The sequence below is a fragment of the Ursus maritimus genome, unplaced genomic scaffold, assembly GCF_017311325.1.
Source record: "Ursus maritimus isolate PB19 unplaced genomic scaffold, ASM1731132v1 scaffold_14, whole genome shotgun sequence".
Taxonomy (NCBI): domain Eukaryota; kingdom Metazoa; phylum Chordata; class Mammalia; order Carnivora; family Ursidae; genus Ursus; species Ursus maritimus.
Genome location: NW_024423786.1, coordinates 70309333 through 70378419, shown reverse-complemented (window position 1 = coordinate 70378419; position 69087 = coordinate 70309333). Strand labels below are relative to the sequence as shown.

Sequence of the window (69087 nt, the reverse complement as noted above, 5' to 3'; positions counted from 1 at the left end):
AAATGACCAGAGAAACATGAACAAAAGGTGGGCGAGTGGTAAACATATGGACCACATAGGTCCTTGGACAGTTAAGACCGAATCGTGGCTGTAAGAGCGATAGCGTAGTCCGATGCAATACAGCCGCCAGGTATTTGAGGGACCGCGAGAGGAGCGGATAAAAACTGGGATCAGCTCGCCGACTGCCTCGCGGATCAGGTCTGCGAGGAAAAGGATATTAATTCAAATCAGATGCTGTGGGACGAGGGTTAGAGCAAGTTCCGATACTGCTCGTGGTAGAGAACCAATGGGCAAAAAGAGAGGGGACAGGACATTATTTCATACAGAGATGAGTATGAAGGTAAAACGGGAGCAGATATAGGAACCTTTCCTAAGGACCAAAGAGATAAAGCCAACGAGAGGGAGAAAATAAACACCGTCCTGAAAGACCATTTGTTTTGAAAACTTAAATGGGTATAAATGTGTCATAAAACAATATGACAGAACTGAGGCTACACGTATTGATTATATGGTCTTAGCTCACCTATTAATAGAAAAAAGGTTTTTAGGTTGGCTAAGGAAGGAAACTCCAATACTATGCTTGAAATCTCTCCGGAGTGATGGCCAGAACATACCGTCCAGTGAAAAACTGTGAGGTGCGGGCAAGTCGCTGTGGTGTGGCCATCGATCTAGTAAGGGAGGCGGACGCAGGCAGACAGGAGCCAGCTTATGACAAAGACACAGAGGAAGAAGGTTCCGATGATCCGTTGTCCCGTGACTACCCCAATGTCAGCCTCAGACGATCATTTTATTATGAGCTGATTCCGTGGGTCAGGAATTCAGGGAGGGCTGGCTGAGCGGCTTTTGCTTTTCCCCATGGTGCTGCTGTAGGGTCGTTCACCGGCATCCCGGGGGAGGTGAGCGGGTCTGGAAGGGCCGGGATGCCTTCACTCACGGGACTGGTGTTTGGTGGGGCAGCAGGAAGGCTGGGCGGCCGGGGCCTGTGAGTCGCTGCGTCTACACGTGGCCTCTCCAGCAAAGGGTCTGGGAGCGGTGAGGGGTCCAAGCACCCGTGTCTGGAGCGAGTCAGGGTTAGGCTCTGTGGCCTTGTACAGCCCGGCTCAGAAGGACCAGAGCATCACTTGGGCCACACTCTGCTGGGGGCTAAAGCAGTCACAAGTCACCCAGAACCAAGGGGGGACACAGAACACATCTCTCAGTGGCACGAACGTCCGAAAATTCCTGGCCATGTTTCACAACCGCCCCCGAGGATAAACCATATATTGTTTTAATGATTACCTGCAGGGGAGAAACCCTCAGTAAGGGTAATTATCACAATCCATTGAAACATATGAACCATCTTTGAATCTATGAGTTCATAGGTATTTTTTTGATCCCTACTTGACCACCGTTGGAAGACCAGGGACATCTAGACAGCTATTACAGGGACCACACAAGCATGTATTCTTCCTTTCCTTTATACCGCCAGGTAGGCAAAGAGTAGCGAAAGCTAAGTTTCTCTCCGTAGGAACACAGAAATGAAGTAGTGATAACAGAATGAGATGTCACCAGTTTGCAACCACTAATAAATTAGCAATCACTCACTGACCGTCAGCAGCTGCTCACGCCGCAGAGACAGCGGGACGCGGTGCCTCCCGCGAGAGGAACACGGAGCTCTCCACCAAGAGTTCTTGCCAAAAAAAAGAAAAAATCCAGCCTGCATCTGATGGAGTCTCTAGCCCCAGGTCCCAATCTGCAGGAAGTACACAAACCATGGGAAACTCTACAGGCCTTTCAACCCAGGTTCTCCAACAAAGAAATTACAAGGAAACACACACGGCCGGGCAACCTCCAGATGAAACATACTTGGGAGATCCGTCAGCCAGTGGGACGTGGGGACCTCATTCAGATCCTGCTTCAGACCAGGTTTTGCTGCATTTTGACATTTCTGAGACTGGGACTGGATACGTGCTGATATTAACGAATGATTGTTGCACGTGAGGCATTAAATAATGATATTACTACTATTTTCTTAAGAAAACGTTCATAAGGACACTCTGGAATATCTGTAGATGAAATTGTATGATGTCTGGGATGAACGGGGTGAATGCCCCAATAATTTGGGAGGTAAAGAAGTAAAGTGGGCAACGGTAGAGACAAGACCGGTGTGCACCTATCACTCTTGAAACTGGGTGCTCGGTACCTGCTGGCTCATTACTTGCTCTAATTTTATGTATGTTTTGAACCTTTCATAATCAAAGGCTATGTGTGGGGGCACCTGGGTGGCTCAGTCCGCTAAGAGTCTGCCTTCAGCTCAGGTCATGATCCTGGGGTCTTGGGATTGAGCCCCGCATCGGGCTCCCTGCTCAGCAGGGAGTCTGCTTCTCCCTCTCCCTCTGCCTGCCGCTCTCCCTGCTTGTGCTCTCTCTTTCTCAAATAAGTAAAATCTTTTTAAAAAATAAAAGGCTTTGGGTATAAATTTTTGTACCATAAAAAACTTTATATAGAAAAAAAGGCTGGAAAGATATACATCAAAATGCTAGCTATACACCGAAACTTACACAATGTTCTGTGTCAAGTATGTCTCAATAGAAATAAATTCTAAAAAATGCGAACCATAAATTGTTCTGGCAGATGGGATTATAGGCAAGTTTTCTTTTTAAATTGTTCAATAGCTTCTAAAATGTGTACAATGAACACACAGCACTTTAAAAATCTGGGAAAGGAAAATTAAACCAAACCAGCATACCCTTCCCAGGGGGCGAAGCTTTCTCCCGGGCTCTGCAGGTGTGCGGGTAAGTTGGCAGAACCGGGCCAGGAAGCCATTTGGCTGCACACACCGTGGCCCTTACAGGCAAATGTGCTTCCCTTTGCCCCACTTCTCTTCTGGGAATCGTGCCCAGGGAAATCATCTAAACTCTGCACCATTAACCAAGCTGCCGGCTCAAGGATGTCCACGCCGGGGTTCGTCACCGGAGCAGACGCTTGGAGTCAGAGGCCACATGCAACAACAGGGGACTGTCTCAGTAAAGGATGGAACGTCGTGACGATGGAATGCTAAGAAGCCCTCAAAATGGTGATCATGGGTCAGAAAGCCTCGGACAGAATGCTGCGTGAACCAAGGATGCACATTGGTATGTCTGACATGATCCTAGTTTTGCAAACATACGTGAAAAATGGGTAGAGCCCAGCGATCAGCCTCACAGAACAGCCCATCATATTTTTAATTTAAATGCCTTTGCTCCTTATAAGGGAAATTTGGTTTTCTCAGAGCTCCTCTGGAATTCCTCGGGAGGCAGACGGCTCCCTTAACCCCCACTTGTTGCGGTGCCCTGTGACTCTCACACCATCAGTTTGACTTTGTCTCTTGCAACCGTTCCCACTGCCTGTCTGGTGAAACTCCCGTGGACACCTGGCCCCTTCCCTTCATCGGTGACGCCCTCCCAGGCTCCGCTGTGTCACACCGTAACTGAAAAGTGGAGAAGCTTGAGGGTACCCTCACTACAGGCAGCCCCCCTCTGGCCACTCCTGTCCCTGGTGCACCGCACATCTGCAGAAAACGTCACAGCTTCCTACAGCCCCCCTGCTGTGCCAGCCCTCCAGGACAGGGGTCCCCTTTACACATCCACAGAATTCTTAGCATATTTTCTTCAAGACCATTCTCACTGAAAGAAGAATGCCGTACCAGTACCATTCGTGCCCTTATCTGTGGTGGGACTTGATAGATTTCCCCCATCTCGACTCCCCCTCCTTCTACAGGCCTAGACCCCTGGGGCTCTACGTGGGGCTCTGGCTGCCGGTACAAAAACTACACTTCCCAGCATCCCTTGCAACTACAGATGACCATGTGACTGAAGTATGGCCAATGGGATGGGAATCAATGACGTACCACTTCCAGGTTATGCCCTTCCAGGGAAGGGATACGCCGCCTCTTCATCTCTGCCTCCATCCTGCCTCCCAGAACGTGGGCTTGGAGCCCAGTGACCATCCTGGGTCATAAGGACGAAGGCATCAAACACCCATAGGCATAACAGAGCAACAAGATGGAAGGAGCCCAGGCCCGGACACCATGACGCTGCCTGTGTTGCCACAGATCACTGTCCCTCAAGCTGTTGTAGACCAGAAAATAGTCATCTGTCTGGTTGAAACCATCATCAGTGTGGTTTTCTGTTGTTAATAAGCAGCCAAACGTGCATCCTAACTGATAAACTTGCTCCATCAAAGTGCCCCCGTGGCCCCCAGCGCCAGCAAGCCCTCTCACGTCAGCTTCTTCCAGAAGCAGAGTCCGAGACAAGGATTCAGCTGCAGGTGATTCACGAAGCGAGTGCTCGGAGCCGAAGCCAGTCAGGGAGTGAGGGGAACAGGAGAAAGCCGGAGAAGCCAAGCAAGCTTGCATTTCGGTCCCGGCCCGGGCCCGACCCCAGGGAGCTCTGTCCGTTTGCACTGTCTTAAGGCAACGGGCTGGGCTTTCCTGCCGCAGTAGATTGGCCGAGGGGAGCCGGGAGGTGGGCATCGACTCTCGGTACTTCCACTTTGCTGTATGCGGCGATAAAGGCCCCCGCCATTCTCTGAAACAGGCCCGAGATGTGAGTGGTCAGTCAGCACAGAGCAGAGGGGATCAGGTATGTGGTTCCCACAAGGAGGTCCGCAGGCTCTGGTCGGGCGCCAACAGTGTGCTCTGTGTGGGGAGCTCAAGCCTTCTGGGACTGTGTGATTCCCACCCTGTCCACCTCTTTTCCCAGCCTCCTCATGCTGTGGCCCCAAATGAGATGAAGACTGACACCCCCAAAGGTACTCCCCCGGGACCCTTAGCCGGGAGTGCTGGCAGATGCCATGAGATCTAGCATTCAGGAGCCCAGTAAACCGTGCTCGCATTTTCCCAGAGAAAGCAACAGGGCCCAGCACATGGGTCTCAGAACGTGGAGAAACAGAGAGGCACAGCACCGTGCCCCAGGCCACACAGCTAAAGCCGAGGCACTGAGGTGGGTGCGTGAAGGGAGGAACAATGTTACAGAAAAGCCTACAGCGGTGAGAACCTGGAGAAGCTGACCCCAGGCTCTGTGGGGAGCCAGGAGAGCTGCTGGGGGCAGGGTGGCCCCACGCGGGGGGGTTTAGGGAGAATCCCTGCAAGGTCTTCGGGTGTCATTCACTGAGCATTCCTGCAAGCTACAACCCCGACCTCTGTTGGCTTCTGCGTCCCCCACTGTACTTCAAGGAGTCACCTTGCGTTCACCCCGGAGCGGACACGGAGAGAAGAGGGCTTGGGAGAAAGGAAGCCTGGGAGATATCCACAGGGAGGTGAGACCCAGGCCGGAAGGAGCCCATATGGGGTGTTTTCTCCCCACAGTTCCCCGGGGGCTCCTGGAGCTCTGTCCAGCTGGGGAAGCCTGGGACAGCCCCGGCCTGTGTCATGCCCTCTTGAGCAGCGCGCTGGCCCAGGGGAAGCTCCTGGGCAGAGGCGAGGAGTGGGGGGCGAGGGCGGGCACGGCAGCTGCTGCTGTGGGCAGGTGCAGTGATCGTCCGGCAGAGGGGCGAGGGGCTGCTCCTGGCCACGCTGCTGTAAGGCCCTTTGACCCGGGGCACAGAATCTTCCCACTCTTTCCAGCTCTTTCTCCTCTTAGTTCTGAAAACAGCATTTGCCAATGTTTGGAGACCTGTGTGCTTTCTTTATTCTTACAACTTCAAGACTTGAATGACATGGAGCTTTTCATTTAAACATTGGCATTATATTTACTCGGTTCCATTAACCCACTCCGGGGGGAAGGGAGGTCTTCAAACACCTGAGAGGGCAAGAGCAGCCAAGGAGCGGCCAGACCCCACTCTGAATGAGGGCCGGACCCTCCCTCACTCAGCCCTTAGAGCCCAGCTACCTGGGTTGGGATCCCCGGCCTGCCCTTCATCACCCGTGTGACCTTGAACAAAATGCCTAGCATCTCTGTGCCTCGGTTTCATCCTCTGTAAAATGGGAACCCGCTTCCTAGGGCTGTTGTGAAAGTTCAGTGCAATGCCCCACGCACAGCGCATGGAACAGCGTGAGGCACAGCATAAGTGTTGCGTGAGGACCAGGTCAGCCTCTGCTTCAAGGGAGCGGAGTCCAATGTAGGAAGCGAGCTTGGACTTGGACTTGGACTTGGACTTGGACGTGGCCAGGCAGTGTGATTGGGGTTTGGGTAGAGGGAAGCGAGGGGCCATGGGAACCCCGAGAAACAAGCAATGAATACAGGAGAGCCGCACAAAGGCAGAGTTGGAGGAAGTAGGTCTCGACGGATGCTAGGAGGTCGCAGGCGGAACAGGTGAGGGTTAGCGAACATGGGCCTTGGGGTGGGGTGGCTGGCCAGCAGCCAAACCTCGTCTCACCTGGGAGATGGCTCCTGGGTAGCATCCCAGCTGGGCAGTGTCCTGTGTCCTACCGCGGAGTCTGGAAGGACCAGACTTTGGCTTGGCCAATAGGCCACTCCTGCCTGGGACTTTGAAGCTTACTATTGGACAAAGGCCACAGTAGACTCCCGGCCAGGCTGGTGTGGAGGCCCAGGCCCCTGTATCTTCCTTAAGCAGCGAAAGTCCTCCCACCAACTCAGTAAGCCGCCCTGAGACCGGGCCAAGAGATCCCCTCCCCCCACCCTTGGTTGCTTGCAACCAAGAATTCTGAAGGGAATTTCCAGCAGAAAGACCAGAACGAGCAGGAAATGGAAGGGAGGGACTGCTCCAGTGATCCTGGCCCTTGCCCCCCACCCGAGGCCCAGCACCAAAGCCTGTCCCTCGGCCACACTTTCCTCGTCGACACTCAGTGAGATCGTACAAGGAGGCAGGCTGGAAGGGACTCCGTCGGAAAACCAACACAACTGAGCCCCGAGAAACGGTGATCTGCTCAAGGTTGTCCATAGACGGGAGGCACCAAGGAGGCTCCGATGGAGGGTCCCACACCTGGCCAGGCTCTGCCCTGCTGGAGTCAGAGGCCCCGGGACCCCGAGATGGGAGGTCTGTCCCCGTCTGCCATCGCGGCCTGTGAAATCTGACAGACCCAGGACAGATGCTGAGACCAAGGTTAAAAGGCAAGCCTATCTCTGCCGTCCTGGAGGACTACGGGGAATGAGGTTTTAGTTTAAGAGCAACTATGAGAACGAGGATGAATCTGGAACCCACGGAACACAGTGCCTGGTGCTCATAATACCCTGAGAGGCCTGGAGCTGCCCAAGAGCAGCGGGTAACAACAGGAAGCAGAGGCACGGGTTCATTAACTGAGCACCTACTGTGTGCCAGGCCTGTGATGGGCCTCCAGGGTTTCCTTGAAACCACCTACAATCCTGCAAGATCGATGTCAGCGCCCCCAATTTGCTGATAAGCACACTGAGTCTCCGAGACGTACTGTGACATCTTCAAGGTCACACAGCTTGGGGTGACAGAGTCAAGGGAGGGCTGTCTGACCCAAGAGCTGGGGATGGAGGGTAGATAGGCCTTCAAGGAGGTCGGGGCACGGAGCAGGGCTTGGACGTCCAAAGGCCTTATGTAGCAGACAGGACAACAGCTCAGAAAGGCGCTATTGTTGTTCTTAATGTAAGTCTGACTGCCTCTCTCCTCCGCTTAACACCCTCCAGCGATGTCCCGGAGGCCCTGAAAATGAAGTCTGGAGTCTTCGTCATGGCCTGCAGGACCCCGCAGGAGCTGCCCCTAACCCTTGATTCTCGTCCGTGGCACCAAGGCCCCTCCCATCTCGGTACAGACTATTCCGGGCAGGCTCTCTCCACGCCTCACCCACTTCTTTCCTCCTCCTCCCCCTGCCACTCCCCTCACACGGAGCTTCTGAGGCTGCGGACTCTCCCTTGGCCGGGACCCAGTAAGGGTCCCACTCTCACCTGTCGCCTTCTCTTTCACAACACTGAGTGCGGTTTGTATCACTCTTAGCCATACATTTGGCCAAAGCTGGCTCTCGGGGGAGTGAAAGAAAGCTTCGATGGTACAATAACTTGTGGCCCTGCGTGACAAAATCTTATTCCTTATACTGTATCTCCCATTTGGGAGAAATTAAATGTAAATAATTTACCTAATTAATCAAATTACTTATAATTATGTTTAATGAATGTAAATGATTTAATTAATTAATTTAACGTGGTGTTTCTCCTTAGGGAGTGATCATGGAAAAGAGGTCGGAAACGCCGCTTCAAGCATCTGGCAGTTGGCCGGTGCCCGCTCTGATGCCCTCGCTGAGCTCAGCAAGGGCCGGCCCAGGTGGCCTCAGCCCCGCTGGAGCTCGGGTTCTAGAACGCAGCCTGGCGCACAGTGGGTGCGCAGACAGCCCCTTCCGTGTGCCAGGCCCTGCGGGGAGCAGTCCAGACCAGGCTGTGCCGTGGAGAGTCCCCACTGTCTCCTTCGCCTGCACCCCCGGGCAATGGGGAGCCATGGAAGGGAAGGACTTCCTGGGCTGGTGCATCCCCACCAGAGGTCACAGCCGCCGCTGCCTCCCGAGCCTGCTTCCACCTGAGTCTCGCGGCGAGGCCGGCCCAGTACAAGAATAGAGCAGCCCACAGCTTCGGCGAGCCTGGAGGGGGCGGGCGCCGCTGAACCTCGCTTGGCAGGTGCTCACGCAGGGCAGGGCCAAGCTGGGCTGGGGGCGGGGGGCAGGACTCCCGGGTTGCTGGGTTCCCCCAGCTCTGCTTCACTGTCTGGGGGGCGGCGGGCAGGGCCAGCCCCTCACTGGGCCTTTGTCACCTGCAGGAGAACCCGAGTCCCCCGGGCGTGAGGAAGCATGAGCCGCGATAAACATAGCACAGCTGATGTATATATAGACCCTCCCACCTGGTTTCCAAAAGGATTCGAATCGGCTTTCACAAGAGGCAAAGAAATGAACGCTTGGAGCGTGCCAGGGTTTACACATGAGGCCCTCACGTCACAGGCCTCAGGGAGTAGAACCGGGACAAGAAGCGTCTCTGATCCCTCCGGGAAGCACGTCTAAAGGAGAATGAGCTCCCCATCGGGGGAGGTGTGGGAGCAGAGGCCACAGACCCCGGGTGGAGGGGGTGGAGGGGCTGGCGGGGGAAGGATCAGCCCCTCACAGGAGGGCTGGGCCCGGTGCTGCGTCCCTGCGGCTCAGTTGCCGCCCCTGCCACAGGCAGCCGGGCGGCCTGGAGCCATTTGCCAGCCCCTCCCCCCTTCCCTGGGCCAGAGTTACGCAAACAGGCTTAAAAACTGGAGCGGGGGAGTAAACCTTACTCACGGTGGTTCTCGGAGGCCTGCGCTCAAGTCCGCAGCGCCACGGGAGCCCTGCCCTCAGACCCCGAGCGAGGGGGGATGTTTGGTGCAGCTTTGGTGCTGCCTGCTGTGTGGCCTTGAGCTGCTAGCTTCCCTTCTCTGACTGCAGGGTCCCCAGGCGGTACAGTCACGGGGTTACCTTGTTCCTGCAGAGCCCTCCGAGGACTGATGCCCCAAAACAAACAGAACTGCAGCACCCCCTCCCCCGCCCACACCTTGGCACGGTTCTGGCAGGGCTGGGCTCCCGGGGCCCCACTGCCTTGGTTCTAGGTTCAGCCTTGAGGCCAGAGGGCACCTTCCCTGCACCTGCCATTTCCTGTCGGTGCCAGAGCCCCCTCCATTCCAGGCTCTGAGCAAGACAGACCCATCCAGGCCCTAGAAGAGCTCCCAGTGTACTGGGAAGAAAATGTGCTAGGGTGAAGGGATAGAGTGACAGGGGGGTCAGGGAGGCCTCTGTCAGGAGGCCGGAGGTAAACAGACATCTGATGCAACCAGGAGGACATCTTGGGAGAGTGCTCTGGGCAGAGAGAATAGCCAGTGCAAAGGCCCTGAGGTGGGTCCAGGCTCGGTGTGTTTGAGCGCTGTGTGTCTGAAGACCAGGGAAGAAGTGGGAGAGTGGTCAGAGGGCGTGCCAGTTGGTGTGGGCCTTCTGAGCCATCAGGAGGCTTGGACTAGGGGAGGTGGGAGCCACAGCATAGTTCTGAGGAGAGGAGAGACTGGGCTGATATTTAACAAGGGAGGCTGCCTTCCCTGGCCTTTCCCTGGCCTCCAGAAGGGAAGTCGCCAAATCTTCCTTCTAAGGCTGCCTTCCCACTCCTGACCAGGCCTGAATGCTCCTTTTTTTTTTTTTTTAAGATTTTATTTATTTATTTGACAGAGAGAGAGACAGCCAGCGAGAGAGGGAACACAACCAGGGGGAGTGGGAGAGGGAGAAGCAGGCTTCCCACTGAGCAGGGAGCCCAACGCTGGGCTCGATCCCAGGACCCTGGGACCACGCCCTGAGCCGAAGGCAGAGCCACCCAGGCGCCCCAGGAATGCTGCATTTTAACGCTACCCGATGAGGACGCGCTCACCACTGTCATTGCAACAGAAAGTCCACGTGCCTCTGCCATCTGTCTATCAGTCTAGGGAGACTCATTAGCCCCAGGGATAGGCCCCCCCCCAGACCGCGCTGCCTGGAGAGAAGCAGAGACATCCAGCCCTGGCACAAGAGCCTTTGACCTCCACATCACAGCCTGGGGACGTAAAGAGGGGACCCCGCCGCCTTCAGTGAGGTCATAGGTTATACACACTGTCGAGGGCCCCGGGACAGTCCACGTCCTTTGTAAATGTCAAAATTATCTGCACACTGGCAGCCACACTTGGACGCCTGGACACCCTTTGTAAAAGCGGAAGGACTCTATAAATAGTAACTGAACCTGTAAACAAGGGCTGTTTGAACTAGTGCGCGGGAGTCCGAGAACTCTAAAGTGCTTTCTGATGGGGCCAGTACTTGGCAAACTACAAAGTGCTTTATAAGGTACTACAGGGCTTTGCAAACGTAAATTACTTTGCAAACTGCGTCGTAAAGAGCCCCGAGCTTTGCAAAGTGCAAAGTCCTTTGTAAACCCTATTGCGCTCTGTAAACTTGGAAGCGGTTTGCCAGCTCCCGAGGGCTGTGCACCCGTGAGCTTCTGCAGATGAGTCAGGCCTCTGCCCTGTCACTCTGCATCAGCCCCACAGCTCCCCGCTCGGCCCATGCACGCGGGGAGAGGGCTGGGCGAGCACGGGCGGGCCAGTGGGCGTAGGGTGCAGAGACTGAGCGCTGCGCGGAGAGGTCGGAGCCTCAGCGCGGGCCCCCCGCCGACCCGACACCCTGCTCCCTCTAAAACCTCGAGTGCGGATGAGGGGTGGGGAGCGGAGAGGGTAGGCAGGACGCTCGGAGGCTGGGCGGGGCTCCGGGGACACTGGGGTCAAAGTCGGGGCTCTGCCGCCTCCTGGTGGCGGCAGGAGGAACGACGGGGGCCGCGCCCCTGGGACTCGGGTCCTGTCGGTCCTGTGCGCGCACACGCGTACTCTCACAGGCGCGCGCACCCACGCGCCTGCGGGCTGATCCGCGCACGCGCATACGGCCACGCGCGCACCCACACACAGGGCTTCGGAATTCATTGACGCCCTCGTCCTTCCCTTGCTGTATTCATTCATTCGCGTTTCCATTCAACGCAGGTTGACTGAGTGCTTGCTAGATGTCAGCACTGGGGACACAACAGTGGCAGGTCAAATCTACCCAGATAACAATAAAGACGCGCTAGCTTGGCTGGACCAGATCGCGGGAGGCCTCCCTGAGGCAGGGGCGCGGCCGCCCAGGAACGTGGTGGGGGTGCCAGGCAGCTACAGGATCTTGAGCTGGGGGGCACTCCAGGCAGAGGCCGGAGGTGAGGAGAAGCTGCCTTCACGAGGGAAGGAGGGAGGAGCACAAAGTGCCTTGAAATGATTAAGTGCTGTGCCAGGGAAGGGTTAATAGGCAGAAGCCTGTCCCACACTGCCGGCCAATTTGGGGGAAAAAGACTTCCTTTCTGGCTAAACTGAGGCTGAGAGGAGTGTGCACAAAAGCAGAGGAGAGATGGGCCCCAAAGGGATCAATCAGTGCCTCCTTCTGGGAACATGCCCCAATTTCCCACAGAGGACTAGGGAGGCTCTGCTCTCAGACCTTGAGATGTAGGTAGGCGGACTCTCTCAAGTTTGACCTTCCCAGCCTGTGACTGGCAGGACGAGCATGTGACCCCTTCCTACGGAGGACAGTCAGCCTGAGACTTCTGCAGGAGCTTTGCTAAGCGGGTGGGAGCCACCGGCAGCTGACTTGTCCCCATGAGGGAAGGGTGAAGCCGAGACAGAGGAAACAGAGCTAGGCTGGACACAAGTTCTTCAGGATATTAACCAGGCTCCTGGATCTAACTATGCCTGAAGCCAGTTCTTACATGAGCAAAAAAATTCCCTTCTGCTTCATTCTGTTGGAGGAGGGTGTCAGCCCTAGCCCAGGCCTCAAGGATCACGGGATTGCAGAGCCACCCTGGACCCTGGCAAGGAGCCTTCCTTGAGCTGCCCCCCCGCTCTCCTCAGAGCCCTCTCCAGGAGACCTGTATCTGTCCCCAGGCCTGTTTCTCCATCTTCCAAGGTGTATGGCTTTGAGCAAGTCACTTCAGCTTTCTGGGTCTGTTCTCTCATCTGTAAAGTGGGGATAACGTAACCTGAGACAATAATGTAACACCCTGGATGAGGTGACCGCGTCAAGGCCGGGGCGCAGTGTTTGCCCTGTGTTCAGCCCTCTGTGCCCCTGGCAATGCGGTCTTCACCCGCGGCGGCACCGGCAGTTCCGCCAGGGGCCCGGCCCGTGTCTGCCGCTCTGCCCCGAGTCCAGCACCGGGCCTGGAGCCTCAGCTGCGAGCTTCAGTGTCCTCACATGTGGAAGGTTCTGTCCCGTGCAGGGCCTGAGGGGCTCGGCAACCACCCCACCTCCGCCGCCACCCCCCCCCAATCCTGCTGCCCTGGCCCTGGCCCTGGCACAGGGGCAAGAGCGCCTCCTACGGGCCACAGAGCTTCACCAAGGCGTCGGACTCGCCGCTTGGACACACAGTCTCACACAATCTTTGTCCCACTTTTTTTTTTTTTTAATTAAAACAACAATCAGGTAACTGCCCCAAACCATCAGGGATAAGACCCTGGGCAGTCCTTTCTTCAAAAAAATATATTTTCTTTTTCCTTTTTTTTTTTTTTAAACAACACCAAAAGCAAATCCACAGCCCCTGTTGAGCTGGTCCCCAAGGAGAATGAGCTAGACAGCTCCCCTAGCACCTCTCTGAGCAGAGACCTTGGGACCATCCCCCTAGACCCCAGACTGAGCAGAGAGGGGTGTCTCCACCTGCTGATCCCTAGAGGGTAGGAGAAAAGTGATCGGCTCCACACCATGCAAGAAAAAAACCAGCCAAACCCACAAAGCAAAAGAAAAAAAAAAAAAAATCAAGAGGATAAATTAAAAAAAAAAGTGAAACAACCCCCCCCTCCCGAGGCAGTGGGCAGGAGCCAGGTTGAGCCCCATGTGCCCTCAGAGGCCCTATTTGCCAGTGCTGGGGTGAAGGCGTGGGCAGCTGTCGTCTCACTCGTGGGGGCTCAGGAGGATTCACATGGCTCATCCCCCGACTGTGTCCCCCGACGCTGATGCCAGGACAGAGGTGTGGCCACCCTAGGCCAAAGTGTGCAAAGTCCTTTCAGTCAAGAGATAAAAAAAAAATATACAACTTAGGTGGCATCCAGGGCTGGGCCCGGGCAGTTTCCCACACTCGGGCACTGGCTGCCTTCTCTGTGAGGGGCAGCTCTCGTGGAGGCCATCAGGCCCGTCCAAGTCCAGGATCTTGGGGGCTGGAGACTTGGGGTCCAAGGAGCAGCAGGGGCAGAGGCACTGGTGGGGCCCATGTGGGCCTGGCCGGGGGCCCCGGTGGTCTGGTTCTTTGGCACTTGGGACCAACAGCCCGCTGCCAAGTCCGGCAGGAGCGGCCCCCTTGAGTCTTCCCCCAAACCCCCAAGGCTGCGCTGGCAGTAGCTTACGGTGTGGGCAAGTACTGGCCCAGCAGAAGGGGCGTGGGGCGCGGAAGGGCCAGAGTGGAGTCCACGGCCCCGCCCCCTACGAGTCCTCCCCCAGGATCTCCTTCACAAAGGCAGCAATGTCCGTCTTCTTGGTTTTGTGCAATGTGAAGAACGGGTGCTCCTGGTGGGAGAAGAGAAGGCAGTCACCTTGGGTCCGAGTCCCCAAAGCACCCCCGGCCCATGTGCTCCTCCTGCCCCGCATACCTGTCCCTGCCTGGCAAACTCCTACTCATCCTTCTAGGACCTCCCTGTTCAGGAAGCCCTCCTTGTTAGAGATGGCGTGAGGGCTTCCTCCTCCGTCCTCCTGCAGCCCTCCTCCGGCCACACTGACCTCACTCTTCCCCACCTGTACCAGGCCTCCAGGCGAGTGGAATGCCCTCTCCATCAGCAGGTAAGTCCTTGCAAGCCCGGTTCAAATGTCACCTCCTCTGTGAGGCCCTCCTTGATAGCTTCGGATAAAATGGCTCCCCTCCCTCCACCATCCCCCACCCCATCCCTCTGCACCATCTGAGGGAGCACTGCCTGTGTGCCCCTCCACGAGGCCTGGTGTGGAGGAGAGGGGAGGAAGCCGGGCTATGTCTGAGTGAACATCTGAGCGCCCGAATGAATTCGAACAGAGGCAAGCCAAAGGTGCTGCCATCTCTGTGCACAGGGCTGTGGCCTTCTCCCCAGACCCCACCAACCCACCGCTGTGCCCGCACTCACCATCAGCTCCAAGTAGCTCATGCGCTCCGCGGGGTTCTTTCTCAAGCTAGGAGAGAATGGGGCGGGCTGAAGCCAGGCTGGCATAAAGGAGGTCTCCCGGCCGGCCAAGCCAGGGTGGGCTCACCCCTAACTGGGCAGTGAGGACACATTTCCTCCTGGGGCTCTGGGAAGAAGGGGTGGGACTGCTCTGGGGGGCTCCTGAGGATGGAGTGGGACCTGGGCGTACACATTACAGAAAGACTTACACCATGTTTCTTTGCCCCTTGGAGTATTAGTTTTTTTGTCTCTAGAGTGATCTAGGGGGGGCGCCTGGGTGGCTCAGTCATTAAGCGTCTGCCTTTGGCTCAGGGCGTGATCCCAGAGTCCTGGGATCGAGCCCCACATCAGGCTCCTCTGCTATGAGCCTGCTTCTTCCTCTCCCACTCCCCTGCCTGTGTTCCCTCTCTCGCTGGCTGTCTCTCTGTCAAATAAATAAATAAAATCTTTAAAAAAGAGAGAGATCTAGGGAATTCCCAATGATCCCAGCACCAAATGACACTGAAACGCAATAGTTAACAATCGCATACACGGTGTCCTTAATCAGGAGGGACACTCCTCATCATGGTCCGGGGACAGGGCACGCCCCAGTGTAAAGGGCCAAGGTGACCAGCGACTCTGCTTGCCAGGCTCATTTGTTTTCAGTCTTTCTTATTTTCTCATAAAAGAAAGAAAGGATACAAAGTTTCCTCTGAGTATCTCTTTGCCCACGATACAGATATGTTCTGTCTTTCACTTCTGAATACCCTGCAATTTTATTTTTCAAATCTCTTTCAAAATCCAGGAGTTGGGGGGTCCTGGGTGGCTCAGTCGGTTTAGCGTCCGACTCTTGGTTTTAGCTCAGGTCCTGATCTCAGGGTCCTGGGATCCAGCCCTGCTTCCGGCTCCGCGCTCAGCCAGGGAGTCGGCTCGGGACTCTCTCTCTCTCTCTCCCTTTACCCCTCCCCTCCCCTCTCAAATAAATAAGTCTTAAAAAAAAAAAAATCCAAAGGGAGGGAGTAGGGAGATGGGGTGGCTTGATGGGCATTCAGGAGGGCACGTCATCTGATGAGCTCTGGGTGTTACACACAGCTGAGGAATCACTGAACACAACATCGAAAACTAATGATGTACTAGGTGTTGGCTAACTGAATTTAATTAAAAATAAATACATAAATTTTTAGAAGTCCAAGAGTTGGTCAGAAGAACTTACTTTTCCCTCTCCCTCCTTCCTTTCTCCCTATTTCCTTTGTAATCTCGAATATAATTTTTTTTTTTTTTAACAGAGCTCCCATGGGCATTCTTTAACTGGGTACAAAGTTCTACACATCAGTAAAGCAAGTCTGTTTATGCTTTTCAAGCCCTCCGTTGCTTTGTTTTCTTTTCCGGGCTACCGGGTCTGCCCATCTCTAGGAGGACTGTATCAGTAACTCACCAGGACCACCGTTTGCCAGAGTTTCCTTGGGCTCTACTTCTGCCCTGCATACTCTGATGCCGTGTCGTTTGGACGTGTGTTTGCTAAATGAGAAGGGGCCCGGGCCCAGGGCGGAGCTGGAATCGGGCCGGGGCAGGGAGGGGGCGCCAACCGGGGCTCGGGGAGGCCCCGGAGCCCCTGCAGGGCTGCAGACTCACCACTGCGCAGTGAAGTCCACAAACTCAGGAGAGAAACGGTCGGCGGGGAGCTGGGGAGACGGCTCCTCTACGACCTGCTTCAGCTGCTGGAACGGAGTCCCCCAGGATTCATACGGAAAGCGGAGGATGGCCATCTCGATCTGCAGCGAGGCGTAGCGCGGGTCAGAGGCGCGCACCCGGCCCTCGGACGCAGGGCGTGTGGGGAACCTGGCTGGCCTGGCTTGCCGCCCAAAGCCGGCCCACAGGCAGCTCGAGGGGCAGGCACATGACATCAGAGCACAGATCAAAGCCGCGGGAACGGCAACCGTTGGTTCCTCTGACCCAGCCGGCACAGACCACGGCTCACGAAGCACGTGCAACCCGGGGCTGTGACTGGTGTGAGTATCATCGGGCTTTGAAACCACCTCCATTCAGAAGGCTTTCCAGAAAAACCCACGTTCCAGCTTATCCGGAAAAATCAGAGGAGCTGGCCAGCCTGGGACACCCTCCCACAAGGCAGCAGTGGGCACAGGCACGCGGGGCAGGCAGTGGCTTCCCTGCTCGCCGCAGGCCTCCCCTCCCTGACGTCCCCACGGGGACGGAAGTATCTGCCGCCGTTTCTTCGGGCAGTTGTTAGGACAGAGCAGGCAGATGGGAAATGCAATTATCCTCCTAAGCCTGTCTCTCCCCGGAGCTGTAAACCGTGAGGCCGGCGTTTGGTCAGCCTCTTCGTGTTGGCAACAGCCCCCCGGGGCCCATCAGGAACTGAAGTTGGCAGCTGCTCCTTCTCCTCCCCCCCCACCCCACCCACCCTCCTCCTCTGGGAAGACCTCCCCCTCCCTGCTGAAGCCCTGGACACACGGCCACCAAGGCCTTGTCAATCCTGCTGAACCCAGAACTCCCTGCAGGTGACATCCAGGCCACCTGGCCTCTGGACCCGCACCAGGCCCCCCACCACATGCCTCGCCTGCAGTTGGCGGGAAGTCATTTGTGGAAAAGACCAGCTATCTTACGACAAACTCTGGGTTCTGATTTTGACTGCCGAGTTAAAAAAAAAATCAGGTCAGCCCAGGCCCCCGCCTAGAATAGCACAGCGACTTCTCACTGACAGGCCATAATCACCATAATGAACACAAGAGACCTCAGCTCAAACAAGTGCTTCGTGTTGGCAACTGGCGGCTGAACAGCTCACTAATTATTGTGCTAAGAAAGGGCCTTCCCATTAGGCTAAAGGCCCCTTTCCAGCCAAGACATAAACACACCCCACAGATGAAGGGTGTGCGAACTGCAGCGGGTGGGGTTGTGACCCGGTGTGTACTTTCCCAGCACAAATTCGGGGTGCTTTTTCCTAGAATGTTCACCGATTCCAAGCAGCAGAAGTGAGGGTCCTGTGTGGGTTTCCACGGAAGGACCCAGTGGCCTGCCGGTTACCATCAGGAAAACCGAAGACTGTCCAGACTCTTGACCGTGTAATCCTCCTCCCCCCCACCCTGCCGCCCCTGCTAATTTTTTCTAAAGAGCTCAAAATATGCAAAACAAAACAAAACAGCCTCTGGGCCCAAAATGTGTGGTGCGGGGTGACTTGTAAGAGGGAATATTAGGAAGCAGTCGAAACAGCCAGCGCCAGCGACCGGCTGAGTCCCGGCCATGACCCTAAAGGCCACGCTCTGCGATACCCCATTCAGGCGTTCACATGATCGGCATCTGCTCGACACCCGTCGTGGCCAAGAGCCTTCCCAATCACATCCCACGTCCGCACGTTCGGCAGCCGTGGTCACGTGCCCGCAGACGGCCACCCGGGACGGGCTCCGAGGCCGGGGGAGAACCACCCGCGTTGGCAGGCCCGGCACCCAGGGCTTCACCAGTCCCTCCCCCAGGTCGGCCAGGGATTTCGAAAGGGAAGAGGAAAGCAGACACAACTGAAACGTCCCCGCATCAGGGACCGGCTGGGCAGTGCCGGCAGACGGCGTGCAGTCTCTTGAAGAGATGCCCATGGGGGATTCTGACAACCCAGAGAACATGAGTGATATGGTGCTAAGTGAGAAAACCAAAATAAAAACCACAGAAAACATCTAGAAGGAAATGCACAATGTTAGCAGTGGATGGTAGGGAGCAGGGGCTCAGTGCCTTTGATGTTTTTCTCCCTTTTACTTTTCCTCTGTGTTTTTAGGCGGCGTTTCTAGGGCTTTCGTAACTTCTGGGGGGAAACCAAACCTGCACTGCGACAGCCGGGTTCTCCTGTGCTTGCACGCCAGTCCCCCATCCAGACACGGACTCTACTTGCCCTTGACCCTGGCCTGGCCCCGGACGCTTTGAGCAACAGGAGGCAGAAGCGACACGGTGCCAGTCCTGGAACGGGAGAGCCCCTCTCTCGCGGAAACCGCCACAAGACTTCGACAGCCCTCGAACCCAGTGAGCGGCTGGCCATGAGGAAGTCACAGGGAGGCCCCACGTTTGTAGAGCCTTCCTGGACCTTCCAGCCCAGCCCAGACCCGGCCAGAGCCAGGTGGTGCAGAAGAACTGCCCAGCTGGTCCCGCCCAGACCGCAGAACCACGAGAAAGAACCACCTATCGTCGGCTTGTGTCACTAGGTTCGGCAGCAGTTGGCGACACTGCACCTGCTAACAGAAACATGCACCGAGCACACGCTCCAGCCCGAGTCCCACTGCAGACATGAGAACGTCACGGGGATGTGGTGGGTCCCCAGTCATGACGGACGGACACACGGATGGGAGGAAGGGATGGAGGGAGGGGAGCGGGGCTGTGTACGTGTCAAGGGGTCATGAGTGGGGTCTCTAACATCCAACCAGTTCTGTGTCGTCTGGAAATCCAGCGAGAAGTTGCTCTTATTTTTCAACTCAGGAGTTGGGAGACGCTTATCTGCAGGTACAGTGAGCACCTTCAGACTCTGACCATTCCTCTCCACTTCAGAAAGGAAAACGTTCACTTGAGAAAGGATGGTGTCGGCATTATTAAGACAATTGGAAGGTATCATCCAATTCCATGTCTCTGACAAAATCGGAGACTTTGCTTTTGATCCTTTCCTAGTCACTGCACACAGACACCACTTACACGGTGACGGTCACACAATGAGGAAGGGGGTCAGGATAATAAAACTGCGTTATCAGTAAGATCCAAAACATATACGTTGACCCTGAACTCTCACCCACCCCTTCTCCGACCTCCCCTTGACTCTGGCCGCCCAGGCACACACTGGGCACCCCCTGCCCACCTCAGGGCCTTTGCCCCCAGAGCCCTGCGAGGCCCTCCCCTACCTCCTCAGAAACTTGTGCTGCTCTGCTCCCACCCCTGAGTCTCCTCTCCATACCCCTTCCCACTAGGTACTTCGCTGGTTTGGGTTTTGATTACTGATTGTACCCCCCCAACAGCAGGAGGCCGAAGGGGCTGGGGCAGGGAGTGTCACCATGGAATCGTCCACACAATGGACACTCCCCATTAGCTCCAATGGCTGGGATGGGGATGGGGGCCGATGACCCCTCCGCCAGCTCAGTCGGTCCCTTGTGCATCCGGGGGCCATCACGACAACAGCATTTTCCTGGGTACCCTGGTGGGGGAAACTCGCATTCTGGTCTTTTTCCTGTCGCTTCAGCCCATTCTCCACATGGGAACCAGAATGGGCTTTCTAAATTGATATCTAAATAAACCTTGACCCACACCTGAGCCAAGCCCTGACTCAGGCAGGGGTAGGCGTTCCCTGGGCAGTTCCAGAAAGAACAAGGGGCACAAGGGCCCAGCCCACCTCCTGGACCACAGATGTGGGCATCCCAGCTGAACTAATAAGGACTGGGCACCCGCCCTCACCCCTCCCGGCCCCCATGGCCCCCACGGCCCCCACAGCCCCAGGACTGACAGGGAGGACCTCACGAGCAACAAACTTCCTGCCACAAAAAAAAAAAAAAAAAAAAAAAACTTAAGATTTTTGCCATTTTCCTTTTTAAATTATTTGGGTACCAGGAGCTCACTTAATGTGGAATTGGCTATGACTTCTCAACAAGCACCAGGAGCTCTGGGGCAAGTCTAACAGACGAGTTATCACAAACTGTCAAGAACTTTCATGAAGGACACACCTCCCCACTAGGGAAGGGCATTCCACCACTACAGATACACCCTAAGTTTTGACGGCACGTTTTCCTCTCAGATTGTGAAGCCAACACTTTTTTTCAGGCCGAAACTATTTGACGGGCCCGCCAAAAGCTCCGGGACTGAGCATGGCCCCGCCCTGGCCCCACCCGACCAGCGGCTGGACCCAGCGCCAAGCAGTTACCATGGTGATGCCGAGGCTCCAGACGTCGGACTTGACGTTGTAGCCTTTCTGGTTCAGCTCCGGGTTGATTCTCTCGGGCTATGAAAAGAACCAGAGAGGCGTGAACACCCACCTCACAGTAAGGGGCCACAGGAGGGGCCCCCTAAGTTACCCTCAGCTGGGTCTTTCCTCCCCCACCCCAAACAGAAGGGTCAGTGCTCATCCTATTCCCCCCCCCCACACACACACACAGAGCAGGGGAGAAAACCGAGGCCAGTGAGGGCCGGGGTATTGCGGTGAAGGCCCAAACCATGCCTCACAGCCAGCCCTGCCCGGGGCAGAGGGGCACCCTCAGGACACGGGGAGAGGGCCAAGACCTACACGAATCCCACAAGTCACCTCCACGTGGGTGTTCATGAAATTTATTACCCAAATGGGCACTCTGGGGACAGCTAATTCCAGGGGTAAAGAGGGGCTCCTTGGCCAGGCTGGGTGGCAGGTCACCCCTGCTGTGGCAGGAAATGCAGGGCCTCAGAAGGCCCTGTCCCCAGTGGACAGAGGACACGGCCTGACCATGATCTCCCAGGCGTATCCCTCCTGAACCTCAGCTGTGGGGGGACTCAGAGTGCTGTGGGGACCACTCACAGCCATGTAGGGCTTGCAGCCAGCGTCCAGCGTCTTGGCCACAGAATCCACCAAGTAGCCACTGATACCGAAGTCACACATCTTCACGTGACCCTCCTTGTTGATGAGGACATTGGACGGCTTCACGTCTGCCACGGACAGAACACACCTTTTCACCTTCTGGGGTTGTGGGCACTGCGGGAGGCCCACAGGCTCCCCTGACGCCCCAACTGCCCAAGGGGCAGATGATACAGGGCTCAGGGAGTAGATGAGGGACGAGGCTCTGAGAGGTGCTGCCCCGGTCTAAGGCCACAAAGATGGGAGCAGCGTGGCCAAAACACGCCCTGGCCACTGGTCACAGTGGGGAAGGGACTGAGTTTCTACCAGGACCTCGTCTTGGCGCCCACCGTCAGCACTCTGGACACAAGGTCCAGAGGGGGGACTCAGCCTGTCTGCTGGCAGAACCTCCGGCTCCGGGGTCCTCCTGCACTGGGGCTCTGGCGGGGGATGGACCACTGACCGGTTGAGCACCCGGAACCCACCCAGCATCCACGCTGAGAGGCTGGGCGGTTCGGCCAGGAGGCACAGGGCAGCAGCACAAACAGGACAGGGGGCTGTGCAAATGCGGAGGCCACGCCACAACTCGGGGCCCATACAGAGTGGGCGACAGGCCACACAGCAGGGAATCTTCCCGCTAAAGCACGTGAAGCACACATGCAACCTCCATGCTTTCGTACAGGGACAGGCAGGATAGAAACGCACAGGAAAAGGACCGGAGGTTCCACGCTGGGCTGCCAACAGGGGCGGGGGGCAGGGGCTGGGGTGGCCGCCGAGGAGGCACAGCGGGAGAAGCGGGGCGTCCAGGTAAGCGAACTACTCAGAACAAAAGGGAAGGGACTACGACACACACGACCCAGCTGAGCCTCAGAAACGTTGGGCCGAGTGACAGAGGCCGGAGAGAGGCCGTGGAATCCCTTTACACGAAGTTCAAGAACAAGGAAAACCCACTTACTGTGGGAAAGATCAGAAAGGCAAAGGGGGAATATAGGGTTAGGGACAGACCGAGAAAGGCCCAGAGAACTTTCTGGAGTGGGGTAGAAGGTGCAAACACCCTGCATGGGTTCTGCGGGGCCTGGGTTCTGCGGACGTAAACTCCCAATAGATTCATCACATGCTAACTACGGCTCTGCGCATTTTACGACACGTAAACGCTGCGTCAACACGACGTCAGTCAGCATTCCCAGGACCAAAGTCCGATTCTTGCTCCAGTACCGGCAAACCTAAGGGCCTAGGAGGAGTGGCTGGCGGGGTGCGGCCTGCATGGGGGGGCGGAGCTGAAGACAGTGGCCTGGACTGGGAAACAGGCTCAACTCGTGACCCCTATGGGCACCTCACTACCTATCACCTCAGGCGGCACGTCCTGACAAAGGGGAGAGGTCCCCCCTCCCTGCAGGGCTGGGCGAGCACGCGCTCTGAGCAGCCTGCGCTCCCCCCCCCACCCCCACCCCCAACCCCGGCAGGGCACTGACCTCTGTGGATCACGGACAACTTGCTGTGCAGGTGTTCCAACGCCCTCACGACCTGCCGTTTGGAGCAGGAGGAGAGAAGACAAGGCTGCTGTTACTCCCCGTCCCGTCAAGCGCGACAGAGCAGCAAGACCCCCTCCCCGTGTCCACCTGTCTCCTTCCGCCATATGTGCACGCCAGCCCCCCCCCACCCCAGGCTCTGGCCCGCAGCCCAACGCTGACCCCAGTGTCGTGGCAATCTCGGTGCAGACACACCCGGCCTCCTGCTTCTCTCCCTCCCATGAGAGTGGGCCAGGCTCTCAGGCCCAAGCCTTTACCAGGGAAATGATGTACCCAAGACCCTGCAGAGGCCCAGGCCTGTGACCCCTCCAAGGGGCTGTCACTACCCCCTACCAGGCCCTTGGGTAAAACCCAGGCCTTCCGCAGCATCCCCGGCCCCTCTCCTTCAGCAGAGCCCAAGGCCGTATGCTTGAGCTATTCCCCTGAGGAAGACACAGTGGGGAAGCCTGGATGATTACCCCAAAGATCCTGACTCGGTAGTCTGGCACGGGTGTGTTTTATGTTCCCAGATGCGGTCAGGATTGAGAGCACCATATAACTGACTCCATTTCCTTTTTTCCTTTAGCTGCCAGGACGCTCAAGGCCAGCACTGCCACCCTCCTCTAGAAAGGTCTTACCTCAAAAGGCAAACACTCTGGATGCTAAGCTTCCCTCCAGTTTAGCTCGTACCTCTGTGAGCTGTCTCAGGGCATTTTTGGCATGACAAAGTTTTAAGTACTAAGTCCTTTTTTAAAAAATGGTGTAGAGGGGCGCCTGGGTGGCACAGCGGTTAAGCGTCTGCCTTCGGCTCAGAGCGTGATCCTGGCGTTCTGGGATCAAGCCCCACATCAGGCTCCTCCGCTGGGAGCCTGCTTCTTCCTCTCCCACTCCCCCTGCTTGTGTTCCCTCTCTCGCTGGCTGTCTCTATCTCTGTCGAATAAATAAATAAAATCTTTAAAAAAAAAAATGGTGTAGAAAGCTCAGGAGTGGGCACACAAAAGCTAGAAGCCCAAGATCTTTCAAATCTGTGTGGCTCTTGGAGCCCCAGGTTCTGGGGTCTCCTCAGCAAGAAGGCTCTGATCCAGGGTGGGAAAGTTGGGTCCCTGGAGGGCAGTCGCCCAGGTTCACAGCCCCACTGGGGACCCAGCTCTGCCCAAGCTAGCACCATGAGGCTGGGCTTTGCGCCTGCTGGCGCCGGGCTGGGGCCCCTGGCCAGGGACCTGGATCCCCCAACCTCTCCCAAGCCCAAGGTCACTTACAGACACAGCAATTTCCCCCAGGATGTCCTCTGGAATGGTCATGTTTTTATCGAGCACCTTCCGGTAGAACTTGTCCAGGGATGTGTCCATGAGCTCCATGCAGATCCACACATCTCCCTGCAAAGGACAGCTGGAGGTCAGCCCGGGTCGGCGCGAGGCAGTACGGGTGTCTGGACAGCCTGCCCTGGTGCCCTGTCGCACGTGCCTGCCTCCCCAGCTCTGCTCAGGCCTCCCCACAGACACATCTGCCTGCTCCCAGCCCCTCCTATTCTGCCCCCCAAAATCTTTCAACTTCTCCTTCTCCACCTTCCACACTTGTCTACACTAGTGGGTAACACACCTGCCAGCCTCACCCAGCTCTGTCGCCTCTGGTCTCCCCCATTTGATCCCCAAATCCCCCAGCTTCCAGAAAGAAGTGACTAAAACACATACCTAACTGTGTCCCTCCCAGTGGGGGCTTTCAGGCCCAGCTGCAGCTCAGCTCCAGGACCCAGCCCTACAGACCCTCCTAACCCCAGCCACTACGGCCCCCAACACACATGGGTCATCCTAAGCTCTAGCCCCGATGGATGGTTCCCTTCTCCTCCTGCAAAGCCCTGCCTCCCCCACTCCCAGCTCCCCCCACAAACTCTTATCTATCTCTCAGGACAGTCTTCTAGGAAGGGTGGGTATGGTGTCTCCCTGGGGCAGCCGCAGGCCCACGCGCCTCCCTGCCAGCTCTGACCCGGCGCGCAGTGAGACCCGGGTGTGTGTCGTGTCCCAGCAGCAAGGGGACGAGCAGCCTGCCCCCGGCACACGGCAGGTGCCGAGCCCGTCAGACAAGTGGACGGCGAGGCACTGACCCAGCACTGGGTCCACCGCACCCAGCCTGCCTGCGGACCTGGCAGATGCTCAGGGAGCAGCCAGCGGGGCCGTCCTTCGGCTGCAGCAAGCCACACTCCCTGGCATCACCCTTGATTTCTCGCTCACCCTTTCTCTCGTGCCCACAGACCACGAACTGGACCCTTGCACTCCTCCCTGGCCACCCCTGCTCGGAACCCCACCCTGCCAGCCTGGATGCCGGTGAAGCAAGCAGGTGGTCGCAGAGGCAGACTGAGTGCCAGGCTCTGGGTCACATCATTTTATCTTCATGCGACCTTGTGAGGTGGATACGATTACTGGCTTCATTTCACAGAGGAGGAAACCGAGGCAGGAAGCAGGGGAGCCAGGCCACCTGGGTCGTGGGACTGAGCCCTCGAGAACCCCACACGTGCTGTCTCACTCACTCGGTGCCTAGTACCTGGCACACGAGGGCGCTCAGCAAGCGTCTGCTGGGGGCCCAGAGTGAGCAACGCGGACAGCAGGCCAGGCGTGCAGAAGGAAGGTGGGGGTGGGGCAGCCCGTGCTCCCAGCCTGCAGCCCAGCCCCCACCCCTCCTGCCCACCAGGGCCGCACCTCTCTGAAGAGGGCCCCATAGAAGGTGACGGTGTAGAAGCAGTCGACCGTACGCATGTTGATGTCCAAGTCCATGAGCAGACGCTTCTGCTCCTGTGAGTTCACGGTGGCCCGGATCCGCTGCAGGACAGAGGTTACGGTTCAAGGGCCATGCGGCAGAGGGCGACCACCCCCATCCCCTGCAGGAGCTCCAAGGGCTCCCCGCAGGCTGTACCACAGGCTCAGCCTCATGCCTCCTCCAGGAAGCCTCCCACATGTCCGCAGCCCAGAGCTCCCTGGCTGGGCCGGGCTGGGACCCGGCGGGGCCCTGCTTACCTTGACGGCCATGATGGTGCCGCTCTGGGCATGCCGCACCTTCTCCACCACCCCATAGGCTCCGCGGCCCAGCTCGGAGATGGTCACCAGGTCATCGGCCTCCACCTCAAAGTTCTTGGGGGACAGAAAGAAGAGAGGCCACGAGTCAGGAGCTTGCCCTCGCACCTTGCTCGGTGGAGAGTGTGGGGGCAACAGCAGGAGGAAAAGGCCAATCAGTGAGATCTGAGCTCAAATCTTACACCAACCACCTTCTCCTGTGTGACCCGGGGCGAGTCACGCCACCTCTCGGATTCACACCGCTCTCCATCAAGCAGGCACTGCCCTAACAACCAAGGCTATTGGACGGCATAAATAAGACCGCCTATGAAATGCCCCCAGCTGGCACAGGGAGCTCAAGAGATGCCCTTTCCCTCTTGCCCCCACCCCATTCAGGTGGTGGGATGGAATCACTCATTCGCCCAGGACTTAGTGAGTCCCTACCACACGTGCGTTCTGCTTTAGGCACTAGAGACAGAGCACAGAACACAGGTCCTGTCCTCACAGTGAGCAGTGTGGCCCCAGCCCGCCTGCTCTCCCGCTTGCCCTCTGCGGTGCGGCAGACCAGAAATCTGGACGTCGCCCAGTGACAAGCATCGGGAGGGGGTGTGCCTGGGAGGGGCTGTCAGCCACGGAGAGGCCTCCACAGCAGGCTCTCTGCCTGTCAGCGAAGCGCGGTCCCTGGGCCAGGGTCGCAATCCCTGGGGAGGAAGCCACCCAGAGGTACGCGTGCGAGGCAGGTTCCCAGGTGCTGGTTCTGAGCACAGAGCTGGGAGCCCATGTTCGACACGCCATTCCCACAGGTGACGTGGGCACCAGCGGCCCCAGGACCCCAACTCTGAGATCAGGAAACTTCCTGCCAGCTCTGGCTCTCCAGGGCCCCGTGAGGCAGGCCAACTCTCCCCATTCCGGAGGAGAGGGTCTGAGAGTGCGCAGCCCAGGGCCACACAGCCACCGTCTGGGGAGTGAGGCTCCTCTCCAAAGCCCAGCTCTTTCCGCCATCCCCAGCCACCTCCCAGTGGCCCTACAGGGTCAGCAGGGGCCCACTTGTCAGGTGAAGACGCCGAGGTTCCGACACATGAAGGCCCCGCCCCAGGTGTGCAGGCGGCACCCACCCTGTCTCCGATGGTGATGAAGGTCCGGGAGTCCAGGTTCCGGGGGGGTCTGTGGGGAGGAAGCAGACCCTGTGAGCCTCAGACAGAAGCAGGGAGCAAGGCAGCCCGGCACAGCAGCCGGAGAGGTGTCCCATCCCCGGGAGGCAGCTTGAAGGAGGGGGCGCTCCTCAGGGTCCCTAGTCCCAGTCACTGAGCACCTGCTGTGCCAGATACAAGGCATGGTCACCCAGACATGGCCAGAGCCTCACCCTTCCATCTCTGAGATGGGCGAGAAGGGGACACAGAGCAGACATGGGATGCCTGCGAGCCCCAGGGGCCAGTTCGCAGGAGGTGTTACCCGGGACATGCTGCCCCCTGCCTGCTCCCCGCCCCAGGGCCCCCTCCGGGAAGCCTCTCCAGGCTGCGCCAGGGGAGAAACTGAGGTAGACTCACGTGGGGTTGGGTACGGGCGGCTTGGACAGGCAGGATATCCGTAAATCCTTCTTCCTTTTGGATTTCCCTAAAACGGAGAGAAGGTGAGGCACCTGGTCAATGCTCAGTCTATCAACATCCCCGGGGCACTCCCTAGGCTGGACAAACCTGGGGACAGAGATGACTCAGGCCCCCTGCCCTCAAGGGGCCCCGAGCACAGGTGCTGAGGGTCAGGGTGGGCAGTGCTCTGAGGGGGCCTGGAGTCTCTGGGTACCCAGAGGATGTTTCCAGCTCAAGCCCCACTGGCCCTCCTGGAAGCTGGCCTCAGGTCGTCACCACAACCGCCTGAGAGAAGACAGGGCCTCCAGAGAGTACCTCCAAGGACGGTCGCTCCATTGCAGATCTGCCCCCGTGGGGCAGACATCAGGCTACCACTGGACACCCCCCAAGGGAGTAGGGCCAGGTCCGAGCAGCCGAAGCGCTTCCAGGGTCTGTGCTCCCACCCCCTGCAGAAGGCCTGCGTCCTAAGTGCCTGGTAAGGGCTGAACTGTGTCCCTTGAACACCTACATGTTGAAGTCCTAAGCCCTGGTACCTCAGAGAGTCACCCTATTTGGAGCTGGGGTCTTTACAGAGATGATCAAGTTAAAATGAGGTCATGAGGGCGGGCTCTAATCCAGTAGGACTGGTGCCTTAGAAGAGGAGAAAGTCGGACACAGAGACAGATAGGCACAGATGGAAGACAACGTGAGGTGACATGGGGAAGACGGCCATCTGCAAGCCAGGCAGTCCCTAAGGAATCCAGAAGCTAGGGGGAGGCCTGGAAAGGGCCCCCCTCACAGCCTCGGAAGGAACCAGCCCGCCAGCACCTCGACGGGACTTCCGGCCTCCAGGACTCGAAGGCAGGAAGTTTCTGCGGAGCCCCAGCCTGTGGTGCTGGCAGACTGACCAGCCTCCTTCTCCCACTGGCGGCGCTGCCCTTGGTGAGGGGGAGGCCTCTGAGGCGGACAGAGCTCCTTTCAGGTCCCCGCTCTGCTGCCCACCCCTCTTCTGAGCTTCGCTTTCCTCATCAGTCACCTGGGAACGCAGAGGCCCATCTCGGGGGTGGCTGGGGAGTCACTGGCTGGAGCCTGGTGCCTATTTCTCTGCCACCCCCACCAAGCTCCCCCCTTGCTGGGAGCTTCTCCGTGTGGGGGGAGGGACTGGCCTGCTGCACTCCCCACGAGCTGAACAGGAACCAGAGGCTTCCCTGGGTTTCCCAGGGCCCAGCACATTCTCCATGCAAGAGGAAAACGGAAAAGCTGAAGTATACAGGTCAGTTCCTGAGGCCACTTCTGTGCTACCTCTGGGTCAGACTGAGTCACCACTGACCTCTGGCGGTGGGGCAGGGGGCCCTGGGCTGCAGGGCCCGAGGCCTGAGGAGGGCACTCGCCAGGCCAGTGTTGCTAATGCGGCACGTGACCTGTGACCTGCGGCAGCCTGAGCGAGTGCGCCTCCGACCCTCCCGCTGAGACCCGCCACGGTACCCTGCTCTCGGCCCCTCAAGTCCGCATCTCCGAAACGCACGCCGCCCTACGAAGCGGGCTCTCCTGCTGGCCGCTCAGCACAGGCTTGGCGCACGGGAGGCAGGCCTATGTCGTGGCCCACGAGTGGTCACCGCAGTTATTACCAGCCTCTCCACAGAGGGGAAAAAAAGCCACCCTATGTGACAAGAATTACGGGGAGCTCTTATTCTCCACTTGAAGCTTTTTGTAACCGGAAAGTAAAACATTTCATGTTCAAAATGAACAATCCAGGGGCGCCTGGGTGGCTCAGTGAAGCGTCTGCCTTCGGCTCAGGTGGTGATCCCAGGGTCCTGGGATCGAGCCCCGCGTTGGGCTCCTTGCTCAGCGGGGAGCCTGCATCTCCCTCTCCCTCTGCCCCTCCCCCTGCTTGTGCAGTCCCGCGCTCTCTCTCCCTCCCCCCTCTCTCTAATAAATAAATACCCGTCCTGCACTAACTGCTCTTGGCCCACCTCACCTTTCTCCGGCCCTGACCTGCACACCCATCTCCAACCCTGAGATCTGCACATGTCAGGAGACGGGCTCCCCCTCACCAGGCCTCAGTTTCCCTAACGGTAGAGGAAGCCTCTACTCCTGCGGCCGGGCCAGGTGGGGGAGGCACTCGGTAAACGGAGCTACCACTTGCTTCCCCTGGGCCTGTGGAGGGACTGACGTTGCTCCAAGCACATGGGCTGGGGGTTCAGAAGGAGGAGGCTCCTGGCCTTCTCACCCGCCAGCCCGTCAGGGTCACCAGGCCTGTGTCTGGAGTGACATGGGCTCTGTGGGGCAGCTCCCCAGCTGTCAGAGGGAGTGGGTGAGGCCTCAGGCCACCAGCCGCCGCCACTGTCTGCCATCCACGTCAGTGCTGGGCCCGGATGGCCAGGCAGCCCAGGGCTGCCCAGGTGTGGGCCCGATGTGACGACCGTCACCACAACAAACACAGGTTCACAGGCGGCCACCAGCAAACCACGGCAAGCCTGCCAGCCTCAGCCTGCAGGGCCTCTGGCACAGGCGGGCACAGTGCCAGGCATCTGTGTGTCCTCGGCCCTGTCCAGCCTCCCAGCAGTAGCACAGGCAGAGAACAAGGAAATTCCGCCACTGACGTACAGGACAAGACCGCGAAGAGAGGCACCCGGATTCCCACAACTCCTACCCCTGCCTGGTCCTGCTCTCATCTCCTCCTGCTCACCATTCCTTGAATAAGCTGCCTTCTTTTCCACCGCAGTGCCTTTGCACGTTCTGTTCCCTCTGCCTAGAACGTTCTTCCCTGCAACTCTGTCCTAACTGGTCTATGATCCTCACCTTTTGCCTAGTCAGAGAGGCTTTCCTGATCACTCCAGCTAAGCTCCCTTGTCCCTGGCTCTCCCTGGGTCCCGCTGGCTTTGCTCCTGTCACGTCGCACAAGTCATGGTTCTGTAGTTACTACCTCAGGGGCAGCTAGAAAACTGCTCATGAGCACTGACTCGAGTCAGGCAGCCTGGGTTCAAACTGCAGCTCTGCCACTTCCTAGCTGTGTGCCCTCAAGCGAGTGACTTAACCTCTCTGGGCAGCAGAGATCAATGGTAAAGTGAGGATAACGGACCCACAGTTAGCCTAGGTTATCAGGCGTGTCCTCCCAGGTTATCAGCGCCACGCTGCAGCGGTGCTGGACGGGCGAAGATCAGACTGAGCCATCTGGAAACCCGCAGGACCCCAAATAACAGAAGGCCCTCGGCCCCACACAGCCACTCTGTACCTGTTGTACCAAGGGGGTCAGAGAAAAGGTGCAGCTTGACCAAGGTGACACAGTGAGAGTCTGGTAGGGCGCAGACATGAAGACGGGCCTGTTTAGCTCCAATGACCAAACATCAACAGAAAGCCTGAGAGAGGGGTCTCCCCACCCCCTGCGTCGCCCCTGCCCTGAGGCCTTAGGGAGATTCTAAATAGACTGGACTGTACCACCTGCTCTCAGGGTCCGTCCACAGTGGGAGGGGGAGGGGTGGAACATCACTCACCATGGACCCTGCTGGGGCCTCCACTCACCCACACACGGTCACGTTTAGTCACAACCCCGGATTCCCAACGACAAAAGCAACACCGGCTGCTCCTGATTTATTACTCCCACCGCTTACCCTTGAGGTATTTTGGGTGCTTCCTGAGCTTTCCAATTCCAACCGGGGAAGTCTTAGGCCCTGAGCGTCGGGCCCGCCACAGATGTGGCAGGCCACACGGCCCAAGGCTGCCCGTGTCCCCTCCCAGCCCCTGCCCACTTAGCTTGTCACCTCTATCCTATGTGGGTCCCTTAGAGAAAGACCACCCGGGCTAACCTCCTCCCACTGTGCGGGGAGCTGAGAGCTGATGTTTGATGGCTCCATGCGCCAAGCCCATGCCCCCACCTGAGAGTCACGATCTCCACTCACTGCAGACATCACACCGGCCCCAGCTACTGCTCCGTGGGCGAGTCCAGATGAAGCACTCGGAGCACCCAGGTCACAGCACCACTGACGCTCCAAGACATTAAGCAGGAATGGCAGAGCCAGGCACTCAGTCCCACCTATGTCTGAGGCTGGAGTCTCGACCCCCTGGTACCCCTCTGTGAAGAGGCCACTGAGGAGCTTTCGGGGGCCACCACCAAGTGTTGGCAGGGAGCGAGGACACACCTGGCTCCCCCAGGCAGGGGACCAGTTGGATCCGTGGCGCTGTGGCGCCCTGTCCCTAAGGTCCCAGAATAGATGAAGGGCTCTCTCGTCTACTGAGCATCCATACGTGTGGCCAAGCGCGCCGTGTGCTCTGTCCCACAGGTGGGAGACAGGTGATGCCGCAAGGGGCCACTCAACCCCAAGGCCCTGCCCTCTCTCCTGCGGTGTGCTGGCCACCTGGGCAGGCCCTGGCCTCTGAGGCCCTCGGCTCCTGCCCCTTCCCTCCACCTCTCAGGGCCTTCCTCATCCGCAGAGCAGGTGGGGAGGACTGCGCCTGCCACCTCGCAGCGCCCGTCCCTTCTGCAACGAGCAGACGGGACCCTGCCCAGTTAAGCTCCAACGGCGGACACGCGGCAATGTCTGTTGGGGGGGGGGGGCGCCACCAGTATCTCATGCGTAGAGGCCGAGATACTGCTCCAGAACTCACAGTGCACGCCCAGCCACGATGACCGAGAAGGACCCAGCCCAAAATGGCAACCGCGCCAGCGCCGAACCTGGGGCTGATGGGACGCACAGGCCCACAAGCGAACAGCAAACTAACAACAAAACCCACACGTGTAATGTGTACACAGAACGCCAAGCATGCTAAGGGCCCTAAGAATAAAGGAAGCTGGGGACAGGTACAAGGTGGGATTTGACCTGACGCTGACACACGGCGGGCGAGAAGGAGGAGTGCTCTAGAGCCAAGAGGGCCAGGCACGGCACACAACTGCACAGGATCCGGTCCGAGGAGACAGAGGGAAGGGGGAGAGCGCGGCGGGTGTGGGGAGAGAGGCCGGCTCTCACCTGGGTGCAGGACCCAGAGGGCGATGTGAGTCGGGCCCCTGGTGCCGGTAGTTGGGAGCTCACAGGGCCGCCAGCGTGACGCAACCCAGCACTACCCAAACCCACCTAAGGAACTCATCCCTAACGGACCAGTCCCACAGGAGAAAAAGAAGAGCGAGCCGCCAACATTTGCTGAGCGCCTGTTGTGTGCCTGGCCCGTGCTAAGCATCACCACATCTCACTGGATCCCTTCGGCAGCAACCCCAAGAGGCAGGGGTGAACAGGTCTCCATTTTCCAGGTGAGGGCACTGAGGCCCAGGGTGTGTAAAATCGAGAGACTGGCCCAGGGAACTGGCAAGGATCTCGCGGGCCCCTGGGCAGGATGACGGGCTGAGCTCTATGCAGGAGAAGCACAGATTTTGTGAGACAGAGAACGATGGTCTGTTTACAGAGGAGTCCAAGGAGCAAGAAACTGCCTTTCTACCCCTCTGAGATTTTCCTAACCACACTCAGTGTCAGCTGGTTAAATATAAGTAATTGAAACAAAAGAATAAAAAAGAAAGAACACCTGCATAAATCTGTGTCCCGGGTTGCTGTGCGTCTGGGCCTCGGGCGCCTCCTCCAAGTGAAAGGGGGAGCCGGGCTCGCTGGTGTCCCTCCTGGGGGCCCTCAGCAGGAGGACTTGCTCACAACCAGACGGTGCCCCAGAAACAGCCCAGTGCAGACACTGGGGCCAGGGACCTGGACACCTGTGCAGGGTCACGTGCCAGCACTCGAACACAGACCCCAACTTCCCAGGCCCCCAGATCCTGGCTCCGCACGCCTCACCCGCAGCCACAAGAGCATCTCCCAAGCCACCGGGGCAGAAGCCGATAGACGGTGAGCGCAGAAGGACAGGCCGGGCCACCAGGGGACTGGAGCTGCTGAGCTGCTGTGTGACTGTGGGCAAGCCACACCCCCCTCCCTGAGCCCATTTCCTCCCCTGCTGTTCTGGCCAGTGCAATGGCCTTGACCTCCAGGTCACGGTGAGGACTAGTCAGGGGTTGTTAAGACAGACCTGGGACTGGGGCGCCTGGGTGGCTCAGTCGGTTAAGCAGCTGCCTTCGGCTCAGGTCATGACCCCAGAGTCCCAGGATCGAGTCCCACGTCAAGCTCCCTGCTAGGCGGGGAGCGTTCTTCTCCCTCTTCCTCTGCCGCTCTCTCTGCTTGTTCTCTCTCTCTCTCAAATAAAATATTAAAAAAAAAAAAAAAACCACAACAGACCTGGGACAGACCTGTATGACCTTGGGCAAGTCACTCCCCCCTCTAGGCCGGTATACTTGTAAAACTCAGGGATGGCAACACACCCGTGTTGCTGGGTAACCATGACAGCTGAATGAGACAGTGCGCATAAAATGTCTGCTACAACACGGGTCGGATCAGTGGCCACCCTGGTCCAAACGCCCTCAGTCGTCGAGGTGGGCCCCAGACTGCCAAGTAAGCCCCCGGACTGCAGAGTCCGGGCTTCAAGAGCCTATGACGACGGAGGGACATTCCCGGAGTGACACCTAACCTTCCCAGGGCCTCGGGGAGACGGGACACTCCTCTTGCTCCGGCTCGTGAGCTGAGCTCCCACAGGTCTCCACTTGGGGCCACTGTGAGGTCACCCAGGCCACCAGAAGGCACTGCCTGGCCGCATGCTCCTGCCCCTGCAACATGGTAAAAGCACCTTCACTTAACAAAGGCCAGTCTTGCTTTTATTACCATTTGCATCAAAATAAAATCTTACAGAACACGGGGTCGATGGGGAGAAGAGCTACAACAGTATTCTCGGTGGTAAAAACGCCAGAACCTAGCTCAGGGTCCAATTCAGCACTGAAGGGCACCTAAGGTGTCCCTGAATTTGAGAGGTCTCATCACTCCTCACTCTCAACGGCAGCCTGAGAGGTGTTTTCTTTCATTCCCTTCGCTCAGATGAGAACACTCAGGCCCAGGAGGCCACAAAGGGACTTGGGCCAGAGCTGGGCCTAGAAGCAGCCCCTCCCACCGGAAGTGCCCACAGGCTCCCCCAGCAAGGGTCCCCTCGCACCACCCTGGCAGTCGGTCTAGGGCAGGCTGGACCACTAGTAGGAAGGCAGGGGTACCGCAGAAGGCCAAGACACAGACACGCTGAAGGACGGGGAGGGCAGGGAACGTGCCCCCCGCCCCGCACCCACGGCAGTCTCGGGCAGGCCTCCGACCACCACCAAGGACGGGGCACCTACTTAGTGGGCGCACAGAAATGCTCGTCAGCCCTCTACGTGCTTCCTGAGAGTACCCAAACATCTCCCCTGACATCCAAGGCCCTTCACTGGTCACCTCCCAGCCACTGGCCTACACAATCCTTAGGACGCACCTTGGAAGCCGGTGGCATCAGCACAGTGACGCGGAGGAGGAAAGTCAGAGCTGTCAGGTTCCAGCTACGCAGGCCCGGCACCGCACAGCTTGGGCCCGGGAGTTTCAGACCCGCTTAAAGCAACAAGAACAGCTGCGAACACTCAGCTACACGAACTCTGAGCCGGCCCCCTACCCAGCACTTCCAAACACCAATGCACTGAATCCTCGCCACGACCCTGCCACGTAGGTTCTAGGATCGTCCCCGTGATACAGACTGAGGCCACACAGCTCGTGAGTGGGGGAGACGGGCGCAAACCCAGCCAGCTGACTGCAGCCTCTCGCCACCACCACACAGCCGCGTAGGCCCCATCCTGAAGGATGGTGAGCTTAACTCTGCCCCTCGTACGTTAGAACTCAAGTTCAAAAAATAATAAAGAAGTGATTAATCCAGGGGCGCCTGGGGCTCAGTCACTGAGGCATCTGCCTTCGGCTCAGGTCACGATCCTGGGGTCCTGGGATCGAGTCCTGCATCGGGCTCCCTGCTCAGCGGGGAGTTTGCTTTTCCCTCTCCCTCTGCTGCTCTCCCCCCCCCCATAAAATCTTAATAAAAAAATGATTAATACAAAAGTCAGGACCGTTGTTAGGGAGGTACAATCCTGGGGGGGACTTTGGGGTACAGTAACGTTCAATTTCTTTAGCTGGGTATTGGGTACACAGATTTGATTTTATTTTTATTCATTAAAATACAGAGGTACGTTTTATATATCCTTTTGGTGTCTGTGATATAGTTACAATTTAAATGTTTAAAAGGAAAGGAAGGCCCCACCTGCCAGGGTGGGGCTCAGCCAGGAGGCATTAACAGGGCCAGTGCAGAGCCGCCCAGGAGCAGGGCACCAGCCGGGAGAAGGACAGAGAAGCCACGACGGCCCCTGGAATGCCAGCTCAGCCGTGACATCCCAGAAAGGGACCCTCGGGGCAGGGAGAGGGTGACAGGAACCTTTCGGGGGAAAGAGGGGATAAAAGCCCCTCAGGGTGAGCCTGGTGACCCTCCTCCGAGTTGGATACAGCCCCCAGGCTTGGGGTCTGTGAGCTGCAGAGGGGCCCACCAGGCTGCCACTGCCCAGCCCTGAATGTTCTTCGTGACTTTTATATGAAGCTTTTTGGGGTTTCCATGGTCAGTGCTAGGGAGGGCATCTACAGAAGCAGCTGGGCAAGCCAGCCTGACTCATGTGGGCCATGCCGAGAAGGCAGGCCGAGGAGAGGCACGGACAGTCCCCAGAGGGCTGCAGGCTGGAACATCAGGAGCTGAGCTCAGGGCAGGCCCGCCGCATCGCCCCGTCTGGCAGGGCTGGGCTCTCCGCATGGCATCTTCTGTGCTGCCCCCCAGCGTTCTTCCTCTGGGACGGAACAGTGACACACAGCACCCCTCCTGAGACCCTGACAACACTCCACATGGCCGCCAAGGCCCTGCACCCAGCCAGGCCCTGCATCCCAACTGCTCCCCCTCCTCTTGGCCCCCCATCCACTGACACGCCTGACCTTGGATCTGGACTCTCAGAGCCACGACTCCCGAGGCCTCCTCCTGCTCCTCAGATGGAGCTCTTTGAGAGTCAGGGTGCCCTCGCTTGCCCCTGTATCCCCACAGCCAGCACCGTGCCTGGCACCGATGAAGTTCTACCAACTGAGAGGCTGGCCCATCCTCCCGATCCCCTGCCCACACTTCCCTGTGCTCAGGGGAGGCAGACCTGCAAAAAGAGGCCAGCCGCAGTGCTCTCTGTTGCCCACAGCCCCCCCCCAGGAAGGTCCAAGAGGCAATGGGAGGCCCCAGCTCCAGCCTGGGGACCAGTGGGGAAAGAGCCTGGTACATCCTAGCTGGCATTACAGGACCCTGCAGCCAGAGTCCTCGTGTCGTGGGGCTTACGAGCCCATCTCCAGAGGTCAGGGTTCTACTTACTCACCATCACCAAATAGCAGCCATGACCATAACAAGAACACAACAACAGATGCCGCTCATTACACAGATACTGGCTCCAGTCTCTACCTGCAAGGCAGGAGTGTTTACTCCCACGTTACAGAAAAGGAGACTGAGGGTCAGAGAGAGCACGAGAGGAAGTCAGGAAGCGGTGAAGTGAGTCAAAATTTGAACACAGGCCTGTCTACCCCCTGAGCCCAGGCTCTGCACCTCCTTCCTGTCTGGCTGAGGTTCTTTGGGGACTGAGGACAGTCTTACTGGCCCACTACCTAACACTTAGCAAGACCGGAATGAGGCTGTCTGCATCCATCCTTGTGGCTGCCAGCAAGACAGGCAGGAAAGGTCCCGCTTCCCAGTCTGCAGGTGAGGAAACTGAGGCCTCTCCTCGGAAAGGTGGGCCTAGCCCAGGGCACTGAAATCACCTACAGAGTGCAGTGAATGTAACTTTGCCAATACACACAGCAGAAGACCCTGGCCAGAAATCTGACCGTGGTTACCTCTCCACACCGGGAGCTCAGGCCAACCCCATACGACCACTCCTCCCCAGCCTCCCAGAGTCCCCAGCAGTCCATCCGAGCCCAAGGATTCCCTGGGCCAAGGGCGGTGAACAGCCGCCACCACCTGCTTCTGGTCCATGAGCAAGAGGAAGCAGGGTCCTTGCCTAACAGAGGAAGTTCCTGGGCGGGGCGGGAACGGAGCCAGGCGGGCCTGCCCAAAGGTCCCAGCCTAATCTGAGGTCCAGGAAAGGGGCCACCTCTGATGCCCATCTCAGGGCTAGATGCTGACCTGCAAGGCCGGGGCTCACAGCCCCCCTCCCAGCCCACCAGCCAGCAGGCATCGCCCCTTTAAGCAGCAGCCAGTTGGGCTGGCATGCCCGGCGGGTGAGTCAGCACCCAGTGCCCGCTGACTCACCCACCGGAAGCCTCCCGCTGCCCCAGCCTTCTCCCCACACAGGCAACTGAGAACTTTGCTCCTTTCAGGCCTGGAGCCATGGGCTGGCTGATAGAGAGTTTCCTGTGCGTCACACCAGGGGTGGGGGAAGTCCCCAAGGTGTCACCCTCCAGTCTTTCCGACAGCAGGGACGGGACAGGACGGGGGGTTGGTGGGGGGGACAGCAGCCATGGCTGGCAGGGCCAGGACACAGACAGTGCTCCTAAAGCCTCAGTTGTCCCCACTGGGCAGCCTGGAGCCATGTGAAGATCAACCATGACACGCCTGCATGGGCGGCACTCACAGTGCAGCGGGGCGGTGACAGGATGCATATGGTATCCCCAAGGACAAATGTGGCTTGAAGCAGCAGACCCACCATGCCAAGCAAAGGTGCCCCTGACCACTGGCCCCCACGCCAGCCGCCCTTGGCCTCTGACTCCAGCCAAGGATGGCATGTGGGCAAGGAGGCTGGGGAAAACCAGCAGGGCTGTGGGACCTGGGGCCTCATGCACTCCCGGAAAACTCCCCAGGCCTGTGGCACAGAGGATGGAGCAGCGCACCAGCTGCGAGGCAGGAAGCTCAAAGGTAAAGCTCCCTTAAGGTCAAGTGCCAACCACGCCCTGTTTTGTTCAAATTCCTCTGAGAAGGTGGAGAAGAGCACAATGCTGGAGGGCCCTGTGCCCAGGATGGGGCGGGCACAGGTGAGAATCCCAGCTCTATGGACTCAGTCCAGCCACTCCTCCTGTCTGGCCCCAGTTCTGTCATCTGTCAAATGGGTCAGACTGCAGTGAATATAAAATGTGCCAACTGTAAAGGGCTGTGCACACAAGAGGCATCACCTCTGGCTCAGTCCCTGCTCAGGGACTGCAGACTAGACAAAGGCATAATGGAGTGTCCCACCAGCTGGGACGGCGAGGTGGGGAAGGGGGGTCCCCACCAGCTCAGTTCAAGCATCCAGCACAGGAATGGGACATAAAGGAGCACTGAGGAGACCTTTGGAGAGACACAGTCATGGACAGAGCCCTAGCTGCACCTGTCACAACTGTATGACCTCACGCAAGGCACTAACTACCTCCGAGCCTCAATTTCCTCATCTATAAATGGGGCTGTGAGGAATAAATGGGAGAGTACATGGAACACGAAAAAAAGCTTGGTAAGTGGCAACTCAGGATTTTTGGCGAGGGAGTATTATGGCTCCCCACCATATCCTTCCACAGACCCCCGAAGAGGCTGACAAGGTCCCTGAGCCTTGCAGAGGCTCCTGACCCTCCATCTAACCCACCCAGGATCATCTATTACCTGGACCCACAAACTGGAAATTCATCTTGGTTCTCTCTCTGCAGAGAGGCTCAGAGAGGGCAACACCAGGACTCAAGTCACACAGCACATGGAATTAAACAGTGCCTCCGCAAATTCCCTTTTCCCTCCACACCTGTGACCCCTCTCCCTTCACAACTTTACAACTTCAACTTTTATTGTGATGAGGCACTGCCTGCCTGGAAAAGCTGAAAGAGCATTCAAAGACAAACACTGCTTCCAACCTCTTCGTTCTGCCTATGAAAACACTGTGGCCCCGAGAAGCTGAGGGACCTGCCCTAAGTCCCACAGCACAGACCAAGCCAGGCACAGACCCCAAGCCAGACAAAAGAAGGGTCTGATTTCCTGGTTCTCCAGAATGGAGAAGCGTATGATTTCCCGGTTCCCAAGCTCCACGAGGTCTGTGCAGTCCAAGTCCCTCCCCAGCCGCCTCCCCCCTCGAGTGCCTCCTGAGTTACTCACCGTGGTTGGGCAATGGTCAGGGATCCGGCCTCCCACTTACGTAAGACGTAATTACCCTGCCCACCGGGCCGGCCGGGCTCTGGCCCAGAGCCACCGCCGTGGCTGGCAGCAGGGGCAGAGATGCACCCACACCATGCCCAGGACCCCACAGGCCCTCCTGCTGCCCCGGCCCCTCTGGGGAAAGAGAGGCATGATCCACCCCCGAGAAGAGCCCCACTGAGTGCCCTCTGTTCCCTTTCTCCACCTCACTCTGCAGCTGCAACCCAAACAGAGGCAAGGCCTTGACCCCACTTGGCTGAGGCCTTCCCAACAAGGAAAGCGGTAACGAGGTGTGGGCAGCTGTCCCTGCCTGAGCACCTACTGTGTGCCAGGTGCCATGCGGCGCTCTTCACCTCCTCCCCTGTGCTCGCTTGAAACTCCTTCGTATTTGCTACTTCATATCAGACCCAGAAATCCACGCAAGGTACGCGGGATTACTCCCATTTTACAGATAAGGAAACTGAGGCCCAGAGATACTCCTGCTGCTGGGCTGAGGCAGCAGCAGGTTTAGAGAGCCGGGAGGCAGCCCATTCATTACAGCTATGTCCGGTTTGGAAATCTCACACAGCCTAGCCTGCCGAGGCCCTGACATGCCAAAAACATCCTTTCCTCTTCCCTGCGCACACACACACACACACACACACACGCACAAAAATCCCCCTTTCACCCTCCAAGTTTCACCCCCTCCCCCTGCCCCGCATGACAAATCCTGCTGCCTTGCCGCCACAGCCGCCACCTCACAAAAATTTCCAGGAAGGCAAGCTACTTGGAGAAGACAAGAGCGAGCCCATTGCACAGCCAGCACCCTGGCCTAGCGGCTGGCCTAGGACCCAGAGGCAGCAGGGACAAGCCCGGTATGGATCAACCCTGGAGACACAGGGGAGCAGAAGAGGGTGAGCTCCCCAAGTGCAGAGAGAAGCTTGCAAGTCAAGACAAGGAGGAGCTGGGGGTGGGGGGGGGGACTGTGTGTTAGGATGTGGGGGAGGCCAGGAGAGGTTCCTCGGAGACAAGGCTGCAGGGCTGCAAGCGGCCAGGGATGGGGCAATGAGGGGCCTACAAGGATGGAGAGAGTTGGGGGGAGAGGAGTGAGTTCTCAGCTGGAGTGTAGCCAGGGCACCCACATGGGGCGGGGGGAGTTTACAGTGAGATTCCCCAGCAGGGCAGCACTGCTGGGGCTCAGACGGGGAGTCCTTTAAATCCCAGCGTGGATCCAGCCCTGGGACCAGGGAGTGCAAGCGGGGGCTGGGTGCAGGATCAGAGTGAATCCCACCTGGATCCAGCTGAGGGACCCAGATTGGGAGAATGCCTGCTCTGGGTGCAGTTAAGGCCTACAAGAGGAGATCAGAGTGAGGTTTCTGACCTGGAGCGGGGTCATCAGAACGAGATCCCAGCCTGAGTTCGGGCCTGAGTGCCGTCCCAAGGCCTAAACTGGGGGTCCAGGTGAGGTCTAGGCTGAGACCGAGACCCGAATAGGGAGGCATTCTAGGCCGGAATGCCGCCTGGGTCCGGGACGGACAGGAACGGGATCACACAGACGTCGGGGTTCGCAGTCCGGGCCCGACTGGGCGCGGGGGGCAAGCCCCGCTCCCTCCCAGGCGTTCCTACCTTTGGTCTGGGGCATGCTGGCCGGCTGACTGGAGTCGGGCGACTCCATGGTGCAGGCGGGTCCAGGGGCGGCGGCAGGAACTAATCTAGAGGGCGGCGGGCTCTACCCGGGCGGAGTGCGCTCATGGCTGCGGGCAGGGGGCCCGGGCGCGGCGGAGGAGCAGAGGCGGCGGCAGCAAGTACGCGTCCGCGACGGGCGGTGCCGGAGCCAGACTGGGCAGCGCCGCGGGGGCCCCGGCCGGACGGCGCCGACGTAAGCCCCGCCCCTGCACGCCGATTGGCCCGTCCGTCTCCAGGGCCCGTCCCCTGCCTATCAAACGCCGGCCTGCCCTGCCTGTCAAGCACAGGCCTCGCCCCTGCTGGCCCCAAATCCGGCTCCTCCCACTGTCTGTCAAACCCCGCCTTCCACCCGGGAAACCCGGGCGACTCAGGCTCGGTCTCCCCCCCGCTAGGCTAGAGCCGGGTCCCTCCCGCTGCCTGTCAAGACGCAGGCTCCGCCCACCGGCCGGGACTCGCCGAGCCCGCCTCGCGCCTGTCAGGCACTAGGCCCCGCCCCCGCGCTCTCCCCGCGCTCTCCCCGCGCCGCCGCGCCCCTCCCGAGCGCTCGGTGGGCCCGCCTGGGGTGCGTAACCTGGGAAAATCCCCAGGTATCCTCGGGTGGCGGGAGCGGGAAGGCGGGGTGCAGTGGCCGGGTTAAAGTGCGCCCCCGGGGCGAGACCTGGGTTCAGATCCCTACTTGGCTACTTTCCAGAGGCGGTGACCTTGGGCCAGTCTGGTAACCCCTGAGCCTCAGTTTTCACCTGCGTGAAAAAGCGACCGTAACGGCCCTGCCTGATCGGGAGCACGAGATCGGGAGTCGGGCTTTGGCAGGCCGTCAATCCTGGTTGACCGAAGGTTGCGAAGGGCTTAAGCACAATGCCCGGCGTGCGCGCGTTTGTTCCCTGTCTCTGCAAACATCCACCGAGCGCACGCCACCGCCGTGGGTCGGGCACCGGGGAACGGATGGGCTACAGGACTGAACTTTGTGCTTCCTAGTGAGACGTCGGTACACGTAGCGTTAGTGGTTGTGTCTTTGCCGCCCTCCTCTACACGGTGAAAGTGAGTCTTGGGGGGAGTACGGTGGGCCTTTGGTTCTCTGCTCTTGGGGCCTCGTCTGTGTATACAGACTGTGCTGTGTGTAATGGCCACAGAGGCCGGTCCTCCCTTCTGCTCCCACGTGGAGCTAGGGGGATTTTAGGAGCCACTGACCAATCTGGCCCGGGGATCAGGTGACTCAGATGGAAAGCTACGGACTAGTGAGGGCGGGAAGTTCCTGGCAAAGGTCAAGGGGTCAGCCCCTCGCCTCTGGGCAGGCATGAGTATGCGGCCTCCCTGGGACCTCACGTGAGGGAAGCAGATTCCACCACCTGCTAGAAATGCTTGGAGCGGGCAGCTGACCTTTGCTTGCCCGTTTGTAAAAAGGGGTGATCCCTGCAGGGCCCCACCCACACAATGATGGAGAGGGCCCGATTAGATAAGGAAGGGGTATGTTATTTATATTATCATTATTCTCTTCCTGCGTCTCTTGCTCACCCTTTCTGGGCAGTGGGTGGAAAGTCATCATCTATGGACTCAGACAGGTATGGGTTCAAATGCCAGCTCTGTCACCTAGTAGCAGTCATGGAGCAGCTCCATGCCTCAGTTTACTGACCTGTCCCACGGGGACAATGAGACCTCTCTGAAATTGGTTCATGAACGTGGGCTTGGAAGTGCCTGGCTTAGGGCCTGGCACTTCCTAAATGCCCGGGAAATATTTGTAAATACACTGCGGGCTACCTCCTCCAGGAAGCCATCTCAGCCTTACCACTCCTGGGTGTGCAGAGTGCTCTGTTCCCAATGGGTCATGTGACCCTGGGCTAGTCATTTCACCTCAGGACCTGCTGCTTATCCATCTGTAAAATGGGCATCCAGCAGCAGCTACATCCCTACCAGGAATGTAATCCTGGTCCCACAGGTTTTCTAGGCTCAGGCTCCTGCCATCCGCTCAGACTCGCATGCTTCCGATGAGCCCCCTCACCCTCTCCGTTCCTTGCTATGTTCGAAGGTCTCAGTGCTGCTCCTTGAACATGCCAATACCCACCTGCCTCGGGCCCTCCGCCCTCACCGTTTCCTCTGCCTGGAACCCCTTTCCTACCAGGATTCCTGTGGTGGTTCCCTTCCAGCCTGCAGGCCTCCACTTAAATGAACTCCTCTAAAAGGCGTTCCTGGTCATGTCCCCATATCAGTTTTAATTCCCAGCCCAGAACTCATGCCACTGATGCCTTTCCTATTTGCTCTGTTTTTTATCCAGCTCTCCCTCTGGACCGTCACCCCTTGCTGGGCAGGCATCTTGCCAACTCATTCCCTGCCGCAGTCCTGGTGCACAGCCCAGGGCCTGGTGCATAGTAGGTGCCTAATAAGTACTTGAGGAATGAACAAAGGAAGGATGAAAAGCATGCCACAGATATCGATGAAGTGACTCTAGTCCCGTGCCAGCCTCCCGGGCACCCATATGACTCAGGCCAGGCCCTTTGGTTGGAGGAGCTGACGGTTAGTCAGGGAGCCTGACAGACAGCCCAAGAATCACAAAACTCCATGCACGGTGCTATAAATAGATTCATGAGCAAGAGTCTCAGGAAGGCGCCAGACACCACCTGGGTGAGGTCAGGGAAGGCTCCTCAGAGGAAGTGACTTTGAGACCGGACCTTGAAGAATCAATAGGAGCTTGTCTGGCAGAAAAATGTAGTCTCCCTGGGAAGGGCTGGAGGTGCGAAAGGGGCCACGAGTAAGGGCCAGATGGGGCCGCGGAGCTGCACTGCGGCCAGGAGAGGAAGCACCACACCAGACCTTTCTCTCTTCTTAGCTACTTGCGGCAGCATCTGTTGGCCACTCTCTGCCTCTCGGGAGCAGGGGAAGGCTGAAGAACGCCACGATCACTCAGAAAGCAGAAGGAGCATTCGATGGGTCACAGCAGGTTGCCTCTTACGCAGACTCTGAGAAGGAATGTCCCTAACAGCCCTCTCTGTAGACTCAGGGAAACTGAGACACAGGGGGCAAGAGGGTGTGGCCAAAGTTAGGGTGTGGGTGTGAGCCGAGGCGGGGAGGGACCCGGGATGACAGAGGACGGGAAAGAAAGGATGGTAGGAACCCAGGGCTGGGGAAGCTCATTCATTCATTCATTCATTCAACTATTTATTGAGCACTTACTGTATGCTTAGCACTGAGGGCACAACATTGAACAAGACGGACACAATTCCCTGCTCTCCGGTAGGTGATGGTCTGGTGGGCAAGCCAGGCAAGCAAAATGCCTAGGTTATATCATTATACTCTGTCAGAGGATAAGTGCTATGGGACAAAGGACAGAAGGGGCAGGGAGTGGGTGTGGGTGTGGGGACTATACTCTTAAAGACAGAGGTCAGGAAAAGGGTCATGGAAGGTGACATGTAAGCGCGGAGCTGAGGAGGTGGGGGAAGAGTCATGAGGATGTCTGGTGGAAGGGCATGCAGACAGAGTGAACAGCATGTGCAAAGGCCCTGAGGTAGATGGCTTCTACGGGAATAACAGTGTGGTTGGAGTAGTGGGAGATGGGGGGCTGTTCTCACCTACATGTCCCCCTTGCACATCTCCCACACATACACCTGCACAATCAAAGCCCCACGAGCCCCCTTTCACACCTGTGTAAGTCCACGCAGCCCAAATACACATATGAACACAGCAGGGTGTGCAAGTGTGAACACACACGTGGAGTGGCCACACGGGTGTAGGCACATTAACAGACTCAATCCACACGCTCAGCTGTGCCCACGCACCACCTGACACGAGCAGGGGCCTCCATGGCTCGCTGATACACAACGCCCTCTTGCGACCGTTTCTGGCATGGCAGCTGGACGTGAGCCCGTCCCTTTATGGAGTCCTGGGCCTAACAGCCACCCTCTCTACTCCTCCCCCTCCTCTCTTTGCTTCCTGCCCCCAGTTCCTCCACACCGTAGCCGGAGAGCCTTCCAAAATACAGGGCTGGCCGAGCTCCTAACTCTGCCAGGGCTGCCTAAGTGGGGCACTTCCCCAGGCGCCGTCCCATTGCAACCACTCCCAGCGCAAGCTTTCCTCCCTGAACCTTTGTTTGCAAAGGCTGTTCCCTCAGCCAGGAGTGCCCTCCCTGCCTTCTCCGCCTCTGTCTCCCCTCCTTCAAGGCCCAGGTCTAACATCAAATGAGAAGGCTTTCCCTGGCACACACAGCCCCGGCACCTCCCCCCGCCCCAGCCTTCTCATCGAGGACCCCGGGTCGGCCAGCGGCGGCACCCCCATCTGCCTCTCCATTGAGCTCGTGCTCCTCCAAGGCAGGAGCTGGGACTGGCTCCTCCGTTGGTCCGAGGTGCTCTGAGGCAGGGGGAAGGCCCGTGGGCAGAGGACGGCCGCCGGGGGGCCCTCTTCCTCAGGGTCAGCCTCTGAAGCTGAGGTGCACAGAGGACAAAACCGAGAGGCAGGGCAGGGGCTCACCTGCCGATTTAAATTCTCATCACGCTCAGGTATCCGAGGGTGACTTCGTACAAGCTAGATGACTCCGCCAGCAAAGCAGCAAATACTATTATTAGAGCACCTACGACGTGCCCATCCCTCAAAACACATCCTCTTACGGACTCGCTGTGACGCAAGGTGCATGAGGGCAGTGACTGCCTCGTCACTGCAGTGTCCCCGCACCCAGCAGGAGGTCAGTAAATGACTGTGGAGCGCAGAAAGGCTCCCGACAGCCCAGAAGAGGCATACTATTACCACCACGTGGGTCCATTGAACAGAGAGGAAAACTGAGGCCCAGAGAGATGTCTAAAGCAGCTGGTCATGGCAGAACGGTGGGTGAAACTGGCAGACGGAGACAAGGGTTCCCCTGCCTTTTCTGCCGCGCTTCCGTTCCATGGTTCTCAACATCCTTCTCCTGAGCAAAACAAGCTGTCCTTGAGCTCCCGCCACTGCTTTCTGGAACAATGCCGAGCTCTTGATCCTGACGGAGCCCTTGGGTCTTTCCAGCCCAATATTCTGCAGGCATATGCTCAGAAACCCTGAGGCTGCCCCAGGAGCACGTCCAGGTGCCCAGGCCAGGGCCTGTCTGTCCCCAGGTCATCACACATGGCCTGCCTGCCCAGGAGGCAGGGATGGGTATTGATCGACGCCTGTCACACTCCAACGCTGAGACTTCGCCTGACGCGCTGAGGTCAGCATGCTTAGACCTTCATCTCACAGACAAGGAAACTGAGGCCCAAGGGACGTTCACTGCCAGGAAGAATGAAACCAGACTTTTAACCCACTAGGCTTGTTATCATGCTTGTTCTCAAGAATCCAGGACCTCAGAGTTGTCCTTATCGCCGTGGTATGGTGTTTGTGCCACGTGCAACGACAGAGACGGACAAGTGGGCCAACTAGACCAGGGAGAAGAGAGGCGGAACCGCATGCAGATCGGGCTGACCCCGTGACCGGAGCACAGCCCGGGGCCTGCCTGCAAAGAGCCGTTTTCGGATCTAGACGCCGCCTGGCTTCCCCAGGAAGTCGCGGGGTGACCTTGAGCCAACGACTTGTCTCAGCCAGGCCTCGGAGATTAGTGCATCTGTTCTCTTCAATGCTTCTGTACCCGTTCAGCCATCCCCAAGCCTTGACTTCCATCCTTCCCATGACAGGGGTCTCACTCCCTCACTAGAAGTGTCTTCCATTCGCAGGGAATGCTGACCATTAGCAGCGTCTGCCTGGAGGCACGCTGAAGTTTGCCTCTTGGAGGTCCTCAGCTCAAACCCATCCATCCAGTCAACGTATATTTCCTGAGCACCTACTTTGGCCTGACACCACGTTAACTACTGAGGAACAAGGTCCCTGCCTTCATGGAGCAAACCTCTGGGGCAGGTTGGGAAGGAAGGCAATACGTCAACGAAGAATACATAAAATAATTTCAAAAAGTCAGGGCTACGAACAAAAGGAAAGTACGGTGATGTGGCAGAGAGGCACCATTAGACAGGGTAGTCCAGGAGGGCTTCCTGGAGGAAGTATCTTCTGAGCTCCGACTTGGGTGGAAAAAAAAGAGCCATGTGAAACTGGGGGTAGGGACACAATAGGTGCTCAGAGGAAAAGGTGAAGGGGACTTCTAGTGAACCATGAACCGAATGGGGTATTTTTCTTCCTTCCCTCCCAAAACCCTTCTAAAATGAAAAATAAAATAAAATAAAATAAAATAAAATAAAATAAAATAAAATAAAATAAAATAAAATAAAATAAAATAAAATACATCTTTAGGGCACAAATTCACGAGGACAAAGAGACAATCACAGGATAAGAGGAATCCACAACGTTTTTGAAGCTAGCAAATAAACAGACAAATAGTAACCAACTTAGAGAGTGGAGGAAGGTGAAATCCGGTCTGGAGGAAGGAGGCCAACCCCTGGCCAGACCACCGACCTGACAGACCCTTAGAAACCCTCAGCCTGGGAGGCACCAGGTCCCTCTGGAGGGGGAGGGGTGGGTGGGAATGGAAACAAAACGAGTTAAGAGTTTGTAAAAGGCGCAGTGAGTTATGCCTCCCAACTTCCCAGAGACAAAGGTCATGAGCCTACAGCGTGAAAGGACCCCGAGTGCCCACCTGGACACAAAACAGACAAAGTCAGTCGCTAACTCCCGGCACAAGGAATCCCACAAAACAGAGAACGGAGCCATAAACTAGCACGCGGTGAGCTGGGAACCGTCCTCCCCTAATCACAACAGCTTAAACGCCAGATCCTCAGGGAGCCACAGGGCTTGAGGACATGTGATTGGGCACCTGGGGGAGGAGAGGCCCAGGGATCGGAGTATACGAGCACGGAATCGTCATCTTCCACCCGGGGAGGCTATCAGATACTGTCTAAAACCGAAAAGAAAGACAGAAATGACCATCTGAGCATGGGATGGAGAGATAAGGAAGGAAGCGCTGAACGGGTGTCCGGCAGTCACACTAGCCTATCAGCGGCAGGGGGAGGGGCTTGCTCTGCTGGGGACATCGCAGCGTCCCCAGAGCCCAGAACAGAGCCCGGCACACACCGGATGCTCCCTTCCTGTTTGCCCGTGGTTGGGAACAGGCGGCTGCTGGGTTGTCCTTGTTCTTGCGGGCCTTTCCACACCGTGGACATGCATTGCTTTAAGAAGAATTAAAACTCGACTTGAGGGGAAAATAAACAGGTCGGTCACCCAGAACATAGTTCCAGCGGGAGGGGAGGACAGGAGAAGAAGGACATGAGGTTAGGGGGTCGGCAGGCCCAGGTGGTGGAAGGCCACGATATGGAGGACCTTCAGTCATTCCAGGACACTCTGGCCTGCCTGCCACACACTCCCCAGAAAGGCCACAGGCCCCTCGGCAGAGCCCTGTGCTTGCAGACCCCACCCGGGCTTCCCCTGCTGGGTCCTGTAGCCAGGCCACCGCTGAAGAACCCGGCGCCACTGTTCTTTCTGCTGCCTGCTTTCGGTGACGTCTGCTGTCTGCCGGGCTGTGCCCTGGTCCTCCGCCCAGGGCGGGCTGGGGCAGCAGGGGCTGGTGGTGTCCCGCGTCTCCGGTGGAGGCGGCTCTGCCCCGAAGGGAGGGGACGCGTTGGAGAGGCCCCAGGCCAGGGTGAGCTGCAGGGCAGGCCATAAACGGACACAGGTGCCCACCCAGGGCACCCTGGGCAGGAGAGGCCAATGTGTGGTGTCTGGCTGCCAGCCCAGGCCTTGGCTGGGACACGACCGCAGAACCAAGGGCCACGCTGAGGGACTGGCCGTGGAGAAAACGGGGACAGTGCAGCCGTCCAGCCCGAAGCCAGGCCTGAGATCTGCCCCAGCCAGCACCCTGCCTGGCGCTCAGCATGGCCCTCCTCCCCACAGAGAGGCCTCGGGGGAAGCCTCTTCCTGCCCAGCTGTGCCCTGTCCAGGCCTAGAGCCAAGGCGCTGCCCGCAGCCCTGCACTGGGGGAGCTGTCCTGTGTGAAATGGCTGCCACCCCCAGCCTGCTCTGCCCATCGAATCCTTCGAAACGTTCTGTGTCCAGATCCTTTCCAGCAACCACAGATCTTCCTGATATAAGGGGAGAGAGGGTGTTCAGGTTATCTGACCATCTTTGGAATACTGTCATTTGGAGGGTTGCAAACGTTCTTGGGTGGAAAGAAGAACGTGTCCTGGGGGGAGGCCCCCGTGAAGGACTGAGACTGATTCAGACATCTGGTGGCCAGGCAGCCACGACGCCCCCGGCACGCTGAGACAGTGGCTTCCTTTGCCCTCCTCCTAAGGAGAGATTTGCACTGCCCCAGCTCCAGAGCTTACTGCTTGTGCTTGGGGATGAGAAAGCCAAGAAGTCACAGGAAGGGGGTTCGGTCTTGCGCACTCAGAAGTGCCCCCCCACCTGCCACGCAGTGCTATTCTGTGAATGACTCAAATCTGGGGCTACTGCAGAGGGTGCCGCTGTGATGACCTTGTCCTTAGGGGCTGTGCAGGGACAGGGAAGGAGGGCACCGAGCCACATGCCCCAAATATGGCCTCTTCCGTTGTGGTGGGAACCCTCCCTTCTGCCAGCTGGTCTCCGCCTTGCTTGAACCATGGGGACAGTTTGCTAAAAGTTGCTGCCTGGACCCAGTTGCCCGGTGGGAATGTAGGAAATATTCCCCACAGGTCAGCCAGGGAGATTTCTGGGCAGAGATCACAAGGAACGTGTTTGTTTTCTTTATGCTTTTCTGGCAAACGTTTCTGTAAGAAGCATGTATTATTTTTAATGTATATTAAATGTGTAGTAGTTTGATATGTTAATAAAGCCAATTAATATAATTAATGTTTATTTGATTAAAAAAATTTTTTTAGAGAGCACATGAGAGCAGGGGGAGGATGGGGGGACAGAGGGAAAGAGAGAGTCTTAAGCTTAAGCAGGCTCCACAGTCAGCACAGAACCCGACTTGGGGCTCGATCTCACAACCCTGAGATCGTGACCTGAGCTGAACTCAAGAGTCAGACACTTAAGGGACTGAGCCCCCCAGGAGCCCCTATTTGATATTTTAATGTAAACAAACAAAATGTCATCATTCTTTTTAACCCTGCCTGTTCTTTACAACCCAGTCCTGCCTCTTACGTGCAGTCCTCCTAAAATATCCACGCTGACGGCCTCACAAGACTTGACACCATGTTGTGACTCAAAACTCCAGACTCCGGGGGTGTCAGAGGCTGGGGTGTGTGCAGTGGTTTGGGGGAGACAGAGGGTCACAGCCAAAGTTCCCTGGTTCTAATCCAGCCTGGTTCTTCCACAGAGGAGGGGTAAATGGTGCCTCTAGGGTCTGACCTGGGCCGAGTTCCAAGCCAGTGGGACCTCCACAACCCCCGGCCCCCCCAGGTCCCAGCAGCTGTGTGTTGAGAAAGGACTGATGGTCAGAGACAGGGAAAGTCACGAAATCCCCCTCCACTTACTTGCTGCTGAGTTTCGAACCCCCCCAACTCAGGGGTGTAGGATAACTATTTTCTCATGCTCACAGCAGGGGGGGCTGGCCAGGCCCCACCTTTGGCCTCAGCTGGAGTCACCTGGAGGCCCCCTCCCTTCGGTGCTGGGCCCCTGGGCCAGGAGGACGGCGGGGCTGGGCACAGCTGGGTCTGTGGACTGGAGCGGCTACACGCAGCCCCCGCGGCCTGGGCTTCCTCAGTCTGGCGGAGGGAGAACCAGGGGAAGTTACGGGGCCCTTTCTGATGCATGTCAGAAGTCGCACAGTATCACTTCCGCCTTACTCCATTGGTCAAAGCAGCCCACCCGGTTGCAAGGACAGGAGACATGGACCCTGCCTCACAACAGGAAGAATGTTGGAGAACTTGCAGCCATTTCTTCAAAAGCTCCACAGCCCTGCGGCACTTTCTCGTGGACAGTGACCCTTTGAAAAGCCACCTACCACACTTCCCAGAGTGTCACCATCTCTTAGGGCAGGGCACCTGCTGGGGACTTCCTCCTCCAGTGAGGACGCTGACACAAGTCCAGATGGGACGGGACTGGGGAACACGGTGGCGGGATCCGAGAAAGATTCAGAGGCCTTCGCAGCTAGCGGGAAGGGGGTGGAGGCCGAGGGAGGAGGCCGGAGTGATGAGGCTTCAAGCCTCCCGTGGGTTCAGGAGAAGGGTGCCAATCACAAAGATAACACTGGGCCGGGCAGTAGGTGTGGGAAGAGAAGATAGTGGCCTGGTGGGGAGCACTTTGAGTGGAAGGGGCGGAGAGCCCTCTCATCTTTCTAGGCTGAATGCCATGCCGCCTCCCCCAGGAAGCTTCCCCTGCTGCTCCAGATGGAGTAACTGCTCCCTGCTCTGGGTTCCTGAAAACCCTGTGCTGCCCTCATCATGACAGATTGGAGCCCACAAGCCCAGACCTAATGCATCTTTGGGTAGCCAGCCTCATCCCAGGGCAAGACGAAGGCACCTCCAGGCTGAGCGGCCTCCCAGCAGGTGGAAACACCACGGATGGCCTACATCCCTCAAAGGGCTGCCAGGAGCCTCTGGGATGGAACTCTGTCTCCTCTGTTCACTAGGGCGTGACGCCAGGCGAGTTATGGGATTTCGTAACTGCTCCGAGAGCCTCAGTTTCCCCTCTGTAAAGAGGAGGCTTTACTGGTACTCACTTTAAAGAGTCATGGGGAGGACTAGACTGTACTTAGCACAGAGTCAGAGCTCAGCCAGGGCTTTGCCGTGAAATCAGCCCAGTCCTGAGGCCTGCAGGCCAGTTGCCTCCTGGGTCTTGAGCTGATGTGTGGGTTCCCTTGAAGGATGTGCCTCGGCCAGGTCCTTTCCTTGGGGGTGCCCAGTCTGACCCAAAGACAAACAAGCCATGGGCAGGTGGAGGATGCCTGCCAGGAGCTGGCGGGGAGCCAGATGCAGAGAAGGGCGGGCCCATCCCCGGCCTCTAAGTTACTCCTTAGAGTAACGCCCCGGGTGGTAGAATCAGAGGTGGCTTCCCAGAGGAGTGGGAAATTTCAGTTCCAAAATCAAAAGTGACAAGGCGTGAGAGTGAAAAGCGTCTCCACGCCTGTCCCCCAGCCACCTCGGCGCCCTCCCGGGTCTCAGCCCCTCGTGTGTCTAACAGGGACAAGGCAACATCTACTCTTTTCTCACCACTCTGCACGTATCTTCGTGACTTAACACCCACTTAGACCCTACGTGCCTTTCGTCTCAGCACACGGAGGCATCCTCATCCTTTCTGCACTGCGAAGAATCCGAGGGATTCTCCCACAATGCATTTAGCAGGTCCCCTGCCGAGAGACGTGTGGGTGCCCTCCGGTATTGCCCATCTACAAGGAACATCCTCGGGCAAACATCCTTTCCCACGGTCAGGGGGATCTGAGGAAGGGAGTCCCAGAAGGGGGGTGGCCGGGGCCAAGGGCACGCGCCTCCTAACATAGCCAGGTCCTGCCACAGGGCCCTCCCCGCACTGGGGCCCCGCAGAGTGTCTGAGCCAGCCTGCTCCCACTTAGGAAGATTTTAAAGAATGAGGGCGATGCTTGGGAGGGGGGGCAGTTGGAGAAGCAGCCCCACATGGAGAGGGGTGTGGAGATGGAGCAGCAGTGAGCTTGAAGGGAGAGGGGAGGTGGGGATGGCAGGACGGACTTCCCAGCGGTACTGTGGCCGGCAGGGACGATGCGCACGGACTGTGCCTGGGAGCACAGAACAGCTGGCCACCCAGGTTGGGCAGGACCCGCGGAAGGGACGAGGGCTGTGGGCCCAGTGTGGCCGGGCGGTCAAGCACCCTGGCTGAGGAGACAGCGTGCCTGGCTGCAAAGCTTGCTCTGCCGCTACTGTATCCAGTGAGTCACTGGGTCTCTCCAAGCCTCAGTTTCCTCATCTGTAAAATGGGCCAATAACAGCTGTCCCCAGGGTAGCATAACTCCTGTGGGCCCTGTGCTTGGCACCGACAGGGTGCTAGTAAACAGTGGCTGTTTGCGTCCAGCTGTTCTCAGCTCAGCAGAGAGCGCGAGCTGGGCGGCTGCTGAGTGAGCGTGTGCGCACGCGCCCCGGGCGTAGCCGGAGAACCTGCGATTCCCCCTCGGTGCCACCCTTTCTGGGCTGTGGGACTTCGGGCGGCCATATGGGCTCTCCAAGCCTCGGTCGTCTCTTCTGGCAAACGGAAATCAGATCTTGGGTGTTGTGATGAGGCTGAAAGGAGGGAGCACGTCCCTGCCTGCCCGGCACACCGGAGTCAGGGCTGCCGGCGGGAGGTGGGGAGGGATGTGGCTTTGCCCCGGGGGCAGGGCAGGGAGGTCTCCTCCGGGCCACGCTCCCCTCCCAGCAGCAGCCCAGCCAAGCAGCCTCGGCCAGCTGGTTGGTTTTGATAAGTGAATATTGCAAACGACAAACAACACAGAGACGTCCTGGGCTCCCAAGGAGGCCTGGAGGAGGGGGGGTTCCAGCCTGAAGCGACCGCAGGGTTGGGCTTAGAGGCCCAGGGGAGCCTCCAGTGGCAGGTGCCGCTGGGAGCTCTGGACTAAGAGGCATGAAGTTTGGTTCTATCCACAAGGACAAAACACAGTAATAAAGCAAGAGTAGTAGTAAGAATAATAATGATAAAAGCACCCACTTATTGAACATTTATGGTGCTACTGAATCCTCAAAACAAGCCCCAAAGAAAATATTTGCAAAACATATCTCTGGTCAAGGGCTTGTCCCCAGAATATACACAGAATCCTCACAACGCAAAACTAAGAAAACAAACAACCCAATAAAAAATGGGCAGAAGATCTGAACAGACACCGCACCAAAGAAGATACACGAATGGCAAAGGAGCACCTGAAAAGATGATAAGCTTCGTTAGTCCTTAGGCGAATGCGAATCCAAACCACAGCCCGGTCTACTGCGCACCCATGAGAGTGACTCCGACTTGAAAGACGGCGATTCCGAGCGTCGGCCGGAAAACTCGCTGGTGGGAACGCGCTGGTGTGACCGCTCTGGGGAAGAGCCTCTTATAAAATTAAATACACACCTGCCTAGGAGCCCTTCCACCCCCAAGAGAAATGAAAACCTGCGTGTACACACACACACACACACACGGGCACTCTGTGTAGGGCCGCCTGGGTGGCTCAGTCGGTTAAGTGTCCGACTGTTGGTCTCAGCTCGGGTCTTGATCTCGGGGGTCATGAGCTTCAGCCCAATGTTGGGCTCCACGCTGGGCATAGGGCCTATTTAAAAAAAAAGAGAAAAAAACCTGTATGCAAATATTAATAGTAGCTATTTTCTTTGTAACGAAAACCAGGAAAGAACCCAAAAGTCCACAAACTTGTGAATGAAAAACGAACTGCGGTCTATCTGTGCATGGAATAGTCCTCAGCAAGGAAAAAGGACTGCGCGGCAGATACGTGCTGACTCAGAGAAGCCACACGGAAAAGACGACATCACATGCGAGTCCATTAGGGTGCTGTCCGGAAAAGGCAAACCACAGCGGCACAAACAGACCAGAGGTTGCCAGGGACTTGGGGCGGGAGGGTTAACAGCCAAAGAGCACGGGGAAAATTTGGGAGTGAAGGAAATACTCTATGGGATGCTTGTGATGCCGGTTACAGAACTGGATACTTTTGTCAGAGTCATCGGGGCGCCTGGGTGGCTCAGTCGGTTGAGCGGCTGCCTTTGGCTCAGGTCACGATCTGGGGGTCCTGAGATCGAGCCCCGCATGGGGCCTGCTGCTCGGCGGGGAGTCTGCTTCTCCCTCTCCCTCTGCCTGCAGCTCCCCGGCCTCTGCTCAGTGTCTCTCTCTGTCAAATAAATAAATAAAATCTTAAAAAAAAAAAAAAAAAAGCTTGGGGAGGACCAGGGAAGCCAGGTCAATAAAGATAAAAAGCCCTGGGGCGGGGCGGGGAAGGGTTGGGGGGACCCGATGCTCAGAAGGGTGACGTCATGAGTCCAAGCCTTGTGGCCCCCCGATAGGAGGAGACACCCAGAGAGCTGGGCCAAGTCTGGGGGCCCACAGCATCCAGGTGGCTCTGGGATTGGGGAAGAGAAGGGCTGGATGGGGGAGCAATGGCTCTTTGGGGCAGGCTGGGTGTGTGCAACAGCGGGAGATCCTGAGATTTCTGAGATTTGGGGACTGCAGGGACAGAGGGACATGTGACGGCTCCAACAGTTCACAGGGCAGCGGGTCAGGGGCCTTCTCACACATCACCTCATTAATTCCTCACCCCAAACTATAGCTCAGAGAGGTTAGGTCAGCCTCCCAGGTCACACAGCAAAGCTGGTGGCAGTGCCTGGCCTGTTGACTCCAAAGCCAGTGCTCTCGCTCTAGGTATAGAAGGGTAGACAGGAATCCCTGAGGACCTGCTTCCCTCCCCAACTTGATGTAAAGCTCAGCCAAGTCACTTTCCCCTCTCTAGGCCTCAGTTTCCACCTCTGTAAAATGGGACTCTAATAGAACAATTCTCTAGAGCTCTGGTGGGAGAGAAAGAAAAGACCAGGGGACAGGAAGTGCCCTATTACCACCAGCCCAAGCACCCACTCTCACACTGGCTGAGGAAAACGAATTAGGAAGGTAAATTGGTGGCAAAAAAAAAAAAGAGGTTTCTTCCTTCTCCTTGGGCCTCAGTTTTCCCATTTGGCAAGGGGATAATTAAGCTAAATGATAGGTGGCAAACAGGGGGCCATTTCGAGCACCCATATACATTTTTTTTACCCCCAATCTTTATTATGAAACATTTCAAACACTCAAGCAGTTGAAGGCTGGGATGGCCATCCCTAATGCTTCCCTCTCTCTCTGCCTCTCTCTCCCCCCACGTAGACACATTGTTTTCTGAATCGTCTGAGGGTGAGTTACTGCCATCATAACCTCTCGCTCCTAACCCTTCAGCACGAAGAACAGGAACATTCTCACCTGTAACCACGATATGATTATCCCAGCAAAGGAAAAAGCTGTAGTTCTGTCCAATCCATGATCCGTACTCCAGTTACCCCATTATCTCCAACACATCTTTCATGGCTGGAGTTTTTGTTTGAACCAGGATCTCGCCCAGAATGGCTTATTCTGGTTTTGTCTGCTCTTCTCCCCTAATTTTTTTATTTTGAAGAAGTTTACATCTCACTGTGTTCTCTAACCAGTTGCCATCATTTAAACGTAAGAAGACCCCACTTTATTATTTGATTTCCACCCCGTCCTGAAAAACCAGGACAGGTTTCCCACGGGGGACAGTCAGCAGAGCCGGGGTGAGCAGCGCTGCCCCTTTGGACGGGGCGGGAAGTCCCCCCTCTGCCACACGCCACACGGCTCCCTTTCGTCAGACACCCAGCCCGGCTGCCTCAATCTCGTAACCTGCCTGGGCCCCACAGCCGCTGCCCTTTGGACCCCGATCTGCTCCGGATGATCTCAGAGACACCGGGTCTTCTCAGGAGGGAGCCATCGTTGCCCTTGGGAAGGTCCTGTCGGTCGCGCCCACCTGGTGGCTCGTCCTCTACTGGGCACGCCAGACTCCGGACTCAGCCTCACCTGCGTTCAAATCCCAGCTCACTACCCACCCCTGAGGAGACTACGGACAGTCCTCAGCCTCCCCAAAGCCCGGTGCCCTCATTTGTATGACCCCCGCGGCCCCGGGTGAGCGTGAGGATTTAATGGGATCGCACGCGGAAGGCACTCAGCACAGAGCCGGAGAGGGGAGCGCTCCAGGGGTGCTGCGGGTAGCCGATGTGTTTTTGGGAAGACAGTTGCAAACGTCGGCAAAAACATCTGTGCAAACGTTCACGTCGATGCAGTGAGAGATTGGAAGTTGACCTAAATGCCCAACAACAGGGAGCTGGTTAGAGCTGGTTAATCACTGCGTCCACGAGACAGAAGATTCAGCCGTGGAGACAAAGACGCTATATTTAGAAATGACCCAATTGGCCGTCAGTAAAGGACTGTGTCTAAGAGAATGGTTAGGGTCTTGTCATCTGCTAGTGACATCATGAGATTCCATCAACGGCAGGCTGCACAGCTGTGGAGTGGGGACACTGCTGGGCCCCGGGGACGTCCCAGCAGGTGACACGCCACCCTTCAGGGTTCTGTGCTGATGTGGGGATTAAAAATGGGAAGAAAGAATCTCTACTCGTACGTACTCAGGTGTATGTGTGGGAAGTCTGGACAAAGTCCTAAGAAACAAGTAAATCGCTTGCGCGTGGCCGGCGGGGAACGGGGAGCTTGGAAGCCGCGGGCATCAGGTAGACGGCGGTTCCCGGTTGCCTGGATGTGCTTCCCTTTAGTGTTTCACACACGTGAACATATTGCCTAGTCAAAAATTAAATGTAAAAACGTTCTTAGGGCGCCTGGGTGGCTCGGTCGGTGAAGGGTCTGCTATCGGCTTGGGTCGTGATCCCAGGCTCCTGGGATCGAGCCCCACGTTGGGCTCCCTGATGGGAGGGGAGTCTGCTTCTCCCTCTCCCTATGCCTCTCACCCTGGCTCGTGCTATCTCTCACTCGTTCTCTCTCTCTCAAATAAATAAATGAAATCTTTGGGGGAAAGAAAAACGTTCTTAAAGAATGAGCTGTGGTTTTCATATATTAACCAAGGAAAATGCTCACAGTATATTGTTAAAAGGAGAAAACCCACTACAAAGCAGTGAATATGATTTGATTACATTTGTGTTAGGAAGAAACGTCTGTGTAGAGAGCTCCAGCCTCTGCCTTTTTCATGACTGTCTTCCAGAAACCAGAACACACAGCAGTGGCTGAAAAACATCGAATGAGCCAGTGAAGGAATGAGTGAAGGCCGACGTCTAGAAGGACACACAGCCCACCTGCGAACAGTGGTGGACTTTGGAGGTAGGTTTCGGAGGGGCTTTTACCCTGTTGATATTTTTTTGTGTATTCTGAAACTTTTAAATGAGCCGCCTTGTGCACCTAATCAGGAAAGAAGAACAGTAGAGGCATTAAAAGGAAAAGTGAAGGCTCTGTCCATGGGCGTGGGGGCGGCCGGGGTCCAGATGAGGAAAGGGGGTGGGGGCTCACTGGGAAGAATGTTGGGTTGGCAAGCAGGGCAGGAATCCCACCCACCCTGCCCACACTCATTCCACACAGGCCTGGCAGAGCCGAGGTCCTAGGGGGTCAGCTAGGGCTGCGGGAGTGAGGGCGAGGCCCAGAGAAGGCCTGTGACTGGCCTGGGGTCTCCGAGCAGGGTCAGGATGGACGAGCCAGGCCTGCTTGGGTCTCAGCCTCCAACGGCGAGAAGATGGGATGCTTGGTGACGTTACGCGTAGCCCTGAACTCGATTTCACAGATAAGGAAACTGAGGCCCGGGGTAGAGAGCTAGAGGGGCTAGGAGCACAGGTCTGCAGACAGACTGGCTCAGATTCTAAATCTGTCACTTTCAGGAGCCCACTGCTGACAGGCTTAGCACCCCCGGCCCATCACAAAGACACCGTGCTGACTGGAGGAGAGCGCCTAGATGGCCACGTGCTGCATGATTCCATTTCTACGACGTGCTGGAAAAGACGAAACAACAGGGACAGAAAACAAATCAGAGTGGGGTGGGGGAGAGGTTAAAAGGGGCTCAGGGGACTTGGGGGGATGATAAAACGTTCATAACTTGGTTGCCGTGCTAGCTACGGGAGGGTACACATTTCTCAGAGCTATGCGCTGAAAGTCATTTTTACTATATGTAGGCGTGACCTGAAATGTTGAAAATTCTTTTAAAAACCCCAAAATGAAAACCTCCGTCACGATGGGTACATTGACCTTGACTTTACTCTTCAATGTATTTATATATACTGTATATTTGACATTTTCCAGTATTAAAAAGAAAAGCAAAAAACCTAAGACTGCATCCCTGATCTGCTCAAAACCTTCCCATAGCTCCCTCCTGGCTCAGAGGAAAGGCCGAAGGCCTCGCTGTGGTCAGCGAGGACGCTCAGTCTATCCCCCAGGCCCTTCAGCCTCACCTGTCTCCCCAGCTCACTATGCCCCAGCCCCACCGGCCTCAGTGTGTTCTTTAAACACACCTCAGGGCCTTTGCATTGGCTGTCGTCTCTGCCTAGACCGCTTTTCCCCACAACATCTCCTGACTCACTTTCTTACCTCCTTCAAATCATTCATTAAAGGACCCCAAGTCATTAGAGGTGTGTCCTGGCCACCCTGTCTGAAAGTTCCTCCAGAAGCGTTGCCCACGTCCCTCCTGGCTGAATATCTGGGGCATTTGTCTCCATGAGATAGACCATGTATCTATTTCTTTCTTTGCTTATTGTCTCTCCCTCTGCTAGAACGTAAGCTCCTGAAGGGCAAGGACCTTGGTCTGTTTCATTGTGTCCCCTTAGAATAGTGCCTGGCACACAGTAGGTGCTCAATACATATTTGCTAAATGAATTAATGATTGAATAAATGATAACTTACAGATAGACCTGGTCTCCATGTGGCCCCACCAGGTCCCAGCCATAGGGGCTTTAAGCACCCAGGGCTCATCTACGCCAAGACTATTGGGACCCAGATTTACTTTCTAACTTTTGGGGTCACACGTTCTTTCAGCAACGCATCCCCAAGTTCTCCTTCATGGCCAGCATGCTCTGGGTGAAAACATAAGGTAAATCCATTCAGCTTGGTGTATATTAGTTGCTCACCTTACGTTTTATTGATCTAGTGCCTTCTTTCCCAAATGATTTCTGCAAGTTTTAAAGACCCCAGAAAGCTAGTAGACATTAAAAGCTAGGAGAGAAAGAAAGGAGTCAAAACCGCGGAGGATCTTGGGCTCTTCTGCTAGGCCTGGTCTGCACTGGGCTCTGCCAGGGACTCATTCAGAGAGGAATCTCCCCTGGACCCACGTTGACTGGGAAGCATCAGTGAGGGCTTCCTGGAGACGGTGATGTTTGAGCAACAACACAAGCAAAGGCCCAGAGTGGGAAACAGAACGGCCTGTTCATGGAATTTCTAGAAGCAAGTTCTTTGGAGACAAAGAAGTCACCTGAGACATATAGGAGGTCACATCTTGCTTGCTCGGCATTGTAACTGGCCCTGACTCAGCTGAGGTCAAGGCCCCCTCTGACCCCAGAATCCTCTTCTGTCTCCTTGTACATAATGACTCACTCCTCAGCTTTGTTTTTGTTTCCAAACTCCATGATAACTCTTGTAAAAAAAAAAAAAAAGTCGGCTAGGATAGTCTCAGTAAATATATCTGACAAATGACTCACGACGAAGCTATGAAAAAAATAATAAACCTCCAATAAATCAGAAAGAAGAAAAATGAATGGGCAAAATGCTTAAACAGGTTCTCCACAAAATTGGATATCGAAATGGCCAAGAATCATTTGAAAAAGGCTCAACATCATCAGTCATCAGGAAAATGCAAATTTAAGCCACCCAAAGAACCCTTCACATTCATCAGAATGGCTACAGTGCAAAGGGCGACACCACCAAATGGAACTCTCAAAATTATTGTTAGGATCATAAAATGCTGCAGCCACTTTGGAAGAAGGTCTGACAATTTCTCATAATTTGGTCTCATAAAGGTCTGGCCGTTTCTCTTACACCTTCAGTGAGACCCAGCATTCTTGGTAGCCACCAACAGGAATGCGACAGTAGGGACACCAAAAGAGGGCTCAAGAATGTGTTCAAAAGAGGTGTTCAAGATTTATTCATAATAGTCAAAACCTGAAAGCGACACAAATGCCCACCAAGAGGTGGGCGGATCAGAAATTATGGGGGGGGCGTTGTCTGGCTCAGTCAGTAGAGCATGAGACTCTCAATCTCAGGGTCTTGAGTTCAAGCCCCACATTGGGGGTGGAGTCTACTTAAATTAAATAAATAAAAATAATAAAAATTATGGTATATGCCACACAATGGAATACCATTCAGCAATGGAAAATACACAACATGGATGAATGCCATAGATTAAAATGTTGAACGAAAGAAACGGAACGCTACAAAGTGCATACTCTGTGATTCTGTTTATGTGACGTTTTAGGAAAATCAAATTAGTCCAGGACAGCGGTTACCCCAAAGGGTGGGGCGCTGACTGGAAGGGAGCGAGGGAAACACAAGTGCTCTCTACTGTGAGTTGGGTAGCGGTCACGTGGCAATGAACGTCCAGCTTACATCTTAGTAAACAACCGGTAAAAGGCAACCTGCAATCAGGTGTCTGGTAGGCAGCAACGGGGGGGAGGTCCCGCGCCGCTTCAGGGGTGAACCAGATGAGGGTAGAGGGAAGGCAGGTGAAGTCCGCCTTCGGAAAGGAAGTCTGCCAACACCACCACCACCAACCCCCCCGCAGTCCTATGAGTCCTAGTTAAAGTCCCTGCCCCTTTTCTGGGACTCAGTTTCCCCATCTCTGGAACGGATCCAGGGGTCTCCAAGGTTTCTTCCTACACTTCCGCCTCTTTGGGGTGAGCTGGCATTTCACCCCTATCCCAAACAAGGCTTCCCGGGATTGTTGCTCCTCACCAGCCACACCTGCATACGGGTGGGAACGTCACCACCAACCCTCCCATTGCTGCTTACGAATCACCGCTGAGCGCCTTGGGCCTCTAGTCCTCATCTGTGTAATGGAGTCAAGCATACCTATTTCTCAGGCGTGCGCTGAGAATTCTCACCGAGCTCAGTGAGTCCTTACTGAGCGCTCCCCGTAGCTTACCAGGGCTTGGCTTTGCACAAGCTGTGCACACAGCAAGTGCTTAATAAATGGTGGCTTCCAGAGGATGATGAGAACTCCTCATAGGTCGTTACATCTTTTTGAGAACGGGTCCGTGGGGGCGGGCAAAGTTGCCTGTGGGTCAAACGCAAGAGGGAAAAGTGTCCCTGACGCGAATGCGGCTCGCGTTGTTTTGTTGGGAGCGACGAGGGGAACGCGGCCAGGGAGGCGCACGGCCCCTTTAAGAGTCGAATGGAATGTATCAAAACAAAAAGGTCGCGCGCCCACTGGCTGCGCGCCGCACGTGACCTCACAGCTGATTTCCTGGCCCCCCTCCTTTTTTTTTGTTGCTGCCGCCGCCGCGGCCGCCGCCGAGTGTCAGTTTCTGCGCCGCCGCCTGCGGTCTCCCGGCCGCGGGCTGCCGGCCGCCCCGCGCCCCCGTCCCCGCCGCCGCCACCGCCGCCGCCGCGGGCCCGCGCGCCTCTCCGCGCGCCCGGCTCCGCCGAGCCGGCGCGGGACGCGGGTCCCAGCGGCCGCTGCCCGGCGCTGCCCGGCGCGCAGATGGCGCACTCGGCGGCCGCCGTGCCGCTGGGCGCGCTGGAGCAGGGCTGCCCCATCCGCGTGGAGCACGACCGCCGGCGCCGCCAGTTCACCGTCCGGCTCAACGGTAACGCGGCGTCCGGCCCGCCCCCGCCTTTTGTCTGCGAGCGAGCGGGGCCCGCCGAGGCCGCCCCCTAGCTGGGGCGCGCGCCCCCGGCCCGCAGCCCGGGAGGGGCTTCGCGAGCGCGCGCCGCGGGGTGGCCTCGGCGGCCGCCGCTCCGGTGCCGCTCCGCCCAGCGCTCGGGGAGCAGGCCGGGGCCGCGCTCGCGGGCTAGGTGGGGGCGCGGCCGACTCGCGGGGCTGGGAGGAGCGGGCTGCCCGGGAGAGGCGTGTCCAGGCGGAGCACCGCGGGCAGGCGGGCAGGGGACCCCCGGGGAAGGCAGAGGTAGGAGTAGGGTCAGCTCTCGTGTCCTCTGCTGCCAGCACCGGGCTTCAAGCCGCAGGGGACCCGCTCAAGCGCGGCAGTTTTCCGTGTTGGACACCCCCTGAGGGCTGCTGTTGGAGATCCTGGAGAGTGGGTCAAGGGTGACCGCCTCCCTTTCCCCGGGTGTTAAATGGCTTCTTGCCGCCCCTGGGAACTTTAGCTTTTCTGCACGGGGGTAGTTGGGGGAATCTTCCGGGGCTGAGGGAGACCAGGGTGTCTGCCTCAGTGGGGACTATGGCTGGGAAGGTGTCACCATCAGCCCTGTTGGCTCTGAGACTTTGGCCAAGTTGCCTCATCTCTGTGCCCCAGTTTCTCCATCTGGGCAATGGGAGTAACACCAGTGCACACCTGTCCCCTGCTTGTAGGGATGAAATGCTGTCCTGAGGGTAAAGAAGGCTTAGAATACCGCTAGCAGCCCATAGCAAGAGCTACTCTACAGACCGATGGTTGTTTTTAAAACCAGAAAGCAGAGTCAAGTCTTCATTTTCTGTAAAGAAAGTTTCTCGGGGCTGGGGTTGGGGCATGGACGTTTCTCGGGCCCCACCACATCCCTGTTACAACCTCCCTGTGATGGGGACATTTTCACCTCACGTTACGGATGAGTAGATTGAGGTTTGAACCCTAGCGAAGGAGTGACTTGCCCCGCATCACAAAGTCCCAGACCTCAGACCTGGGCCCAGCTGACCCTACACAGCGTTCTTTCCACGTGGACGTAAGTCCTTCCACCGCCATGCTGCTCGCCGCGGCCCAGCTGGCCTTGACACTCAGGGCTGGCCATTCTTGTGGGGAGGGTCCTTGTGGTTTTTCAGATCTTCTTTCCTGAGGTTCCAGAGAGGCCTCTGGTTCCCTCGGGGGCCCAAGAGGCTCCTTTATACATTCACAGGGACAGAAGAAAAAGGGAATGTTTGGGGTTTTCCTTTTTTGTTTTGTTTTGTTTTTTTTGGTTTTTTGCGAATCAGTACAGCCAGAGGACACCACCCCTCTAACTGGCTGTGGTCAAAGCTGGACATCCTCACCATATTTCTAAACTTGTCTCCTTCCCTTCCTCAAGTGGCTAACTATAAAATGGACTGGGGATCCCCCAGCCCAGCCCAGGGAGGAGTGGGGGGCCGCCAGCTTCTCTCTAGCCTGGAAGGTGGGGTCCGGCTGTGCGTATGGGGCGTGGGGGGAGATCATCTGTGTCGGGGCCCAGTCCGGCCTCGGCTGGGGAGGGGAACAGCGTGGCACAGAGTCTGCTGAACTACAGGGCAAGGCCTGGAGACTGGCTCCTTGTAGCCATTGGGAGAGGTGAGTGCTTGGGCTGAGAGCAGAGCAGCCCCAGGGCTCCGGGGCCATCCCCCTGGCAGGGCTGTGCTGAGAAGCTTCCAGCAAGCTCTTGCTGTGCGTGAGGGCACAGCTGGGGCAGCTGCGTGGCAGTCCCTGTGTCCCAGGCAGGCCGTGGGCATGCGAGGGAGGGGTGAGGGGAAACGGCTCTTCCTGTTGTACAGATGAGGGTACCGAGACGCAGGGAAGTGACCGAGTGGCTCAGGGTCCTGTACCTTGGAGGTGGAAGAACTGGGATTCACTCCGCAAGCCCTTAACTGCACACCTGCTGTGTGCCAGGCATTGCTCTAGGTGCTGAGTACTCGTGGACGGACAGTCTAGAAGGACGTGGACACTAAGGAAGGTGTAAAGTGTCCTAGAAAGCAAGGGCCTGGTGAGAAGACAGCAGGGCAGCAGAAAGACATGTCGGGAAAGGGCTGCTGTTTAGAATCAGGTGTCCCGGAGGGCCGCTCTGGGAAGGGGCCAGTTAAGTAAAGACCTAAAAGAGACAAGGAAGGGAGAGCTCCAGCGGGAAGAGCACTCCGAGGGGAAGCAGCAGCAGCAGCAAAGGCCCTGTGGTTGCCCGGCGTGAGTCCAGGGCGGTAGAGACTGGAGTAATGGAGAAGGGAGGATTGGAGGATCGCAGCAGATACGCTCAAGAGGTCGGGGCGGGGGGGGCGGTGATACGGGGGCCACGGAAGCCGTAGTGAGGACTTGGCTTTGACTCCCTGCGAGGTGGGTGCCTCGGAGGGTCCTGAGCAGAGGCTGGGTGGTGTCCCGGGCTCCGTCTGGCCGCACCAGGGGAGCAGCCTGTGTGGGGCAAGGCGGAAGCAGGGAGTTAGCTACTGCACTGGTCCGGACGTCGTGAGCAGGGCGGCGGAGACATGGCCGGTCCCGGACAGACGGAGAAGGACGTGTGCATGGCTCTTACTGACGTGGCGTGTGAGGCAATGCTGCAGCCCAGGCCTGTCGCCCCCATCTCACGTTCCGAAACACTAGCTTGTATGTCACCATTTCGTAGGCAGGGAGACCAGGGCCCACAGCCAGTGGCATCTAAGCCAGAACTGAGCCCCCACCCCTGGGCGGTCCCTTCCTTGACCTTCCCTCTCTGCTCGCAGCCAGGACTGACTGTCCACGTGCCGCAGGGAGGAGGGTCATCTGGGGGTCCTAGGATCCTGGTGGTTTCCACTTCCTTCCTGACCCCCATTTTGCAGATGAGAAGACTGAGGCCCCAGAGGGTTAGCGGGTACCTCTGGCCTCCGTCGGCACCCTCGAAGGCCGCAGGACTGAAAGCGAAGCACCGAGTCCCATGGCATTCAGATCCCAATCCTGGATTTGAGGCCTGACCCCATGTTGCCACCCCACAGTGTCCCGTGACCCTTGGAGCAGTGTTGCTGAGCAGGGAGGGTGGGAGAGGACGCGTGGTGTGGCGAGGGGCCTCGCCCGCTGTGTGGAGGGACTTCCCTGGGTAGCCCCAGGCCCTGCCCTCAGTGCCTCCTGGCTGCAGCCCCTTTGTCAAAGCCACCTCCGAGCCACTGGTGTCGCCCCTCCCAGGGGCCCGGGTTCTGGCTTTGCCTCCGCTTCAGTGTCCTGATCTGTACCATGGGGTTTGGATCCACTGGCCCTCCTCTCAGGCCTGGCTTGGCCAGAGCAGGGATCGTGTCCCTCTGCAAAGATCCCACGTCTCCCACCCAGAATCGCAGCTCCTCTTTCTCCACCTGCCAGGGCAGACAATCTCTTGGTGACCGCGTCTCCTGGTAGCTTCCCGGGGACTTCGGTCCTGAGTTGGGGCTGGGTGGAGGGTACCAGAGTGGAGAAACCCAGGGCAGGCCCCCTCCCCCCCCCCGCCGAGCGGAGCAGCTTTCCCTTTTCTCAAAACTAGTTCCAGTTCACGGTCTCGAGGTGATTCTGAGGTCCAGGAGGGTGGCAGCGATGGTCCCAGGCAGGACAGGTAAGGGCTTGGACGCAGAGGTGTCAGGACTGGCCTGAGGTCACCTGGCAGAGCCGGGACTGGAACTCAGAGCTCCAGCCTGCCCTGGGCTTGTCCCTGTGCCCCCGATGGCAAGCACTGACCCCCTTGCTGTGAGGCTCGGAGTGCTTGACAGCTCACGAAGCCCGTCCAGATAAGGGCCTAGGGCCTGAGCAGGCGACCAGCACAGCGCGGCAAAGGCTGGGGGGTCGGGAGCTGTCTGTGTGTGAGGACAGCAAGGCCAGTGTGGCTGGACCCGGGCCCCCGCAGAGGCCACACGGGATCCAGTGGCCGGATGCAGGGAAGCCAGCAAGGCAGCCGGAAGGGGGTGCCCGCGGAGATGGGCGCGGCGGCCAGATTCCAGGCACATTTCGAAGGTTATGTCCGTGCACTGCTGAAGGGTCAGAGCAGCGTGTGAGAGGAAGGCAAGGCGTGGAGGACCTCGTTGATCTTGGCCTGAGTCACGAGAGGCTGGCCCTTTCCTGGGGCGCTCCAGACCAGTTTGGTGGGGTAGGGGTGGACTGGGCCGGGTCAGGTGTCGGTGGCTGGGACAAGGTGACCTTCGCTGCCCCTCTAAGGCCGAGGTGGGTGCCCGGCCATAGGCCAGGTGTGCCAAGATAGTCTGCTAGGGGCCTGGGTCCTGCCCAGCCTAGAGTGCTGCGGCCTGGCCAGTTGGGGGGGTTCACCATGGAGCTTTCTCCCTCACACGGGTGACCCCAGATGCCTCTTTGTACCTCTTTCAGCCAGCAAACTCTGAGCTCAGCCCCACATGCTGCCAGGCTGTGTAACTGCCTCTTGGAGCCTCAGTTTCCCCATCTGTAAACAGGGCTGTAAGAATCTTACCCACTTTGCAAGACGGTGGTGACGAATAGTGTGTGGAGAGAGCCGAGCACAGGACTGCCCGTGGCAGGGCCCCACGGGTGTGAGCTGCCTGTCATCTCCCTGAAGGCCAGCCCGGGAACGCCAGGACCCCAACATGGCTTCCTACTGCTCTCTGTCCCTCATTCGGGTTCAGCCCCGCCCACTCACTGATCCTTGAACATTCCACCTCAGGGCCTTTGCACGTGCTCTTCTTGGCACCGGACAGCTCATCCCCTGCATCTCCTTTGAGATCGGATCGTTCACCTCCTCCAGGTCGTTGCTCAAAAGAGGCCTCCCTGTAGACGCCATGTAAGATGGCAGCCCCCTGCCTTCTCTGCTGTATCCCAGCTTATCACCTTCGAGTTTCTACTATTACAATGGTATTGTTTATCTGTCTCCCTCCCTGAAGGAAGGTGGAGTCAGTTTTCTTCAGGGCTGCAGGCACAGCGCTCCAAACCCTGCCCAGCACATAGTAGGCCTTCCGTGAGTTTTGGGTCCTTAAATGGCCAGGGCAGACAGGCCGCAGCTCCTTCAGTGACTGGTGACCAGCTCAGGCCCAAAATAGCCTCCCGATCTCTGCTCTCCCCTACTGGGTGAGCCGAATTCACTCCCCGGTACAGACGCGGGAGCCAAGAGCCAAGTCCCATGCCACCCAGCGGGGGCAGGTGGCCGTCGCTCGGCCTGCAGAGAGGGGGAGACGTTGGGGATCCCGAGGTGTGGGGAGGAGGCGGGACTGGGGCCACCCGCGCTGGGGCCAAGAAGGGAAAAGGGCATTCCAGACAGAAGAAACTGCGGAGGCAAAGGCCTGGAGGCAGGGGGTAGGAGGCGTGTTGAGGTGGGGCTGAGGGTCGGGAGGGAGGCCTGGGTACCGGCTTCACCTGGTACTTGCCGCGGTCCTTGGGTCTGTGGAGCTCAGTTTCCCCATCTGGAAATGGGCAGATGAATTACAGCCTCCTCCTGGAGCTCTGGGGAGAAACAGAAAGCCTCCCACGTGGGATGAGAGCCTGTTGCCATGTCCGATTTGCTGTGAGACCCTGGTCTGGTCATTGATATCTCTTGGCCTGTCAGCCCTCCACACTCACCACGGGCTGGGAGCCCAGGCAGCAATGAGGAGCGAATTCTCTCGGATGCTTTGAAGTTAAAACACATGAGAGATTATTTGCTTTAAAAATTAAAGAAAGACACTTGGCATTGACGTGCTTCCTTTTAGAACTGGTGAATGTGGTTTTTTTTTTTTTTCCTTCTTTTTTTAAGATTTTATTTATTTATCTGACAGAGAGACAGCCAGCGAGAGAGGGAACACAAGCAGGGGGAGTGGGAGAGGGAGAAGCAGGCTCATAGCGGAGGAGCCCGATGCGGGACTCGATCCTAGTACTCTGGGATCACGCCCTGAGCCGAAGGCAGATGCTTAACGACTGAGCCACCCAGGCGCCCCTGAATTGTGTTTTCTAACCTCAGGGCCTTTCCATCGACCGAGTCCTCAGCCCGTCCCTCCCTCAGCTACCCCCTCAACTCCGAGGTTTTCTTGGAGGGATCTCCGCAGACTGCCCCTGGCTAAATGGCCCCCTCTCACCCCCAACCCGCTTTATTTGTCCCTCGTACACGTACAGTGGCCTGAAACGATGGACCGTGGAGTCGTCCCGAACCCGTCTCTCTCCCTCACCGCGGCCAGGTCGCCGGCAAGTCCTGCCGCTAAACCTTCACAACACTGAGTCCGACTTCTTCCCGAACCCCCCTGCCTCTACCCACGTCCGCGTCCCCATCGTCACTCACATGGGCCAGTGCAGCGGCCGTCTCATTGGTCTCCCTTCATCTGTCCCGGGTCTGTTCTCGTGGCAGCCAGATGGGTCCTGTGAAATCCCAGTCACCTCGGGTCCCTCCTCTGTCAAGCACCCTCCTGTGGCTCCCAGTTCACAGTGACTTAAAGTCTCTGCAGCACCTGGTCCTGTTACATCCCTGCCCTCAGCACCCCCCACCCTCCCCTTTGCCCACACTGCTTGCCACCCCAGCCTCCTCACTGTCCCTCAAACCCATCAGACCCACGCCTGCCTCAGAGCCTTTTCACTGGCTGTTCCCTCTGCCAAAACACAGTTCCCGGAGACATCCCACGGATGACTCCCTCTGCTGCTTCCTGTTTCTACGCAGCACGCCCTCCGTCCCTGCCCCACCCCTGCAAGCTAATTAACTTGCTTTTCTTGTTTACCCTCTGTCTCCCCTTCTACAGGCAAGGCTCTGTCTGGCTTGTTTGCAGCTGAGTCCCAGCACCAGAAACAGTGCCTGGGGCTCTGCAAACATCTGTCGAATGGAACGGATGGATACAGGGCTGAAGGGACAGATGGACAGATAGGGTGGCTGGCTGGGTGGATGACGTGTGCTGAGAGGGGTTACCAGAGCAAAGGCTCACGTGCTCCTGTGTTCCAGGCACTGCTCTTAGCGTTGTGTAGACATGACCTCACTCGGTCCTCTCAACGCGACGAGGAATGCTTTATTATATGCCCCCGTTT

General features: G+C 57.4%; 2 protein-coding genes and 1 long non-coding RNA gene across 8 annotated transcripts in view; 1 reads left to right on the top strand and 2 right to left on the bottom strand.

Annotated features, from left to right (window-relative positions):
• Window positions 1–12957: 12957 nt before the first annotated feature.
• MAP2K3 (mitogen-activated protein kinase kinase 3) lies at window positions 12958–41096 on the bottom strand. Of its 2 annotated transcripts, XR_567181.2 has the most exons (13): window positions 40862–41096; window positions 27221–27287; window positions 26789–26837; window positions 25638–25751; window positions 25323–25442; window positions 23889–24005; window positions 22594–22645; window positions 21086–21213; window positions 20462–20539; window positions 16198–16337; window positions 14551–14596; window positions 13807–13966; window positions 12958–13466 (listed from the first exon to the last, which is right to left on the bottom strand). XR_567181.2 is itself a non-coding variant. In XM_008685944.2 (12 exons), the coding sequence occupies exons 1-12, from the start codon at window positions 40908–40910 to the stop codon at window positions 13883–13885; spliced, it is 1044 nt and encodes a 347-aa protein (XP_008684166.1). In that variant the 5' UTR covers window positions 40911–41096; the 3' UTR covers window positions 12958–13882. The 2 variants fall into 2 exon arrangements, 1 of the variants encoding a protein (XP_008684166.1); XM_008685944.2 differs by having other exon boundaries at window positions 12958–13966.
• Window positions 41097–56581: 15485 nt separating this feature from the next.
• LOC103658476 lies at window positions 56582–61651 on the bottom strand. 5 transcript variants are annotated; one of them, XR_567185.2, is made up of 3 exons: window positions 61431–61645; window positions 57454–58296; window positions 56582–57103 (listed from the first exon to the last, which is right to left on the bottom strand). It is a non-coding gene; the product is annotated as an uncharacterized LOC103658476 (long non-coding RNA). The 5 variants fall into 5 exon arrangements; XR_005834751.1 differs by lacking the exon at window positions 56582–57103 and adding an exon at window positions 59766–59926 and having other exon boundaries at window positions 57381–58296; window positions 61431–61651; XR_567183.2 differs by lacking the exon at window positions 56582–57103 and adding an exon at window positions 59201–59370 and having other exon boundaries at window positions 57381–58296; window positions 61431–61651.
• A 300-nt stretch (window positions 61652–61951) lies between these two features.
• Window positions 61952–69087, top strand: part of NATD1 (N-acetyltransferase domain containing 1) — a 10361-nt gene continuing 3225 nt past the window's right edge. Inside the window, exon 1 of the mRNA XM_040630178.1 lies at window positions 61952–62094. Within this exon, the coding sequence (XP_040486112.1) occupies window positions 61989–62094 (106 nt within the window). The 5' untranslated portion in view covers window positions 61952–61988. The remainder of the gene's footprint in view (window positions 62095–69087) is intronic.

What these genes read in the sequence shown, in the direction of transcription:
- MAP2K3 (XM_008685944.2), bottom strand. Translation starts at nt 40,910, where the DNA reads ATGGAGTCGCCCGACTCCAGTCAGCCGGCCAGCATGCCCCAGACCAAA. An exon ending in CAGCATGCCCCAGACCAAAG is followed by an intron (nt 27,288 to 40,861) that starts GTAGGAACGCCT and finishes TCTCCGTTTTAG; the next exon opens with GGAAATCCAAAAGGAAGAAG. An exon ending in TCATCACCATCGGAGACAGG is followed by an intron (nt 25,752 to 26,788) that starts GTGGGTGCCGCC and finishes CTGTCCCCCAAG; the next exon opens with AACTTTGAGGTGGAGGCCGA.